The sequence below is a fragment of the Dendrobates tinctorius genome, unplaced genomic scaffold, assembly GCF_039654945.1.
Source record: "Dendrobates tinctorius isolate UK_male_01 unplaced genomic scaffold, ASM3965494v1 ptg000257l, whole genome shotgun sequence".
In the NCBI taxonomy this organism is placed as follows: Eukaryota; Metazoa; Chordata; class Amphibia; order Anura; family Dendrobatidae; genus Dendrobates; species Dendrobates tinctorius.
Window position 1 is genome coordinate 9,105,905 of NW_027361924.1, and position 72,089 is coordinate 9,177,993.

The window sequence follows — 72,089 nt, forward strand, 5'->3', positions numbered from 1 at the left end:
CAGGAAAAAAAAATTCCAACACTGGTAAAATTACTAAAAAAAAATGCAATTCCGCAATTGTTTCTTTTTTTTTGTTCTGTTTTTAAGAAGTTCATTGTGGAGTAATAGTGATATAGCAATATTAGTCTCCGGGTTAGTATGATTACAAATATATCAAAGTTGTATAGTATTTTTTTATTATTTAAGTGGAAAAAAGAATTTAGAAATTCATTTAAAAAAAAATAAAAAATTGGCTTGTGTCACCATGTTTTGAGATTCGCATCGCTTTAATTTTTCATTCGATGGATCTATGTGAGAGCTTGTTTTCTGCGGGGCAGTCTAATGTCTATATTGGCATAATTTGGGCATATATATGACGTTTCATCACTTGTTGCATTTTTTTTTAGATGTTGCGCGACTGAAAAATCTCATTTCTGGAGTTTTATTTTTTTTTTCTCAATACTCTATTGCCATTCAGATTATTTATATTTTATATGTTGATAGAGCAAATTTTTACCGCCGTAAAGATACCAAATATGTATATTCTTTTTTTTGTTATTTCTTTATTTTTGATAGAAGAAAGTAGGGGATTTTTATATACATTTTAATATTTTAAAAAACTTATCTTTTCACTTTTTTTAATCCCTTGAGGGTTTTTGAACTAACAATTATCTAATCAGTTGCACTATATAAAGCAATATTGCATTTCATTATATAGAAAAAAATCATGTCCTCCAATGGACGCCAGCCAAAGGCTGATTTTCATCGGAGCACCGTAATTTCAGGCGCATGAGTCTTCAGCAGACAGCTGGCTGACATTGCAACCCAACGCATCCGGCAGAGGGTAGGGGCAATAGGGACAGAATTACAAAAGTAGCATAAATTACAGCAGAAATGTGTTCAGTCCCCTTCTGGAGTGCATTTCTTGCAGTGGTGCACAAAACCTGAAAGATGCGCCAACTACATTGAGGCCATGCATGCCCACCAATGAATGTGGCGCATCTTCAGTGCACTAATGCAGAACACCAGTCTTCATGAATCAGAGCCTCTGAGTGTCAGGCTATGTGCACACGTTGTGGATTCTGCTGCGGATCCGCAGCGGATTTGGCCCTGCGGATTAGCAGCAGTTTCTGCTGTGTTGTACAGTACCTTTATAGTCTATGGAAATTGAAAACCGCAGTGCACATGCTGTGGATTTTTCCGCGCGGATTAGGTGCGGTTTTAAATCCGCAGCATGTCAATTCTTTGTGCGGAATCCGCTGCGGTTTGACACTTGCTCCATCACCAGGTGTCAAAATGCATGGGAAAACCGCAGGCTAATCTGACTAAATCCACAGGTAAAATGCAGGTCATTTGACCTGCAGATTTAGCCAAATGCGCACAGAAAAATCCACAGCAGAATCCGCAATGTGAGCACTCGCCCTCTCGGCCTAAGGACCTGCAGGACCTATGTGGCACCCCTGAGGCTTCAGTCGCCACAGAGGTACTGCACCTTCTCCTAAGGTGTGACACCCCACCATCCAGGTAGGCTGGGAACTCCCTTTCGCATTCCAACACCTGCACCCCACACACAGGATAGTTCAGCAGAGACCCATCCATGCTTTATGCTGGAAAGGTCATAGGATGCCTTTTGTGGTCCCTGGCTTCGTAACACTGGAGGTGCTGGGGAGGCGGGTGGAGTTAGCTATAAAAGAGAGGGAAGGTGTAGGATTTCAAGTCAGTCTGACAAAAGATCAGTGGAGTAGGAAGTCACTCAGACAGGAGTGAGGATCCCTGGAAGAGGGATGGAGGAAGGAGTGCTGCAGCTGCCTCAGTGACCTGAGCCAGCTGGCATGGGAAAGGAACAGAAGGAAGGAGACGTAGACTGGAGACTACAGATTCCATAAGAGAGATAGAACAGATCGGAACGAAGGAGAATAGAAGGACGGTGGGAAGCAGGTTGAGAAAGAGAGAAAACCCTTCCAGTCCAGAGCGCATAGGCCGGGGCCCGGTCCCCGAGGTTGATTGGATTATTATGTCCAGCAGCAGACACCGGAGGAGTAGTGAGCCACTAACGCCTTACTCCCCTCATAGACTTGGGACACAACAGCAACTGGATAGTGAGCCGGGACACAGACAGGAGTCCCCGAAGCAGGCTACAGCTGTCTGTCATACAAGCAGAGACTAGGAACACCTAGAGAGAGGCATTCCAGGGTAACTAAGTACTGGAGTACTTCGCACCTAAAGGTGCATTGGAGGAGTCGTTCAGTAAGGTACATATTGGCGGAGTGTGGAGGGGAGAATCCTATCCTGCCTGGAGGTTGGCTGGGGCCCTGGCCTGAAGAACACAGTGCAGAGGCAGGCAGTTGTGTGAACTGCAAACAGTGAGTAAAGCTTTGGAACCGCATACTCTGGTGTCCTCCAGTTATTCCAGCACTGCTACATCTGGGTAACAACATCTGTACCATTCTGTGCCTCTCCTCGTCCATTGCACCTACACTGCCCTGGGACTACAGCTCCACCTGTGGGGAGCTACACCATCTTTGCTGCACCACACCATCAGTCACAGTGTATCTGCACGCAGCGTTGGCTCAACATCTCACTTGCCAAACACCACGGGTGGCGTCACAAACTATCCAAATAAACTATTACACAATTAACATCACCGCCATTGATATTGGGCACCCATGGCCACGGACCGGGTCACCGCTGCTGTGACACACATTCCCCCAGACACTGGCCCGGTACCGAGTATCCCACTGCCCTGGGTGTGAGGGGCGACCCACCTACACACTTCAGATCAGTATTTGGTGCATTCAGAGGCTTGGAGCCAGGAGTGGAAAGTTTGGATTAGGGTATGTGCACACGGTGCGGATTACCCTGCGGATTTTTCGGCGTGGATTTGGCTAAATCCACAGGTAAATCCGCAGGTAAAATGACCCACGTTTTACCTGTGGATTTAGTGCAGATTTTTTGTGGGTTTCCCCTGCGTTTTGACACCTGCGGATTCCTATAATGTAGCAGGTATCAAAACGCTGCGGATCCACAGAAAGAATTGACATGCTGCCGATTTAAATCCGCAGAAAATCCATGCGGAAAAATCTGCAGCATTTGCACAGTGTTTATCAGTTTTCATAGACTTTAACAGTACTGTACAATGCAACAGAATCTGCTGCAGATACGCAGGGCCAAATCCACTGCGGATCTGCCGCAGAATCCGCAACGTGTGCACACACCCTTAAACTTGGGTTATTGACAAATCACGTGGTAGATTGGCATTGGTCCAAGTATATTTTGCCATGGCTGGCAAAACCTATGTTCTCGGGACCATCTTTGCTATGTACACTTGATAAAGATGTAGCAACCTTTTTATAATGTTTATTAAAAAAATGGTTTTCACCAAGAAAAAATAGTTATTTTGTGTTTGCTGCTTAAATTCTCTTTGTCTTTACAGTGATGGATGCTGGTTAATTGTAAAAATTTAAATGTAAACCTGGGAGGTGAAGATGTGAGACAGTGAAGGGGGGAATTAATTGTATGGCAGTGGAGACGTGAGTCGGGGGAGGTGGGGATATGAGTTTGGGGTTGTGGTGATGTGATTCTGGGGTGGAAGGAATGTGAGCTTGGGACAGCGGGGATGTGAGCCTGAAGCAGTGTAGATGTGAGCTTGGGGAGGAGTGGATGTGAGCCTGAAGTGCTGGGGATGTGAGCTTGGGGTGGAGGGGATGTGAGCTTATAGTGGAAGAGATGTGAGCTTGGTGTGGCAGGGATGTCTTTCTGGGACAGAGGGGATGTGAACTTGGGGCAGTGAAGATGTGAGCCTGAGGCAATGTGGATCTGAGCTTGGAGAAGAGGGGGTGGGAGCGTTGGGTAGAGGGCGGTGTGGATATTAGGTTAGGATGTCAGCCTTGGGTGGCTGGTATGTAAACCTGGGGTGGCATCAGTATGAATTTGGGGCGGAGGGAATGTGAGTTTAGGGCGGAGGGGATGTGAGTTTGGGGCAGAGGGGATGTGAGTTTGGGGCAGAGGGGATGGAAGTTTGGGGCAGAAGGGATGTGAGTTTGAGGCATAGAGGATGTGAGCTTGTGGCAGAGGGGATGTGAGCTTGGGGCAGAGGAGATGTGAGCTTGGGGCAGAGGGGATGTGATCTTGGGGCAGAGAGGATGTGAGTTTGGGGAAGAGGGCATGTGAGTTTGAGGCAGAAGGGATGTGAGCTTGGGGCAGAGGGGATGTGAGTTTTGGGCAGAGGGAATGTGAGTTTGGGGCAGAGGGCATGTGAGTTTGGGGCAGAAGGGATGTGAGCTTGGGGCAGAGGGGATGTGAGTTTTGGGCAGAGGGAATGTGAGTTTGGGGAAGAGGGCATGTGAGTTTGAGGCAGAAGGGATGTGAGCTTGGGGCAGAGGGGATGTGAGTTTGGGGCAGAGGGAATGTGAGTTTGGGGCAGAGGGCATGTGAGTTTGAGGCAGAGGGGATGTGAGCTTGGGGCAGAGGGGATGTGAGTTTGGGGCAGGGGTGAAAACTTTGGTTGGAATGGATGTGGATGGTGAAAATATGAGTCTAAGTTATAGAGATTAACATAATTATAATTTTTTTTATTAGATTTTTTGTGTCTTGAATGAAGGCTGAAAACATCATGGAAAACCAGACCACTGAATATTTCCAAATGATTCCCTTTTTTTCCAAACCGATGGACACGCCATACATTTTCTTCACATTGTTAACTGTATACTTGATGGGAATATTAATGAATATAATTATCATTGCAGTGATATACACTGATCACCGGCTTCACTCCCCCATGTATCTGTTTCTCAGTAATCTGTCCCTTATTGATGTTTGTTTCCCGAGTGTCATCATTCCTAAAGTTCTCTACATGCTTTTCACTGGTATTAAAACTGTATCATTTACACAATGTTTTACCCAGTTTTATTTTTACGTCTTGTTTGGCACCACAGAAGATACTCTATTATTTGTAATGGCGTATGACCGGTATGTTGCGATCTGTAGACCTTTACATTATCATCAGGTTTTGAGTAGGAGAATGTGTTTGGGGTTCGTTGTCGCCATTTGGTCTTCAGCCTGTCTGAATTCAGTCTTAATTACAACGCAAGCCTTGAAGATAACTTTCTGCAGTGCCAACAAGATCCACCATCTATTCTGTGACTTTAAGGCTCTGTTTAAGATCTCATGTGGCGGCTTAGAGAAGTTCTTCAACCTGGTGTATTTTGAAATTTTAGTCCTTGTTATGTGTCCATTTTTGTTCAGTGTTGTCTCGTACACAAAAATCATTTCCATTATTATGAATATTAAATCAAAAGAAGGAAGAAGAAAGATCTTCTCCACGTGTTCTTCTCATGTTACCGTCCTCCTCCTCTACTATACCACAGCCTCGTCTGTGCTTTTGGCCCCAACCACAAAATACTCTAATTTATTTGAGCAAATCTGTTCGGTGCTGTACACAACTGTGACGCCCATGTTAAACCCTCTCATTTATACACTTCGCAATAAAGAAGTAAAGCTTGCCATAAATAGACTGTTAAAGGCAAAATAGAGACATATTCACACTGCATTTGTACTTTTGTCTGTTACATCGGTAAAGCTCCCAGCTTTTCCATAAAACCTATCCATATGGTCCCATTCAATGAATTGATGTATGCTATTGTGGGAAAATATTAAGCATAATTTGTAATATATTGAGCTGATTTGGGGATTTGGAGTCCAGTAGGCGGCCCTATTCGGTGATTGATAACCTATTTAAGTGAGCATGCAGATATAACACTGAGTATAACCGCCTACTGGAATCCTACTTAGAATGAGTTCAGAATTGGAGTAAATTGTTTACTAGTAATTCTTTTCCTACAAACTAATATATTAATCTGCTCTGCAATATCCACGTGGAGATTGGACTACATTTTCAATGTGACTTATTCCCTTTAAATCCTCTATGATGAATGAGGAGTAATAAATAAATTACATGATAGTGTCAGGGTGATCTCTTAAGGTGAGATCTTAGCGATTGCCCATTCCTGACCTAAGCGTGAGCCAAGTGCATGCTTAGAAGAGTCACATCAGACAAAGGAGTCAGATATATAGACTCCTCTCTCAGCGAGAGTTGGCACACAACTGTGTTATGAATGAGTCACCGAGGAGGAAAAAACGAAAAGAAAGCTAAGCCCAGAAAACCGGAGAGGTTGGTAACTAGCGGATTGCAGACCCCTGATCCTATCCACACAACTAGCAGTAGCCGTGGAGCGTGTCTACGGTGATCCTAGACACCTCATCATGGCCGGAGGACTAAATAAGCCTAAAGAAAGAAAGGGAAAATCTAAACTGCCCCAGAGCAGACCCCAAAGCAATAGACAGCCCCCAACATGTATTGTCAGTGAAACAAGATGAAAACACAGGCACAGGTAGAAAGATAGGCTGAGCAAACGATGGGGCCCTCGCTAACTAGAAAGGACAGGAAAGAAAAGCTGCTGTCTGCAATCACGCAAAAATCCCTGCCAAAAAGAATGTCCAACACGTCTGATAGAAAAAGGCCCTGAAGTCGCTAGACTTCAAATCACTATATCAGCACTCAGGTATATTCTGAAGACAGAGCAAAAGAGATCAACTGATCAGAGACAAAATGGGGATTCAGCCCAGTCCCAGCCAGGGGTGGCTGAACACAAAAACTAAGTAAACCAGACAAAAACTCATATGAACAATAGCAGAGAAAACTTAGCTTTAGGAAGGCAGGAACCAAACTGGAAACCAGGAGCCAGAGTCAAGAAAAATCACCAGCAAGAAACTAGGGAGTCGGCTGCCTTAAATCCAATCAGAAACTCGTGATGTCCAATCACAGTCCTCTTCCTCAGGTGGCCGGTCTCTGCCATTTAGATCAGCTTCATTACCTCCCTTCACCAACAGAGAGAGTCCAGATAGAGAACTCACTACTCCTCTGTCAGCACAGCCAGCTCCATTACCCTCACCAGAAGCCAGAGGCAAACCCGAAAATGAGCTCACAACACAACTGAACTTTAATCTTAAAATAAAGAATCTTGCAACAGACAGGAAAAGGGCATCACAGAATCTTCTGAACAGCCAGTGTCAGTCTATGATAGGTCGATGCCAACTCCTCTCCATACATGGTCTTCATGTTCACATTCCAAAGATTCCTTCCAGGGTGATGTTCCAAGATGTGGAGCCATTTTGTTACATCATATCTGAACTGACTTATATAAGGTTTAATAATTGACTGCATTAGCCATTCTCTCCTTCACAATATCCAAGAAGTATCATTTCTCCTTGCGGAGCCAAACCTGATCTCCCACTTTGCACTGATGAGGGGCAGTACCCCGAAACACAGTGTCTGCAAATGGAGATTCTGGTTTGGCTTTTATCCTAAGTCATGTAACTAGGCTCGTTAAAGGGTCAACATTGACTTTTAGGATTGCTACCTCCAATAGGTGGCACTAGAGTTCTAGTCCTCTTCCTCTCTGAAGAGACAATTTGCATAATTAGCATATTTCCCAGAGGAGCATTGCGGCTTTAAGTCTCCTCACCTCGACATGCTTAGCATGTTATTCTCCGCAAGGAGAAATGATACTTCTTGGATATCGGTCAGACGCCTCTCTCACAGCCAAATCAGATCTCCCACTTTGCACTGATGAGGGGCAGTACCCCGAAACACAGTGTCTGCAAATGGAGATTCTGGTTTGGCTTTTATCCTAAGTCATGTAACTAGGCTCATTAAAGGGTCAACATTGACTTTTAGGATTGCTACTTCCAATAGGTGGCACTAAAGTTCTAGTCCTCTTCCTCTCTGAAGAGACAATTTGCATAATTAGCTCCTTCACAATAGAATGCACATAATATTGGAGTTTGGACAAGTAATTTTAAATAAAAAACAACTTATATTGTTAGTAAACATATTCTGTTTTATGAATGTTATGTGTCTTTATTATTGCGTTCAAAAAAGGGAGCATGATTAATTATATGAAGTTACCACCTAGCCTTCATTTTCTCATAGCTTTTTGCCCTTATCATTATTTTAGAAAGAGTTTGGCTGCAAATAACTCTACACAAGAAATGCAATTTGTAGAATGTTACTGGAGTATAACACTTTATTGGCTGCAGGACTCTGAAGACAGTTCTCGTTGACGTGCTCACATCCTCCTTCCCATGCTCTTGCTCTTTAAACCCATGCTCAGTTCCATCTGTACATTTTTAAGACATGCCCTTCAACATATATAAGTTTTATGCATATATCGAGGGTGCCTATAGTGTGTATTCTGCCACAGACATGACAAGAACTCGTATAGTAACTTTGGAAGAGAAGCATGGACCAGAGGTTACCAATCTGGTGTGATGGGAGATGAAGGTGTGCTGGTCCATGCAAAAGAAAACAAGGAGTATCTTGCTCAAATATGTGATTTCTCTGACCAGTTATGTCTGAAAATTGCGGACGTGACTGAATTTTGTGCCAAAATTCATTTGCTTGAACATTTTGCAGGCGTTGCCTGCCATTAAAACGAGCATTGCCTCAACCCAGACAAAATTAGCGCATGCGGCAAATTTTTGTCTTTCTTCTGCACTTGTATATAGAAAAATAAGTGACCACTGCTATTCATGGGCAGGCCATTGGGCACAAGTACAGCACGCTGATTAAAAAAAAGTCCCTGAGCCAAAGATCAGGGACACAACTTTATATGCCAGGTAGAGAACTCTACGGATGCATATTGCAAATTTCAGAGCTATCCCTTATAACAAAAGGCTACAACACGTGGATGCAATATGGAGAGTCGTATGACACATGGGAAGGTTTTAATCCTGGACAAGTTATGACAGTTCCAATGGGTGCAGATTGTCGTGGTGGGATGGCTTTCATGCTTTTTTTTTTATCAAAATAGTGCTGACTAAGCACCCTATGCTATTTACATGTACCATCATTATTCAGTTATTTGTTGTAGAGTGTATGCTCATTTTGTTTTGTGGAAGGTTTTTTTGGCTTCAATATACAGCGGCAGCATTCAGTTGATGACAGGATAGCTATTAAAGGTCCCCATATCTTCCTTACACCCAAGGCACTTGTCCATTTTACTTCCTGCCTAATAAAAAATAATATCTTGGGTCGGACCTTTGGTCATTAGACATGAGCAAATTTATTCAAGTGAAATCAAATTCTCTTTGAATATTACGAAATTGTATAGTCTCCAGAATACAAATTGCTTGTAATTCACTCCATGGAAATACAGTAAAATGGCGAGTAGGTTAATAGTTATTATCCCAAATCCTTCGTCTCCCCAGACCTCAGAGCATAAAAGGGAACATTAAATTCACAGACAATAGCTTTGAAGCTAATCGAATATCATGGTGAAATCTACGCCATATGCCAAATTTGAATTTCTGCAGATTAGACCTTGTCTGAGATTTTTTTCAGAATTTATCCAATTTTATTATATGCTAAGTAAGTTGTGAAAAATTTCACCAATTGGTGAATAAACAAAAAAATAAATCTCTCGACATACAAGTAATGAACGGATCTGCTGAAATTCGAGCTTGACACTTCACTCAAACTTTATCTGAAAATTTGATTTCATTGCATTGAATTTCTTTGAATGTGCTTTATTGTGCTCAACATTCACCTGACCCACTCGTGCTTCTTAACATCCAGTGGTATCTTTTCTTCTCCTTCATGGCACATAATATGTTCTTCCTTCATATTAACTCTGCACTGGGATTTCCAGCCTTGACTATTCCTCTGATATCACGACACATGTCTTTATGACTTGCATCACTTGATGTCCTGACTTGGCTCTAGATGACAATTGTCATGTTGTCAGAGGTCTACTCATGGGTAGAAGCACAGAGAGAATATGGGGAAAGAAGACGTTGCGTTACATGGAACAGTAAAGAACTGGGCAGACAGAGCCAGAGGATCGGAAATGGAGCTGTGCAGGCAGGACCTGTAGGCAACAACGACCTCTTTCCCAGATCTCAGCACATTGGTGGACATCTGGCTGCCATTTTGCTGGATACATCTGACACAAATCACAACACAATTTGGAAACGAGAGAATGAAAATTTTTGTAAAATTCTACAGAAATTTAACTGATTCGCTCCTCTCTACTTCCTACATTTATAGTGTAATATGTCGGCTCATAGTTATAATACTTTTGATATTTAGAAAAATTGTATATTCTGGTTATTAGAAGGTTTCTATCCAAATAGACAAAATAATTTTCAATGTACAAAATAAACTCCCATTAAATAAGTTGAAAAAAATAATCTTTATTTATTTGTCCTAATTATTAAGTGTCTATAGACAAAATCCCAACTCGCTGATATCTGTCCTCTCAGGAGAGGACACACAGTATATGTCCTATATTCCAAACTAAGCTTTTGATTCATACATTGCATCTATTACTGCTCAGAGATAAGACGTGCTGTTCATGATTAAAGATATTGGTAAGGTACTGGTAGAGGAGACATCATCGCTGGGCTTAGAATTGTCTAGATGCTGGAATTCTGCCATGAAAGAAAATATGAAAAAATAATGAAGTTTAAAATTAGAAAAAAAATAGATTTGACGTCGGGCACTCAGACCATCCTCATGGAGTCGGTTTCTAACCATTTGTGCAGGCACATGCACATTTGTGGCCTGCTGGAGGTCATTTTGCAGGGCTCTGGCAGTGCGCCTCCTGTTTTTTCTTGCACAAAGGCTGAGGTAGCGGTCCTGCTGCAGGGTTGTTGCCCTACTACGGTCCCCTCCACGTCTCCTGGTGTACTGGCCTGTCTCTTGGTAGCGCCTCCAGCCTCTGGACACTACACTGACAGACACAACAAACTTTCCTGCCACAGCTCGCATTGATGTGCCATCCTGGATGAGCTGCACTACCTGAGCCACTTGTGTGAATTGTAGATTCCATCTCATGCTACCACAAGTGTGAAAGCACAACCAACATTCAAAAGTGACCAAAACATCAGCCAGAAAGCATTGGTATTGAGATGTGGTCTGTGGTCCCCACCTGCAGTACCACTCTTTTACTGAGGGTGTCTTGATAATTGCCAATAATTTCCATCTGTTATCTATTCCATTTGCAGAACAGCATGTGAAATTGATTGTCAATCAGTGTTGCTTCCTAAGTGGACGGTTTGATTTCACAGAAGTTTGATTTACTTGGAGTTAGATTCTGTTGTTTAAGTGTTCCCTTTATTTTTTGAGCAGTGTATATTAAAAGTATTGATTACAAATTAATAATAAAATATGATATGCAAGAATTTTTTGTCTTTTTTTCTCTTACAGTCAGAGGAAAAAGTGGAGGTAGATGACTAAGAAGCGTAACACATCTAGTTAACAGGAACTTGACTTTCAACAAAGTGTACAAAAATCAATAATAGATGCAATTATAAGAAGCTTTGTAATATATCTTATCAAATAATTCTGTTTCTCCCCTACTACCTTCTTAACTCACCATACGCTATGAAAAGCTACTCAGATCTTTCTTGCTCAAGAAGACTACATAGACAGCCACCTCAGAGAGGTTACACAGATTATTATATTCTCCTCCTCCAGTTAGAAAAAAGACATAGGGAGACATTGAAAATTCATGCTGAGCTCTCTAGCAACTGTTTTACTTTACCTCTCTCTTTTGTAGAGTGTAAGCTTTTATGGTCAGCGGGGTCCTTTCTCTCCTGTAGACTATAAGCTCTTATGGTCAGCAGAGTCCTTTCTCTCCTGTAGAGTGTACGCTCTTATTGTCAGTGAGACCCTCTTTCTCCTGTAGATTGTAAGCTCTTATGCTCAGTAGGGTCCTCTATCTAGTGTAGAGTGTAAGCGCGTATGGTTAGCAGGGTCCTACCTCTCTCTCTCTCCTGTAGAGTGTAAACTCTTATGGTCACCGGGGTCCTTCCTTTCCTATAGAATATAAGTTCTTATTGTCAGCGGGGTCCTCTCTCTCTCTCTCCTGTAGAGTGTATGCTCTTATGTTTAGCTGAGTACTCTCTCTCTCTTGTAAAGTGTAAGCTCTTATGGTTAGCTGAGTAATCTCTCTCTCCTGTAGAGTGTAAGCTCTTATGGTTAGCTGAATACTTGCTCTCTCTCCTGTAGAGTGTAAGCCCTTATAGTCAGCAGGGGGGACCTAGCTCTCTTCTTTATATTGTAAGCTCTCATGCTAATCAGTGTCCTCTCTCTCCAGTAGAGTGTAAACTCTTATGGTCAGTAGGTTCCTCTCTCTCTCTCTCTCTCCTGTCAAGTGTAAGCTCTTAAGGTCAGCAGGGTCCTCACTCGCACCTGTAGAGTGTAAGCTCTTATGGTCGGCAGAGTCTTCTCTCTATACTGTAGACTGTAAGCTCTTATGGTCAGTGTGATCCCCTCTCTCCTGTAGAGTCTATGTTTTTATGGTCAGTATGGTCCTTGCTCTCTCCAGTGGTGTGTAACCTCTTATGGTCAGTGTCCTGTGCTATGATTGAGTCACCGAGGAGGAAATAACAAAACACAAGCTCAGCCCAGAAAATCAGAGAGGTTGGAAACTAGCGGATTGCAGACCCCTAATCCTATCACACCACTAGCAGTAGCCGTGGAGTGTTCCTACGGTGATCCTAGACAACTCGTCACAGCCGGAGATCTACATAAGCCTAAAGAGAGAAAAGGGAAAAACTGACTGCCCCAGAGCAGACCCCAAAGCAACAGGCAGCCCCCAACATATAATGACGGTGGAGCAAGATGAAAACACTAACACAGATAGAAAGATAGGTTGAGCAAATGATGGGGCTCAAGCTAACTAAAAAGGACAGGATAGAAAAGCTGCTGTCTGTCATCCGAGAAAACCCTGCTAAAAAAATATTACCAACACAACTGATAAGCAAAAAGGACCCTGAAGTCACTAGACTTCAAACCCTATATCAGCACTCAGAGTATTCTGGAAGCAGAGCAAAAGAGAACACTGATCAAGGAAAAAGAATCGAGCACACCCCCGGCCGGGGATGGCTGAACTCCAAAAAACAAGGTAAACAAAACCAAAACTTATAAGTTCAACAGCAGAGCAAAAACTTATCTTTGGGAAGCAGGAATCAGACTGGTCTCCAAGAATCCAGCAGAGAAATCACCAGCGACTCAGAAGGGCGTTGGCTGCCTTATATCCAGTCAGAAGTTCCCGTTACCAAGTCACCATCCACCTGATCAGGTGTTTGGTAATCAGCCTCACTACCTTCCTTCACCAGAAGAGGGAGATCCTCAGACACAAAAGATGAATGAACAGATGAGCTCACAACAGTCCTGTTTCTCTCCTGTGGAGTGTATACTCTTATGGTCTGCAGAGTCCCCTCTCTCTCCTGTTGAGTATAATCTCTTATGATCAGTGTGGTCCTCTCTTCTTCTAGTATGTACACTCTTATAATCAACAGGTTTCTCTCTCTCTTTCACCTTTTCCCATATGTACAGTGGGGAAAAAAAGTATTTAGTCAGTCAGCAATAGTGCAAGTTCCACCACTTAAAAAGATGAGAGGCGTCTGTAATTTACATCATAGGTAGACCTCAACTATGGGAGACAAACTGAGAAAAAAAAATCCAGAAAATCACATTGTCTGTTTTTTTTTCATTTTATTTGCATATTATGGTGGAAAATAAGTATTTGGTCAGAAACAAAATTTCATCTCAATACTTTGTGATATATCCTTTGTTGGCAATGACAGAGGTCAAACGTTTTCTGTAAGTCTTCACAAGGTTGCCACACACTGTTGTTGGTATGTTGGCCCATTCCTCCATGCAGATCTCCTCTAGAGCAGTGATGTTTTTGGCTTTTCGCTTGGCAACACGGACTTTCAACTCCCTCCAAAGGTTTTCTATAGGGTTGAGATCTGGAGACTGGCTAGGCCACTCCAGGACCTTGAAATGCTTCTTACGAAGCCACTCCTTCGTTGCCCTGGCGGTGTGCTTTGGATCATTGTCATGTTGAAAGACCCAGCCACGTTTCATCTTCAATGCCCTTGCTGATGGAAGGAGGTTTGCACTCAAAATCTCACGATACATGGCCCCATTCATTCTTTCATGTACCCGGATCAGTCGTCCTGGCCCTTTTGCAGAGAAACAGCCCCAAAGCATGATGTTTCCACCACCATGCTTTACAGTAGGTATGGTGTTTGATGGATGCAACTCGGTATTCTTTTTCCTCCAAACACGAAAAGTTGTGTTTCTACCAAACAGTTCCAGTTTGGTTTCATCAGACCATAGGACATTCTCCCAAAACTCCTCTGGATCATCCAAATGCTCTCTAGCAAACTTCAGACGGGCCCGGACATGTACAGGCTTAAGCAGTGGGATACGTCTGGCACTGCAGGATCTGAGTCCATGGTGGCGTAGTGTGTTGCTTATGGTAGGCCTTGTTACATTGGTCCCAGCTCTCTACAGTTCATTCACTAGGTCCCCCCGCGTGGTTCTGGGATTTTTGCTCACCGTTCTTGTGATCATTCTGACCCCACGGGGTGGGATTTTGCGTGGAGCACCAGATCGAGGGAGATTATCAGTGGTCTTGTATGTCTTCCATTTTCTAATTATTGCTCCCACAGTTGATTTCTTCACTCCAAGCTGGTTGGCTATTGCAGATTCAGTCTTCCCAGCCTGGTGCAGGGCTACAATTTTGTTTCTGGTGTCCTTTGACAGCTCTTTGGTCTTCACCATAGTGGAGTTTGGAGTCAGACTGTTTGAGAGTGTGCACAGGTGTCTTTTTATACTGATAACAAGTTTAAACAGGTGCCATTACTACAGGTAATGAGTGGAGGAAAGAGGAGACTCTTAAAGAAGAAGTTACAGGTCTGTGAGAGCCAGAAATCTTGATTGCTTGTTTCTGACCAAATACTTATTTTCCACCATAATATGCAAATAAAATGAAAAAAAAACAGACAATGTGATTTTCTGGATTTTTTTTTCTCAGTTTGTCTCCCATAGTTGAGGTCTACCTATGATGTAAATTACAGACGCCTCTCATCTTTTTAAGTGGTGGAACTTGCACTATTGCTGACTGACTAAATACTTTTTTTCCCCACTGTATTTTCTGAGTAATTACAAGCTTTCAAGTGTTGAAATTAGCGCAAATTTAATCACCATAAATGAAATTTTTTGTGAAATTCGAATCTCAAAAGAACCGCTCATTTTTAGCAACTTTTTTCTCTCCACCTCAAGCTTTGGACAGTAGTACAGTATAGAAAAAATGACAGTGGGGAGACACGAGGGGTCAGCGGGTGCCCTGGTCCTCTAGCCGAAACTGCATGGACCAGGGATCATTCCACCGCACGCTCATTCTCCTCTTACGATGGTCACACAGAGTGAGGGTAGAACAGTGTAGCAATACTTTATTGAACCACGAAACAGGCAAATGACACGTAGAAGAGTCCCAGCAAAATAAGCCAAGATGGTGCAAAATTACAGTCTCAACCTTCCACTGACTCACCAGTATAAGAGCAATTAGGACTTCAGAGCTTCCACGGCCGACTATCACACCTGTGGCATGCACAGAGAAAAGGTAACAACAAACTTAAGAAGATAACAATTCACTGAGGTACAAGGACAGTTGACCAGTGGGTCACAACCTGGCTTCTCCGAACATCTCCAGCCAAGTGACCGGTGTGTTCCATTTTTGGCATTCACAAACGTATCCATGGGGCTCAGGTGACCTGCGGGTCAAATTTATTCATGGTTCAGTGATGATCAATGGAGCATATCTGTATTCTTCCAGCCGAGGCAGTGGTCTCCTTACATCCTGTAAAATGTCAAAACTGTGTTCCTCGTGATGGAGCCAAGATGTCTAGGCTGCTGGCTTTTAAAGAGTCTCTGGTTCTTTTGATCTCTGGATTTCTTAGCTGTCTGGATGACTGGATGTATATATATATATATATATATATATATATATATATATATGAACAACGACAAAGCAAAGTCCAGCAATAACGTGAGCAATCCAGGATGCTGTTAAAAAATTTTTTCTTTTTATTCATAAATCCATTAAAATGCAATGGTCCAAGCAGTTCAAAACAGCAATAACGCAGGAAAGTCGTGCAGATAGGACTACGCGTTTCAGCGGTAGAACCCGCCTTCTTCACGGTCCAGAATCTAATCTGCTTTCCAAACATGGAACCTTATATACATCCCACTCCCATCAGGGTAATTATAAACATATGTGAGAGACTTAAAAACATGTGCTATAAAAGCAGATCAAACATATAAACTATCCACATATTGATCAGTATACAACATGCATAAAGATTATAAGGAAAGAATTCAACATATTGGAGAAAAGTACATTAAGAATGTCCAATAACCTGACCATAAGATTTAAGGCCCTGTGCACACAGTGCAGACTCCGTGCAGTTCCGCAGCAGATTTGGCCCTGCAGAACCGCAGCAGAACTGCACGTGATGTACAGTACCATTTAAGGCTATGTAAAACAAAAAAGGCTGTGCACATGCTGCAGATTTTTCTGCGCAGATCTGGCGCAGAATAAAAGAAGCCGCATATCTCTTCTCCTGTGTGGCTCTGCTGCAGCTCTCCACCTGCTCCATTATAGAAATCTGCAGGCGGAAACTGCAGGGGAAATCCGCACAAAAACTGCACCAAATCTGCGACAAATCTGCAGGCAAAACGCAGATCATCTTACCTAAAGATTTAGCAAAAATCTACGCAGAAAATTCCACAGCAGAATCGGCACCGTGTGCACATAGCCCCAGTGGTACAAAAACATAGAATAACATTAACCAGCATTATATAATACAAATATATCAATAGTGCATAATGATATCCAGGCGGTTATTAAAGCCCTGTGGCATGCGAGTCCCCAACTCAAATATCCACCTACTTTCTCTTGCAAGCACTTTTTTATGAAAATCTCCCCCTCTCAATGGTTTTTTTACATGCTCTATGCCCATAAAGGAGAAACCGCCTAAATCCCCATTATGTTTTTTTGAAAAATGTCGGGATACTACTGATGCACCAACCATAGGCAAATTACTAGCTCTGATAGGTGTTTGCGGATTCTAGTTTTAAGGGGGTTCATCGTGCAACCTACATATTGCATACGGCATATGTTGCAATTAATTAGATACACTACATTCTCCGTATTACAGTTTATAAAAGAACAAACATTAAACTGTTTTTTATTGGAGATAGATGTAAATATTTTAGATTTATTTGCAAAACCGCAGCACTTACAGATATTGGCACCGCATTTAAAAAATCCTGTCGTTTTTAACCAATTGCTAGGGGAAATTTTATCCGGATCTTTGAACATGCTGGGTGATAATAATGTAGCTAGAGTCAGGGCTCTTCTTGCCACAAAGGCAATATCATTATTTTCCACAATATTTTTCAAAATATCATTCTGAGATAACAAGGGAAGATATTTTTTGATGATTTTAACAATAGAATTAAACTGAGGACTAATTGGTACTGAAAACCACCCTAGATTTTTTAGAGTCAAACTGTCTTTTTTTCTCAGTAGATTCCAACAGCTTAACCCTATACATGTCTGCTACCATTTTCCAGGCTCTGTCCAAGGACCAATCTAGGGTGGTTTTCAGTACCAACTAGATGTGTATTTCCTGAAGGAAGTACAGATAGTGGTTTGAAATGCTGCCCAGGCTGCCCCTTTAAGAGAGACTTGCCTGCTGCACCTGCAAGACTTTCAACTCAGGATCCGTTTTAACTGTGGGTGCCTCTCAGGGGCCACTTTGGCCTCAGGGTCTGATTTTGTGGGTGGGGCCCTCAGGGCCCAATTTTGTGGGTGGGGCACCTCAGGGTCTGATTTGGTTGCCGGGTCCCCTCAGGGGCTGATTTGGTGGGTGGGGCCCCTAAGGGTCCGATTTTGTGGCCGGGGCCCCTCAGGGTCTGATTTGGTGGTTGGGGCCCCTCAGGGTCCAATCTTGTGGCCGGGGCCCCTCAGGGTCCGATTTTGTGGGTGGGGCCCCTCAGGGTCCGATTTTGTGGCTGGGGCCCCTAAGGGTCCGATTTGGTGGGTGGGGCCCCTAAGGGTCCAATTTAGTGAGCGGGGCCCCTCAGGGTCCGATTTGGTGAGCGAGGCCCCTCAGGGTCTGATTTGGTGGGCGGGATCTATCAGAGTCCGATTTGGTGGGCGGGGCCCCTCAGGGTCCAATTTGGTGGGCGGGGACCCTCGGGGTCCGATTTGGTGGGCGGGGACCCTCGGGGTCCGATTTGGTGGGCTGGGACCCTCGGGGTCCGATTTGGTGGGCGGGGACCCTCGGGGTCCGATTTGGTGGGTGGGGCCCCTCGGGGTCCGATTTGGTGAGCGGGGCCACTCTAGGTCTGATTTGGTAGGCGGGCCACTCTTGGTCCGATTTGGTGGGCGGGGCCCCTCAGAGTTCAATTTGGTCAGCGGGGCCCCTCAGGGTCCGATTTTGTGGTTGGGGCCTTTCAGAATCCGATTTAGTGGGCGGGGCCCCTCAGGGTCCGATTTGGTGGGCGGGGCCCCTCAGGGTCCGATTTTGTGGCCGGGTCCCCTCAGGGTCTGGATTTGTGGGTGGGGCCCCTCAGGTTCCGATTTTGTGGGTGGGGCTCCTCAGAGTCCGATTTTGTGGCTGGGTCCTCAGGGTCTGATTTTGTGGCTGGGGCCCCTCAGGGTCCGATTTTGAGGGTGGGGCCCCTCAGGGTCTAATTTGGTGGGCGGGGCCCCTCAGGGTCTGATTTTGTGGGTTGGGCCCCTCAGGGTCCGATTTTGTGACTGGGGCCCCTCAGGGTCTGATTTTGTGGTTGGGGCCCCTCAGGGTCCGATTTTGTGGCTGGGGTCTCAGGGTCCGATTTTGTGGCCGTTTCCCCTCAGGGTCTGGATTTGTGGGTGGGGCCCCTCAGGGTCTGATTTTGTGGGTGGGGCCCCTCAGGGTCCGATTTTGTGGCCGGGGCCCCTTAGGGTCTGATTTTGTGACTGAGGCCCCTCTGGGTTCGATTTTGTGGCCGGGGTCTCTCAGGGTCCGATTTTGTGGGTGGGGCCCCTCAGCGACCGATTTTGAGGGTGGGGCCCCTCAGGGTCTAATTTGGTGGGCGGGGCCCCTTAGGGTCCGATTTTGTGGGTGGGGTCCCTCATGGTCTGATTTTGTGGGTGGGGCCCCTCAGGTTCTGATTTTGTGGTTGGGGCCCCTCAGGTTCTGATTTTTTGGCTGGGGTCCCTCAGGGTCTGATTTTGTGGGTGGGGCCCCTCAGGGTCCGATTTTGTGACTGGGGCCCCTCAGGGTATGATTTTGTGGTTGGGGCCCCTCAGGGTCCGATTTTGTGGCTGGGGTCTCAGGGTCCGATTTTGTGGCCGTTTCCCCTCAGGGTCTGGATTTGTGGGTGGGGCCCCTCAGGGTCCGATTTTGTGGGTGGGGCCCCTCAGAGTCCGATTTTGTGGCTGGGGCCCCTCAGGGTCTGATTTTGTGGCTGGGGCCCCTCAGGGTCTGATTTTGAGGGTGGGGCCCCTCAGGGTCTAATTTGGTGGGCGGGGCCCCTCAGGGTCTGATTTTGTGGGTGGGGCCCCTCATGGTCCGATTTCGTGACCTGGGCCCCTTAGGGTCTGATTTTGTGACTGGGGTCTCTCAGGGTCCGATTTTGTGGGTGGGGCCCCTCAGGGTCTTATTTTGCAGCTGGGGCCCCTCAGGGTCTGGTTTTGTGGGTGGGGCCCCTCAGGGTCTGATTTTGTGGGTGGGGCCCCTCAGGGTCCGATTTTGTGACCGGGGCACCTCAGGGTCTGATTTTGTGGTTGGGGACCCTGAAGGTCCTATTTTGTGACTGGGGCCCCTCAGGGTCTGGATTTGTGGGTGGGGCCCCTCAGGTTCCGATTTTGTGGGTGGGGCTCCTCAGGGTCTGATTTTGTGGCTGGGGCCCCTCAGGGTCCGATTTTGAGGGTGGGGCCCCTCAGGGTCTAATTTGGTGGGCGGGGCCCCTCAGGGTCTGATTTTGTGGGTTGGGCCCCTCAGGGTCCGATTTTGTGACTGGGGCCCCTCAGGGTCTGATTTTGTGGTTGGGGCCCCTCAGGGTCCGATTTTGTGGCTGGGGTCTCAGGGTCCGATTTTGTGGCCGTTTCCCCTCAGGGTCTGGATTTGTGGGTGGGGCCCCTCAGGGTCTGATTTTGTGGGTGGGGCCCCTCAGGGTCCGATTTTGTGGCCGGGGCCCCTTAGGGTCTGATTTTGTGACTGAGGCCCCTCTGGGTTCGATTTTGTGGCCGGGGTCTCTCAGGGTCCGATTTTGTGGGTGGGGCCCCTCAGCGACCGATTTTGAGGGTGGGGCCCCTCAGGGTCTAATTTGGTGGGCGGGGCCCCTTAGGGTCCGATTTTGTGGGTGGGGTCCCTCATGGTCTGATTTTGTGGGTGGGGCCCCTCAGGTTCTGATTTTGTGGTTGGGGCCCCTCAGGTTCTGATTTTTTGGCTGGGGTCCCTCAGGGTCTGATTTTGTGGGTGGGGCCCCTCAGGGTCCGATTTTGTGACTGGGGCCCCTCAGGGTCTGATTTTGTGGTTGGGGCCCCTCAGGGTCCGATTTTGTGGCTGGGGTCTCAGGGTCCGATTTTGTGGCCGTTTCCCCTCAGGGTCTGGATTTGTGGGTGGGGCCCCTCAGGGTCCGATTTTGTGGGTGGGGCCCCTCAGAGTCCGATTTTGTGGCTGGGGCCCCTCAGGGTCTGATTTTGTGGCTGGGGCCCCTCAGGGTCTGATTTTGAGGGTGGGGCCCCTCAGGGTCTAATTTGGTGGGCGGGGCCCCTCAGGGTCTGATTTTGTGGGTGGGGCCCCTCATGGTCCGATTTCGTGACCTGGGCCCCTTAGGGTCTGATTTTGTGACTGGGGTCTCTCAGGGTCCGATTTTGTGGGTGGGGCCCCTCAGGGTCTTATTTTGCAGCTGGGGCCCCTCAGGGTCTGGTTTTGTGGGTGGGGCCCCTCAGGGTCTGATTTTGTGGGTGGGGCCCCTCAGGGTCTGATTTTGTGACCGGGGCACCTCAGGGTCTGATTTTGTGGTTGGGGACCCTGAAGGTCCTATTTTGTGACTGGGGCCACTCTAGGTTCGATTTTGTGGCCGGGGTCTCTCAGGGTCCGATTTTGTGGTTGGGCCCCCTCAGGGTCTGATTTTGTGGCCGGGCCCACTCAGGGTCCGATTTTGTGGGTGGGGCCCCTTAGGGTCTGCTTTTGTGGGTGGAGCCCCCTGGGTCCATTTTGGTGGGCGGGGCCACTCTGGGTCCGATTTAGTGGGTGGTGCCCCTCATGGTCCGATTTGGTGGGCGGGGCCCCTCATGGTCCGATTTGGTGGGCGGGGCCCTTCAGGGTCCGACTTGGTGGGTGGGGCACCTCTGGGTGCGATTTAGTGGGCGGGGCCCTTCAGGGTCCGATTTGGTGGGCGGGGTCAATCTGGGTCCGATTTGGTGGGCGGGGCTCCTCAGGGTCCGATTTGGTGGGCGGGGCCCCTCAGGGTCCGATTTGATGGGCGGGGCCCCTCAGGGTCCGATTTGGTGGGTGGGGCCACTCTGGGTCCGATTTGGTGGGCGGGGCTCCTCAGGGTCCGATTTGGTGGGCGGGGCCCCTCAGGGTCCGATTTGATGGGCGGGGCCCCTCAGGATTCGATTTGGTGGGCTGTGCTACTCTGGGTCTGATTTTTTGAGCGGGGCCACACTGGGTCCGATTTGGAGGCCAGGGTGGCTCAGCCTCCGATTTGGAGGCCGGGGTGGTTCAGCCTCCGATTTGGAGGCCGGGGTCACTCAGCTTTCGATTTGGCGCGCCGGCCTTTTAAGACTCATTTCGGTGCGCTGGCCCTTTAAGAATCACTGTGGCACGTCGGCCCTTTAAGAGCCAGGGTGGCTCACTGGGCTTCTAAATCCACTTTGGCGCACATTCTCTATCAGGGGCATGTGTCATGTGATGAAGCTAGATTTGCATTTGTGCTGTGGGTTTCACTTTAAGAGCTGATATTATGTGGCAGAAGCTCTGTCCTTGGGGCGTCATGTGAAGTTCGTAGGCGTTGGCATAGTAACTGGGTCTGCCTGCGCATATCAATGAGCTTAACTGCCATTTGAATCGCCTCAGGGCACGTTTTGCCATTACCCATTGAAAAGCATTGGAGACAGTGCATTCCAATGACGGGAAAAAAAAATTTCAAACGCAAATTGCGCAAAAACTACAAATCCGATCGACACGAAAAATACTTAGCACACCTCTCATGGACGCTGGCTTCGAAACAACACCTCAACGGAGTCTGTGCGTGTAGCGGTTCGGGCCGCATTAATTGCGGAAATCAACTGAATAGTAATAATAATAAGAAGAAGAATAAGTTAGCAGCGTTCGGATTACAATATAGTGGTTTTTTCAAACCACTATAATTATAGTCCTCAGTTGTGGAAATATTGTGGAAAATAATGATATTGCCTTTGTGGCAAGAAGAGCCCCGACTCTAGCTACATTATTATCACCCAGCAAGTTCAAAGATCCGGATAAAATTTCCCCTAGCAATTGGTTAAAAACGACAGGATTTTTTAAATGCGGTGCCAGTATCTGTAAGTGCTGCGGTTTTGCAAATAAATCTAAAATATTTACATCTATCTCCAATAAAAAACAGTTTAATGTTTGTTCTTTTATAAACTGTAATACGGAGAATGTAGTGTATCTAATTAATTGCAACATATGCCGTATGCAATATGTAGGTTGCACGATGAACCCCCTTAAAACTAGAATCCGCAAACACCTATCAGAGCTAGTAATTTGCCTATGGTTGGTGCATCAGTAGTATCCCGACATTTTTCAAAAAAACATAATGGGGATTTAGGCGGTTTCTCCTTTATGGGCATAGAGCATGTAAAAAAACCATTGAGAGGGGGAGATTTTCATAAAAAAGTGCTTGCAAGAGAAAGTAGGTGGATATTTGAGTTGGGGACTCGCATGCCACAGGGCTTTAATAACCGCCTGGATATCATTATGCACTATTGATATATTTGTATTATATAATGCTGGTTAATGTTATTCTATGTTTTTGTACCACTGGGGCTATGTGCACACGGTGCCGATTCTGCTGTGGAATTTTCCGCGTAGATTTTTGCTAAATCATTAGGTAAGATGATCTGCGTTTTGCCTGCAGATTTGTCGCAGATTTGGTGCAGTTTTTGTGCGGATTTCCCCTGCAGTTTCCGCCTGCAGATTTCTATAATGGAGCAGGTGGAGAGCTGCAGCAGAGCCGCACAGGAGAAGCGATTTGCTGCTTCTTTTATTCTGCGCCAGATCTGCGCAGAAAAATCTGCAGCATGTGCACAGCCTTTTTTGTTTTACATAGCCTTAAATGGTACTGTGCATCACGTGCAGTTCTGCTGCTTTTCTGCTGCGGTTCTGCAGGGCCAAATCTGCTGCGGAACTGCACGGAGTCTGCACTGTGTGCACAGGGCCTTAAATCTTATGGTCAGGTTATCGGACATTCTTAATGTACTTTTCTCCAATATGTTGAATTCTTTCCTTATAATCTTTATGCATGTTGTATACTGATCAATATGTGGATAGTTTATATGTTTGATCTGCTTTTATAGCACATGTTTTTAAGTCTCTCACATATGTTTATAATTACCCTGATGGGAGTGGGATGTATATAAGGTTCCATGTTTGGAAAGCAGATTAGATTCTGGACCGTGAAGAAGGCGGGTTCTACCGCTGAAACGCGTAGTCCTATCTGCACGACTTTCCTGCCTTATTGCTGTTTTGAACTGCTTGGACCATTGCATTTTATTGGATTTATGAATAAAAAGAAAAAAAATTTTAACTGCATCCTGGATTGCTCACGTTATTGCTGGACTTTGCTTTGTCGTTGTTCACATTTGTATGGATGGACTCCTACATCCAGATCCGGGCACAATGGAGTTAACCAGGTCAGCTGAGGTTCCAGGTGGTTCACAGGAGTGAGCTGGTCTACATTGTTGGATTTATATATATATATATATATATATATATATATATATATATATATATATATATGTGTATGGAGGTATATACCTTTTTTATAGTTAACAATTGTCCTTCAAACCAGCTGTAATACTATTGTAGGAACTCGAGGATTCTGATAGCGTGGGGCAATGAACAGACAGAAGCGGGTTACTTTAGTGCAAATAGTGTATTTTATAACAGCAGTGACACCCAAAAACAATATGCTGATAACCTGAAATGAGACAAGTCCTAAAGCTATATAGCAATTCAGTAAAGTTCCTAAAACAGGGTCCTTATAAACATGTGATCCAAGGTGAGTGTAACACTCAGGTGATGTGGCGCAGTTCACAACGTAGTGATGCAGAGAGAGTCCAATCAGGTATGTAGCAAGCACAGGGAAGTCCAGAACAAGTCTATAGATAAATCCCAGACGCAGCAAGAGCACAGGAAAGTCCAAAAGCTGATTCACAAGTTGATCCCTGGAGCGGCATGAACACAGGTGAGTCCAGAAACAGGTTCACGTTAAGGCATACAGTAGGTGACAGTTCCGACTGCTCTCATTGGGGAACAGTGAAGGGTTAAGAACCACACAGTTCAGGAACACAGTTCTTACCAGCTACCATGAACCAAGGGTTAAGTTCCAAAGATGAGTGCAGCTTTCCTACAGAGAACAGGGAATGTCCAGAGCCACAGCAGAAGCACACTCAGAAACCAGCAGCACAGCTGAAGGAAGCAGAATACTCCAGCAAGGAAAGCAGCACCTGAGCTGGTTTTATACACATGAACAGGAAGTAGGGCACACAAACACAGCAACCTCCATCTTAACAAAGGGCAAATTCATTCACAAGGTGATTTAGAAAACCCGGAATACTGACATTACTCCCCCCCTAGAAACGGCCTCAGGACGATCCTGGACCAGGTTTGTCTGGGTATCTCCGATGAAACTGAGCAACCTTCAGGGGAGCATTGATGTTACTTACTGGTTCCCAGGAATCATCTTCAGGAGAGTAACCCTGCCATCTAACTAGATACTGAAGCCGGTTTCGATGAAGTCTTGAATCAATAATGTCCTGGACCACAAATTGTTCTTCGCCATTCACCAACACTGGTGGAGGGGGAGGTACGATACGTCCCTGAAACTTGTTAGGAGAAACCGGTTTTAATAAAGAAACATGAAATACTGGGTGTACCTTTAGAGTTCGTGGTAGCTTCAGCCGACAAGCAACGGAGCTCACAATCCCGGTAATTTTGAATGGACCGATGAACTTCTGTCCCAGTTTCTGCGAAGGAACACCCAACCTTAGATTCTTGGTAGACAACCAAACCGAGTCTCCTACCTTATACAAAGGTGCTGGTTTCCGGAACCTATCAGCTGACTTCTTGTAACGCTCCTGTGCTACAGTCAGGGAATCCTTCAAAACTTCAAGATTACGTTGCAACAGCTCCACTCTGTCGTGAACCGCCGGTACCGAAGAGACAACCGGAGACCTAGGGAGAATATTTGGATGATATCCCAGATTGGCAAAAAAAGGAGTTACCTTCGTGGAACTGCTCTGTGAGTTGTTGTACGAAAATTCCGCTAAAGGAAGTAGCTTCAGCCAGTCATCCTGCAAATGACTGACGTAGCAGCGTAGATATTGCTCCAAGGTTTGATTGGTACGTTCGGTCTGCCCGTTGGTCTGAGGATGGTATGCAGAAGACAAGCAAACATTAATGTGGAGCGCAGAGCAAAATTCTTTCCAAAACCTAGAGGTAAACTGTATTCCCCTGTCAGAGATGATCTCATCTGGTACCCCATGCAGCCGGAAAACGTTCTGGATAACCAGATCCACTGTCTCTGTAGCTGAGGGGAGACCGGTACAAGGAATAAAATGGGCCGCCTTTGTTAAACGGTCCACTACCACCAAAATAGTGTTTTTACCGCCAGAGGTGGGTAATTCCACAATAAAGTCCATCGAAATAGACCCCCAAGGGCGAGATGGTACGGGTAGTGGTTTGAGAAGACCAGTAGGTGAAACACGAGGAACTTTGTACCGGGCACAAACCTCACAAGAGCGGACATACTCATTCACATCGTTTAAGCAGGTAGGCCACCAGAAAAAACGACTTAAAAATTCCTGAGTCTTCTGTACCCCCCTATGACCAGCCAATACGGAGTCATGGACCAATTTGAGGATTCGAAGTCTCACAGCCTCTGGGACGTAAATACGTCGATCTCTAAGCCACACACCATTCTGAAAGACAAGATTCACGTTGTCAGGTGGAGCAGCAAGAAATGCATCACCGTCATAGGCCAGCTTGATCTCCTCCCACAAGTCTCGGTCCTGGAGCACTCCTATGAAATTGGCATCAGACAAGATGGTCTTAGACGGGGTCCCAGGCACGGAGTCCACCGTGTGGATTCGGGATAATGCATCGGCCTTCCCATTACGTGAACCTGGGCGGTACGAGATAATAAAATCAAACTGGTTCAAGAACAAACTCCACCTAGCTTGTCGGGGAGAAAGACACCTGGCGGATTTAAGAAATTCCAAATTACGATGATCTGTAAGCACTACTACCTGTTGAGTTGCTCCCTGCAAATGGTGTCTCCATTCTTTAAAGGCGGAAATGATTGCTAAAAGTTCCTTATCTGCAATGTCATAATTTAGTTCAGCAGAAGATAACCTGCGCGAAAAGAAGGCACATGGGTGCAGCAAACCTTTGTCTCCGGTTCGTTGTGAGAGGATAGCTCCCAGTGCACAGTCAGAAGCGTCCACCTCCACGATGAAAGGCAGTGCAGGATCCGGATGCATTAATATCGGAGCCGTGGTAAAACAAACCTTGAGGCGGTCAAAGGCTTCCTGGGCTTGCGAAGACCATACAAACTTCTTCCCCTTCTTAGTAAGGAGAGTGATGGGACGGACAATTTCCGAAAAATTCCGGATAAAACGTCTATAAAAATTAGCAAAACCAATAAATCGTTGTACCTCTTTGATGTTTCCTGGTACCGGCCAGTCTATGATTGCCTGGATCTTGCTGGATTCCATGTTCAATCCCTGGGGAGAAATAATATAGCCCAGAAATTGAATTTCGGAGCAATGAAACTCACATTTTTCGAGTTTGATGTATAAATAATTCTCTCTTAAACGTCTGAGCACGGTCTTGACATGTTCCTGATGTTCCTGTAGAGAATCAGAGAAGATTAAGATGTCATCCAGGTAAATTACCACATAATGGTCCAATAAATCCCTGAAGATATCATTGGCTAAGTGTTGAAAAGCAGCAGGAGCGTTACACAGTCCGAATGGCATCACTAAATATTCAAAATGTCCATACCGGCATCTAAAAGCCGTCTTCCATTCGTCTCCGGGACGTATACGGAGTAAATTATATGCCCCACGAAGGTCTAATTTGGTAAACACCTTGGCTTGACGAACTCTTTCCAACATTTCAGGAATTAGCGGCAACGGATACCTGTTACGAATGGTTACCTTATTTAGCTCCCGGTAGTCAATGCAGGGTCTTAGAGTCCCATCTTTCTTCTTTACAAAGAATATTGGGGCTCCCGCTGGTGAAGAGGATGGTCGGATAAACCCCTTGGCTAGGTTCTCATCTATATACTCTCGTAATGTTTTTAGTTCTGGAGCTGCCAGCGGGTAAACATGGCCGAAAGGGATCGCTGCCCCAGGAAGCAATTCTATGGGGCAGTCATATGGTCTATGTGGTGGGAGTTGGTCTGCCTTCTTTTTGTCACAAACGTCTGCGAATTGCTGGTAAACCAGAGGGAGAGTGGGTACCTGTATTGCCTCTTCCACGTCCCGGGTAACTGGAACCGTGACTGTTGGACAGATGGTAGGACTACCCTTCGAGGGGAAGGATATCTCCTTGGTTTCCCAATTGATGTTTGGATTTTGCGACCCTAGCCAGGGAATTCCTAAAATTATAGGAAAATGAGGAGAAGATATTAGCATAAATGAAAGGGTTTCCTGATGGTCTGGTTCCATCTTACACTCCAGGAGCACCGTTTCCCGGTCTACTGGTCCAGAAGTTAATGGGGAACCATCCACCGTTTCCATGGTGACTGGCGAAGCTCTTAGTTGTGTCCTTATACCATGTTTCCTGGCAAAAGAAGAATCCATGAAATTCCCACCTGCTCCAGAGTCTATCATGGCAGAACTTGGTATCCACTGACCTTCCCACAGAATCTGAATAGGAAGAGAACAATGTGAATATTTTTCCCCTTGATCTTTAGGGGAAGTCGACATCAATGTTGGGGGAAACACAGCGTCTAGGTGTAGACTGGTCTCCGAAACTTCAGACTCAGCGTCCGTATTGTCATAATCCCCTACTGCCGCTAACACCTTGTTAGGTCGCCTGGGACATTTAGGACAATTAATGAGGAAATGGTCTGATTGACCGCAATAAAAACATAATCGTTCACGGAAACTGTATTCCCGGCGTTCATTATTCTCACGTCTTTGTAGCGAGTCCACTTGCATAGGCACCTCCTCTGTCTCCCGTGGGTTCTTGCCTGTAGTTTCCCTAGATGGAAGAGAAAAATTAGCAATGCGATTTAGAGCTGCCCATTTCTCTTGTCTGCGTTCAGTTAGGCGAATGTCAATACGCACACAGTGTTGTAAAAACGACTCGAACTCCTGCGGGGACTCGGAACGAGCTAGCTCATCCTTGATTGCACTGGATAAACCTTTCCTAAAAATTGGCAATAAAGCATTGTTGTCCCAGTTGGTATCCACCACTAACCTCTTAAATTCAGTAACATATTCTATGACTGAGCGCTTCCCCTGGCGTAATGACAGCAGGGCAGATTCAGCAGTGGCACGGCGGTTGGGATCGTCGAACATTTGCGTCATAGATGTCAGAAAATCATCCAAATTATTTAGGCGGGTGTCGTGACTTTCAACCATAGGATTTGCCCAAGCCAGAGCCCGCGATGTCAACAACATAATAATACATAAAACCTTAGATCTATCAGACCGGTAGTAAGAGGCATGTACATCAAAAAATAATATGCATTGATTAACAAACCCACGAAATTGACTTCGGTCACCATTAAACCGGAATGGGGGCAACTTGGGCATACTGGGGGATGGTATACGCTCAGTAGGTAAGGCCTCCTGGACTTCCGTCCTGGTACATACATCTTGAAGAGCCTGACCAAACACCTGTGGATTGTGGTCCACCTGGGACTCCAAGTCTCTGAGCTTATTTTGTAAAGCCCCCACCTCCTGCTGCAAGGAGTTAATCATAGAAAACATCTTGTCCGCTTGTGACTGTGACATTGCCCCAGCAGAATCCTCTTTTGGCTGGAGTATCCTGTAATACTATTGTAGGAACTCGAGGATTCTGATAGCGTGGGGCAATGAACAGACAGAAGCGGGTTACTTTAGTGCAAATAGTGTATTTTATAACAGCAGTGACACCCAAAAACAATATGCTGATAACCTGAAATGAGACAAGTCCTAAAGCTATATAGCAATTCAGTAAAGTTCCTAAAACAGGGTCCTCATAAACATGTGATCCAAGGTGAGTGTAACACTCAGGTGATGTGGCGCAGTTCACAACGTAGTGATGCAGAGAGAGTCCAATCAGGTATGTAGCAAGCACAGGGAAGTCCAGAACAAGTCTATAGATAAATCCCAGACGCAGCAAGAGCACAGGAAAGTCCAAAAGCTGATTCACAAGTTGATCCCTGGAGCGGCATGAACACAGGTGAGTCCAGAAACAGGTTCACGTTAAGGCATACAGTAGGTGACAGTTCCGACTGCTCTCATTGGGGAACAGTGAAGGGTTAAGAACCACACAGTTCAGGAACACAGTTCTTACCAGCTACCATGAACCAAGGGTTAAGTTCCAAAGATGAGTGCAGCTTTCCTACAGAGAACAGGGAATGTCCAGAGCCACAGCAGAAGCACACTCAGAAACCAGCAGCACAGCTGAAGGAAGCAGAATACTCCAGCAAGGAAAGGCAGCACCTGAGCTGGTTTTATACACATGAACAGGAAGTAGGGCACACAAACACAGCAACCTCCATCTTAACAAAGGGCAAATTCATTCACAAGGTGATTTAGAAAACCCAGAATACTGACACCAGCATTCAGAGGTAAAGGTTAAGAATGGTGACGAGATCAACTCGCATTGTTTGATTATGCAATCTATTTTCATAGTTTTTCCTCTGTTTTTCAAGTCAACAAACTGACAGGCCTGGACAATGTGTAATCAACATATCAGCAAATATAATTGTTCAATTATCCTGAGTCTCAAGTCATCCAGGATAACAGCACAATATGTTACACCAAATTGTCTACGTACATGTCAATACTACAGGCTTACACGAACAAAAGTTTGTGTTATCTTGACCAACCAGAAAGAAACACATACATTCAAAAGTCGACATATAGATAACAGTCTATTCTTCCTGACTTGCTGAAAATAGTCGTCTAGTTAAAGATAAAATTCTGCATTTTCACAGCTAGCTATTAAGTTAATACATTTTTAAAACTAGATTTGTGCTCATTTATAATTTTCCCAATGCTTTTATCTTCCAGAGAAATTACAGTTATAATGGAAAATGTCACCTATAACTTCTTTTATCTGACCTTTACTACCCATGTAAGGAATAAGTCATGGTTATCTGTAATCTTTGTCCTGATATATATCACCGGAATAATGGCAAATTCATTGACTATTGTACTCATATCTACTAATTTGCACTTACACACCCCCATGTATCTATTCTTGTGCAATTTAGCCATTATTGACATATTCTACACAACAACCACAGTCCCTAAATTGATTTACATGTTCCTGAGTGGTGATTACACCTTGTCCTTCACCCAATGCTCCAACCAGATGTATTTCTTTGGCCACATGGCTACTACGAAGGACCTATTGCTTTTCAGTATGGCTTATTATCGATATGTCGCCATTTGCAACCCTCTACATTATCATGGTGTATTGAATAAGAAAAACTGTATCCACTTCTTGACTGTTGCCTGGATTTCGGGGGTTATAAATTCTGCCATTACAACATTCGCCTTAGCCAAGATACCAATGTGTTATTCCAATATGGTCTCACAGTTCTTCTGTGAATTTAAAGCCTTTGATAAAATCTCCTGCCCTAATGCTGGATGTCGGGTGATTACTTACTTAGAAGCTTTATTCTTCGGTTTCAGTCCTTTTATTGGCAGTTTAATATCTTATTTTAAGGTCATCTTTGTTATCTTACATATTAAATCTAGTGATGGGAGAAGAAAGGCTTTCTCCACCTGCTCGCCCCACCTCATAGTCCTCAGCATGTGTTATAGTACATTTATGTCTATGTATGCAATGCCACCTCTAAAAGATACCCGGTTCTAAGAAGTGACCATTTCTGTTTTGTACACAACCATTACTCCCATGTTGAACCCTTTGATATACAGCATAAGGAATATAGATGTAAAGAGGGCTCTACTGAAAATGGTGAGGGGCAAAGTAAGAGGAGAATGAGATCAATTTTTACAAAATAACTTTTTGGTGACACCCTTTCAAGGTTATTATCTATAAAATAAAGTGCACAAATTCATAACAAAATGTATGATAATCAGATACATTTTAAGGAAGCATGAAAAAGACACTCATAATATTTCAGAATTAGTAATTTGTTTTAGAGCAAACATGAATAATTTATGGAGTAATTTCTCCTTTATTTCCTTAGTGACTTATGATGTCCATTTTCATCATAGGTATCTAAGGAAAGTATGAACCCAGCTCAGCAGTTGAGTCTGCTTCATGTGAGGCAGAAGCTGAATGTGTTACAGAAAGGGCATCTGTCTGTCACTACAGAGCACATCAATCACTGTAGTTTAACCATCGAAATTCCAGTGTAACTTTCTGATGTGATCGTGGGGAACAGATAAGTTACCATGGCAGTCAGGTGGTGTACTGAAGTCCCCATACAGTAGGTATGGAAAGTATTCAGACCCCTTTAAATATTTCACTCTTTGCTCCATTGCAACCATTTGGTGTTAGGCATCGAGTTCCCGCCACTGCACAGGGGGAATCTCAAGCCATATCCTTTGCGGTCTCCCATTTTTCTGCAGCCGCAGAGGTTCCTGCTCAGCAGAGACATCAGTCCCAGCGTCTTGCTCAGGCTAAGGCTATGTGTCTGGTTGCTACCCCAGGTTCTGCTATAGCTTCCAGCATTAGTCAGCGGCAAGCAGAGGCTTCTGGGACTAAGTCCTGCTTTTCCTCATCTGAGCATGCCCATGAGATGACCGCTCAATGGTGGACAGAGGTCACATGCTCAGGTCCTCAAGCAGCTTGGATTGGGCCATCAGGAAGGTCCCAAAAGGCTGCGGCTATAAAAGGATTGAGTGTTGTATGCATGTATGAATGTCTCTGGTGAATGACTCATTAAGAAACCCCTACCCTTGGTACGCATGTGTTGTTCAGTCTGACCAGTTAGTGCCTGGGCTGAAGTGCAGGTAGGAGGCAGAGTCAGGGACTAGCATCAGCGCCAAGTAGTGGCTTGCCTGTATGCCACTGTGCACATGGTCTGCACTCCATGGTAGCCAGCGTCTTTTAGTGGTGTTCACAGCTACAGCGCCACACACTTAGTGGGTCTAGAGGGACTCTGACCCTGTGTCTTTGGGGCAGAGTTCTGTGACCATACACTAGCGTTCATTTTGCCTAGCTCTGTGAGCTTTAACAAGCTATGGCATTTATTTTCTGCGGTAGTGCAGCTCTGTGAAGCAACAGTGTCCACCTCTGTACACACCGGGTGCTTTCCTCTATTATACCGCCATATAGTGTCCGCCATTACCAAGCAGCAGTTAACATCTCTGCCCAGGGGACCCCGGGCTGCGAACGTACCTATATTCCATTTCTTTATTATTTGGTGCGTTCCGCCAGCCCTAAGACTAGGTAAATACAAAAAAAGTTAATTTTTTTCTCATTCATGTACACTCTGCTCCCCATCTTGACTGAAAAAAACAGAAATGTAGAAATTTTTGCAAATTTATTAAAAAAGAAAAACTGCAATCTCCCATGGTCATAAGTATTCAGACCCTTTGCTCAGTATTGAGTAGAAGCACCTTTTGAGCTAGTGCAGCCATGAGTCTGCTTGGGAATGATGCAACAAGTTTTTCACATCTGGATTTGTGGATCCTCTGCCATTCTTCCTTGCAGATCCTCTCCAGTTCCATCAGGTTGGATGGTGAACGTTGGTGGACAGCCATTTTCAGGTCAGGTCTTTCCAGAGATGCTCAATTGGGTTTAGGTCAGGGCTCTGGCTGTGCCAGTCAAGAATGGTCACAGAGTTGTTCTGAGGCCACTCATTTGTTATTTTAGCTGTTTGCTTAGGGTCACTGTCTTGTTGGAAGGTGAACCTTCGGCCAAGTCGTCTGAGGTCCAGATCACTCTGGAATAGCTGTTCTACAGGATCTCTCTGTACTTGGCTGCATTCATGTTTCCTTCAATTGCAACCAGTCGTCCTGTCCCTGCAGCTGAGAAACACTCCCATAGCATGTTGCTGCCACCACCATGTTTCACTGTTGGGATTGTATTGGGCAGGTCATGATCAGTGCATTGTTTTCTCCACACATACCGCTTGGAATTATCACCAAAAAGTTCTATGTTCGTCTCATCAGACCAGAAATTCTTATTTCTCATAGTCTAGGAGTCCTTCATGTGTTTTTAGCAAACTCTATGCAGGCTTTCAAATGTCTGGCACTGAGGAGAGGCTCCTGTCGTGCCACTCTGCCATAAAGAACTGACTGGTGGAGGGCTGCAGTGATAGTTGACTTTGTGGAACTTTCTCCCATCTCCCTACTGCATCTGTGGAGCTCAGTCACAGTGATCTTCTTTACCTCACTCACAAATACACTTCTCCCACGATTGCTCAGTTTGGCTGGATGTCGAGGTCTAGGAAGACTTCTGGTGGTCTCAAACTTCTTCCATTTAAGGATTATGGAGGCCACTATGCTCTTCGGAACCTTGAGTACTGCAGAAATTCTTTTGTAACTTTGGCCAAATCTGTGTCTTGCCACAATGTCTCTGAGCTCCTTGGCCAGTTCCTTTGACCTCATGACTCTCATTTGGTCTGACATGCACTGTGAGCTGTGAGGTCTTATATAGACAGGTGTGTGCCTTTACAAATCAAGTCCTATCAGGTTAATTAAACACAGCTGGACTCCAATGAAGGAGTAGAATCATCTCAAGGAGGATCAGAAGGAAATCGACAGCATGTGACTTAAATATGAGTGTCTGAGCAAAGGGTCTTAATACTTATGACCATGTGATATTTCAGTTTTTTGTAATAAATTTGCAAAAAATTTTAAATTTCTGTTTTTTTTCAGTCAAGATGGGGTGCAGAGTGTACATTCATGAGAAAAAAATGAACTTTTCTGCATTTACCAAATGGCTGCAATGAAAAAGTGAAAAATATAAAGGGGTCTGAATACTTTCCAGACCCACTGTAACTGCCATCTTTGTCTTCCCTTGAAATTGAGCCAGGCTTAGCTCAACAGTAATCCTGAAATTCCTGTCAGCTATTTCATCCTTCTTCTCTACTCAATTTCTAAAACTTAACATGGGCAAAACAGAACTCATCATTTTCACGATCAGACCTATCCATCAAAGTCAATGGCTGCCCACTCTACCCAGTCCTGCAAGCTCGCTGCCTCAGGTACCCCTTGACTCTGCTCTTTCCGTCAAACTATATACCTAAGCCCTTTCCTCCTCCTGCTAACTCCAACTCAAAAATATTTCCCAAATCCGTACATTTCTTAACTAAGAACCTGCAAAAACAATAGTGCATGCCCGCCTCAACTACTGCATCCTCCTGCTCTGTAGCCAATCTGTCTAACACTCTTGCACCTCTCCAATCTATCCAAAATGCTGATGCTCGACTAATTCACCTGTCTCCCCACTATTCCCTGGCCTCTCCTCTTTGCCAATCCCTTCATTGCCCAAAGACTCCCGTTCAAAGCCCTAACTATGACTTACAAAGCCATCCACAAGCTTTCTCCTCCATACATATGTGCCCTAGTCTCCCGGTACTTACTTGCATGCAACCTTCGATCCTCACAAGATCTCCTTCTCTACTCCCCTCATATCTCTTCTACCCACAATCGCATATAAGATTTTTCCTGTGCATCCACCCTACTCTAGAACTCTGTACCCCAACATATCAGACTCTTGCCTACCATGGAAATCTTCAAAAAGAACCTGAAGACCCACCTCTTCCGACAAGCCTACAACCTGCAGTAACCCTTGCTCCACCATACTGCTGCATGATGAGCTCTACCCTCACCTACTATATCTTCACCCAACCCTTGTAGACTGTGGGCCCTTGCGGGCAGGTCCTCTCACCTCCTGTAACAGTCAATGACTTGTATTGTTCACGATTATTGTACTTGTTTTTATTATGTATACCCTTTTTACATGTAAAGTGCCATGGATTAAATGTGTCATGACCTACCTGTCAGGTGACCCGGGACCAGGGGCTCCTTCCCTGTTCTTACCACTAGGGGGCGCCCTATTCCCCGGGACACTTCTGAAAGTGAAGATGCCAGGGCCTTATCTCCTAAATCAGCTCTCCATCAGTTCCCTTCCCCCACCCGGGGAAGAAGGATGCTACTGTGCACCGCAGTACATCAACCCAATGAACAAGGCAACACAAACAAGGGTAAACTTATAATACCAAGCATACAAATATTCACTCACATATAACAGAGGAATGCATTGGGGAGTGGAGGATGGGGGAATAACTAAAGTAAGAGGAGGTAAGGGAATTATCACAATTACAAACCACACAACAGTCACAGAAAAGTCCTCCAAAACTCCTTCTCATATAAACACCTCTCCTCAAAGCCATGCAGCAAAAGCTAGCTATGACATGGGTTTGAATCAGGACCCAGATTAGAAAGGGAGATCGGAGTGGCTAACCGAGCTCAGCTAAGAGCTCTGAGTTTCCAATATAGCCGATTGACCCCTGTTCTGCCAAAAGAAATAAACACCATTAAAAAGAAGGAGAAGTGCTTCTTTTCAGTGCAGGAGTAGGAGCAATCAGACACTGAGGTCTTCTGGTTCCTCTCTGTTGATAAAATGGCAGTTTAATAATAATAAAAATAATAATAATAATAATAATAATAATAACAGACTGCAATACAGTGGTATTACCAGTATACGATATGAGAGATCAAATTACTATAGATTCAAGTCTCCTAGTGGAACTAAAAATAGAATATAAATTTTAAAAAAGTTTTAAAAAATAGTAAAAAAAATATTTGTAAGTTTATATCACTCTCCTTTTCTCACTTCATAAACATTTTTTTGTTTAAATTTATCAAAATATACAGTCATATGTAAAAGTTTGGGCACCCCTATTAATGTTAACCTTTTTTCTTTATAACAATTTTGGTTTTTGCAACAGCTATTTCAGTTTCATATATCTAATAACTGATGGACTCAGTTATATTTCTGGATTCAAATGAGGTTTATTGTACTAACAGAAAATGTGCAATCTGCATTTTAACAAAATTTGACCGGTGCAGAAGTATGGGCACCTCAACATAAAAGTGACATTAATATTTCGTAGATCCTCCTTTTGCAAAAATAACAGCCTCTAGTCGCTTCCTATAGCTATTAATGAGTTCCTGGATCCTGGATGAAGGTATTTGTGACCATTCCTGCTTACAAAACAATTCCAGTTCAGTTAAGTTTGATGGTCGCCGAGCATGGACAGCCCGCTTCAAATCATCCCACAGATGTTCAATGATATTCAGGTCTGGGGACTGGGATGGCCATTCCAGAACATTGTAATTGTTCCTCTGCATGAATGCCTGAGCAGATTTGGAGCGGTGTTTTGGATCATTGTCTTGCTGAAATATCCATCCCCTGCGTAACTTCAACTTCGTCACTGATTCTTGCACATTATTGTCAAGAATCTGCTGATATTGAGTTGAATCCATGCGACCCTCAACTTTAACAAGATTCCCGGTGCTGGCATTGGCCACCCAGCCCCAAAGCATGATGGAACCTCCACCAAATTTTACTGTGGGTAGCAAGTGTTTTTCTTGGAATGCTGTGTTTTTTAGCCTCCATGCATAACGCCTTTTTGTATGACCAAACAACTCAATCTTTGTTTCATCAGTCCACAGGACCTTCTTCCAAAATGTAACTGGCTTGTCCAAATGTGCTTTTGCATACCTCAGGCGACTCTGTTTGTGGCGTGCTTGCAGAAATGGATAATTCGCATCACTCTCCCATACAGCTTCTCTTTGTGCAAAGTGTGCTGTATTGTTGACCGATGGTGCAAGATGATGCTGCAGGTCTTTGGAGGTGGTCTGTGGATTGTCCTTGACTGTTCTCACCATTCTTCTTCTCTGCCTTTCTGATATTTTTCTTGGCCTGCCACTTCTGGGCTTAACAAGAACTGTACCTGTGTTCTTCCATTTCCTTACTATGTTCCTCACAGTGGAAACTGACAGGTTAAATCTCTGAGACAACTTTTTGTATCCTTCCCCTGAAAAGCTATGTTGAATAATCTTTGTTTTCAGATAATTTGAGAGTTGTTTTGAGGAGCCCATGATGCCACTCTTCATAGGAGAATCAAATAGGAGAACTACTTGCAAGTGGCCACCTTAAATACCTTTTCTCATGATTTGATACACCTGGCTATGAAGTTCAAAGCTCAATGAGGTTACTAAACCAATTTAGTGCTTCAGGAAGTCAGTAAAAAGTAGTTAGGAGTGTTCAAATCAAGAAAATGATAAGGGTGCCCATACTTTTGCAGCGGTCAAATTTTGTTTAAATGCAGATTGCACATTTTCTGTTAGTACAATAAACCTCATTTGAATCCAGAAATATAACTGAGTCCATCAGTTATTAGATATATGAAACTGAAATAGCTGTTGCAAAAACCTAAAGTGTTATAAAGAAAAAAGGTTAACATTAATAGGGGTGCCCAAACTTTTACATATGACTGTAAGATTATTTAAACCACAAATTAAATTCCTAGAAGAAGAAATAAATGGAACACATGAATTTTCATTTTTTGTTATGATAATTCAGATAGAAAATGTAACAAAAAATGATCAAAATGTTATATGTATCCCAAAATGGTATCAACAGAACTGTCAGCTCACGGCATAAAAACAAGCCCCTACACAACTCCAAAGATGGAAGATTAAAAAGTCGTTTGTCTGAGAATATGGCAACACATTTTTTATTTTACAAACTTATGATTTTTTCACCACTAAAATAACTAAAAAATGAATGAATGCCATAAAAACACCCCAATCCAAAGAGAAAATATATGAAGGTGCCCCCACACTCCTTTGACGGCAGATGTACTGGCTTAAGAATGATCAGATAGATTGGATTTCGAAATGCCTGATCCTTTTTTCCCAATGAAGATTTGTCTCGAGGACCAAAGCCAGAGATGAGACCAGTCTAGCTCCATCCCTGGCTGGCTTCTCCTAGAGCCACTTCAGGTGAATGACAGGTCTCTCCCATGTCTTATAGTAGTGTCCTCTTAATTAGGACTTGATCATTTTTTATTTTTGTGGTTTTGTTTTTTCCTCCTCTTCTTCTACCAGCCATAACTTTTTGAATTTTCCTTTAATCATCACCATGCAAGGGCTTGATTTTTGTGGAAAAATTTATAGTTTTGAATGACACCATTCATTTAACCGTACAATGTACTGAAAAATGGGGAAAAAGTTCCAAGGATGGTAAGTGGGCCAAGGGAGTATTGTTCGAACCTATTTTATTTTTGGTGGTTGAATAAAAAAATGCTATTCAGCCATTTTTAATTTCCAGAATAAACCATGCAGGATGAGTAACATTTTTGATTTTCTGATGCAAATCTAATAAGGATCATTATGGGAGAGACCTGTTAATCATCTGGAGTGGCGCTGGGAGTAGTCGACCAGGGGTGGTGCTGGATTAGTCTTTTCTTCGGCTATAGTTCACAGCCAGAACGTCTAACCATTTTTTCAAGGAAATACCAGAGCATTTCAGAGAAAAATATATCAAGCTGTAATCGATCTGCCAGGCTTTAATTTCTGCTGCCCATGGATTGGACAGCTGGAATCACATGAGAGCTTCACTTTAAATAGTTGACGTGCTTTTACCAGTCATGCAAACAAGAGCTGTCTTTGTGAAAAAAAAGTTAAAAGTTAATAAAAAAAATAAAAGATAAAAGCATTAAAATTTAATGCAGTTGACATTGAGTAATTACTGAGGGAGATTTTGCAGTTTCATGCAACTCTGTGGGACTTAAATGTTGAGCAAATAATTTCTTCAATTTTCTTCTATAGTCTATAAATTATTAAAGGGGTTTTCCCATGAACAAAAAGTTCATTTTAATCAATAGATCTTGGATTAATAACAAATTCCACAATTTATTGTCTTTAAAAAAACATTCCTGTGCTGAGATAATTTTATAAATGTGTCGCTGCTGTGTACTGTGTAATGGTCGTGTCTGACCATGCAGGAACATGGTCTGATCATACCACTGCTCCTGGGCAGGGGAGGAAGCAAAAGATTAAACAGATATTACAGCTCTGGATTGCAAACTATTCTTTCTTTGAATTAAAAGATTGTTTAAAAACAGGTAGTGAAATGTTTTGCCTCACAAAAAAGAATCAGCTGCGAGCCCGTGCTCGTGCTGTCCTGTCTGTATACTCCTTTATGATCCCCCCTGCCCAGGAGATGTGGTATGACCAGACCATGTTACTGCATGGTCAGACAAAACCATTACACATAACACAGCAGGGGAACATTTATAAGATTATCTCAGCACGGGAACATTATTTTTCAACATATCCAATTGTGGAAATTATTATTATTCCAAAATCTATTGATTAAAATCAACTTTTGCTCGTGGGAAAACACTTTTAACTTCTTTGCCACTTGGTGAAAGAAAAATCTTTTATTGCTACCAATAAAATAAAAACCAGATCATAATGTAAAATGTTTACATCACAATGGTATTATCTGGTTAATGAAACCTTTCTATCAAAGATGCCATAAGGATTTACAATTTTCAGAATGAAGTCCCTTGAGATGAACGGAGCAGATCATCGGCTTCATAAATTCTGTCTTAATGATTAAGAAGCTGTAAATGAATTCCCACTGATACTTGTGCCTTCAGGGACCCTTACTTTGTGATTGTACAATATATATCTCTTCTCATATGTAGCGTTTCATCTATAAGACGCATCGATTAATGTTTAGAGGTAAGACGGACTGATCATAATTATACAGATACCCGGAATGTGCAGGAAGACATGACGACCGTTCTTACAATTGTCTATATGCCAACTTTCAGAAATAATTATAAATAGTTATCTGCAGGTTTTTTCTCAATATCTGACGTGAAATTAGAATAAACCTTTCCTGTTTTAGGTCAATTAGGATTACTGTAATTATTAATATTTGCCAAATCCCAGAATAATGAGAGAGAGAATGTTTTAAGGCATTTTTATTACTTACTGCAAAGTCATAAGTTTACATCCATTTCATTATTATTTGGAACCATTGCACTTAAACTGAATGACTTGGGTCAAACGTTTGGGATCTCCTTCAACAAGCTTCTCACAATAGTTGGTCGGAATTTGGGCCCATTCCTCCTGACAAAAATGGTGTAACTGATCCAGGTTTGTAGGTCGCCTTGCTTGCACCAGCCTTTTCATCTCTGCTCATAAATTTTCAATAGGATTGAGATCAGGGCTTTGTGATGGCCCCTCCAAAACATTGACTTTGTTATCCTGAAGCCACTTTGTTACCATTTTCACAGTATACTCCGGGTCATTGTCCATTTGGAAGACCCATTTCCACCCAAGCTTGCAGAACAACAACCCCACAACATGATACTGCCACCCCCGTGTTTCACAGTGGGGATGGTGTTCTTAGGTTTCCAAGCTTCTCCCTTTTTCCTCCAAACGTAATGATGGTCATTGTGCCCAAAAAGTACAATTTTGTTTTCATCAGACCACAGAACATGTCTCCAAATATTAAGGTCTTTGTTCCTGTGTGCATTTGCAGACATTTCTCTGGCTTTTTCATGTTTCTTTTGGAGTAATGACTTCTTCCTGGCAGAGTGGCCTTTCAACCCATGTTTATACAGTACTTGTTTCACTGTGGATATTGACACAATCTTACCAGGTTCCACCATCATCTCCACAAGGTCTTTTGCTTTTGTCCTTGGGTTGATCTGCATATCTTGTACCAAAGCACGTTCATCTCTGGGACACAGAAACCATCTCCTTCCTGAGCAGTATGATGGCTGGACATTCCCATCTTGTTTGTACTTGCATATAATAATTTGTACACATGAATGAGGCGCCTTCAGATATCTTAAAATTGTACCAAAGGATGAGCCAGACTTGTGCAAGTCCACAATTATCTTCCTGATACCTTGGCTGATTTCTTTAGACTTTCCCTTGATGCTACACAAAGAAGTAGTGTGTTTCAGGTGTGCATTAAAATACACCCACAGGTGTGTCTATAATTAACTCAGATGTTGCCAAAAAGCCTATCTGAAGCTTCCAAACACATTACATCATCATATGGGCAGTCCAGAATTGTTTAAAAGCATAGTAATCTTAGTTTATGGAAACTTTTTACTTTGCAGTTAGTAATAAAAATGCCTTAAACATTCTCTCTCTCTCATTATTCTGGCATTTGGCAAATATTAATAATTATGGTAATCCTAATTGACCTAAAATGGGAAAGGTTTATTCTGATTTCATGTCAGATATTGCGAAAAACCTGCAGATCGGACTTTATATAGTGGATGGAAACTTCTGGTTTCAACTGTATTTATATATAAATATTTGAAAAATTAAAGAATTCCATTACTTTTGCCCAAGAACATTACATTGCATAATAATCTATAAAAAAAATCTAAGTAATAATTACAATATTAGTAAGATTCAGTTTGCAATGTTTCCTGTCTTTTTACTGTTCTCTAACTTTGCAGATTACAATATTTTCAAGTTTCAGTCAGAAGGAAAAAAGGAGTTAGACAACTATGAAGCCAATCACACATAATAAAAGGGGATGTCAGCTTAAGTTTTCACCTCCTATGACAATAGCTTTTTTTTAGTTGATCAACTGATCGCTATAGAACCAACGATCATCTGTTAATCTAGCATTAAACGGAACTGATCACAAGAAAAAAAACACTATCAACTCTCCACAAGGAGAGGTGTTCCTCTTCAGATGAAAATTAAAGCCTGCAATTAACCAAACCCTGCGGGGAGAAAATGAACTTTATTTCCCCTGGCAGCATTGTGGTTTTAGTCATGGTGCGTCTTCGGAGCTGGTTCAGTTACCGCTCTCCTTGTGGAGAGTGACATACCTAACATGCCAGTGTAAGGAGACGTTTAGGCCGTGCAATGCTCCTCTGGGAAATTAAATATGCAAATTGTATTTTCAAAGAGAAAGAGGACTTGAACTCTAGGGCCACCTATTGGACGTAGAAATCCTAAAAGTCAATATCAACCCTTTAACAAGCTTTGTCACATGACTTAAGGCCCCGTCACACTAAGCGACTTACCAGCGATCCCGACACCGATATCAAGGTGTCAGGATCACTGGTAAATCGCTATGTGATCGCTGGTGAGCTGTCAGACAGCTTCACCAGCGATCAGCACAGCGATGCCGAGCGCCTGGCATCGCTGGCCATCCTGTAAAAAATAGAATCAAAATAAAAAATATAGTTATTCTCACCTTCCGACGTCCTGTTCAGCCATCCCGCCTCTCTCCACGCTCCGGTCCCAGTGATCCTTTGCACGAATGACCGCGAGATGTCACAGTCTCGCGGGATAACAAAGTCTTGCGGTCATTCGTGCAAAGGATCACTGGGACCGGAGCGTGGAGAGAGGCGGGATGGCTGAACAGGACGTCGGAAGGTGAGAATAACTATATTTTTTATTTTTTTTATTATTTTTTACACCTGATCGCTGGTCTCCCGCCTGTCACACGCAGCGATGCGTGCTGGCCAGCGGGAGACCAGCGACCAAAGAAATGTCCAGAGATTTCTTCCAGCGATCAGCGATACCGGCAGGGGGCCGCTCGCTGATCGCTGTCACACACAGCGATCTCGCTGGTGAGATCGCTGTTACGTCACAAAAGTTGTGACTCAGCAGCGATCTCGCTACCGAGATTGCTTAGTGAGACGGGGCCTTTAGAATAAAGGTTCAGTTGACACCATGACATACAACTTTTTCCTGCTTGGGTCAAACGTTTCCACTGCAGCTTGTAATGATGAAATCAACTTGGAAAGGAGGATGTCGAATGTGACGAGTACTTAGAGGATCACTATCATATCATATTCTCTATGTATCACCCCTGTGAAGTAAAGTGATGGTGGAAAATGTGGGAACTTAGAAATGTCTAATGACTCATACATTTAATTTTAAAAAAAAATTTACATATTTATAATTCTCTCAATGCCTTTTTTTCTTCCAGAGAGATGACAATACTGAACAATTTTACCTATGAATTCTTTATTTTGACCTTTCCTACACATGCAAAGAATAAACCATGCTTATCTTTTATCTTTGTCCTGATATACATGACAGGAGTGATGTCAAATGCGTTGACCATTTTAGTCATTTACAATGATCGGCACTTACACACCCCCATGTATCTATTCCTGTGCAATTTATCCATTATTGACCTATGCTACACTAGTATCACAGTTCCCAAGTTAGTTTACATGTTCCTGAGTGGGGACTACACACTGTCCTTTGCTCAGTGCTTCACTCAGATGTACTTCTTCAGCCACATGGCCACTACGGAGGACCTACTGCTCTTCATTATGGCTTATGATCGATATGTCGCCATTTGTAACCCTCTACATTATCACAGTGTACTGAGTAAGAAGAACTGCATCCTGTTCATGACTATTGCCTGGATTTCAGGGTTTGTAAATTCCTTTCTCGTAATCTTTGCTTCATCAAATGCACCAATGTGTTATTCTAACATGGTCTCACAGTTCTTCTGTGAATTCAAAGCCTTTGAGAAAATCTTCTGCCCCAATGCTCATTTTCAGTTAATTAGCTACCTAGAAGCTTTGATCTTTGGTCTCAGCCCATTTATGGGTAGTTTGATATCTTATATTATGGTCATCATCGTTATCTTACATATTAGATCTAGTGATGGAAGAAAAAAGGCTTTCTCCACGTGCTCGTCACACCTCATGGTCCTCAGTATGTGTTATGGCACCTGGATCTCTGTGTATATAATGCCGCCATCAGAAGACACTCGAGATTTTGAACTGATGCTTTCTGTTCTGTATACAACCGTTACTCCCATGTTGAACCCTGTGGTATACAGCATACGAAATAAAGATGTAAAAAGAGCGGCAATGAAACTAGTTGGGATCAAAGTCCCAGAATAATAAGGTTATACTATATATGTATTTGAAAATTAACGCTATGTTCACCTTACATTTTGGTCAAATGCCCATGAAATCATATGTTTCAGAAAAGTTCCCCACCAAAGCCATAGAGCTCTCAAATAAACGGAATCCAAAACATCCAACTTTGGACTACATTTCAGGATTTTTTATAACTGTATTTGGTTTTGGTCCACTGTGCTATTGCTTACGACTTTAAAGGTAGTTATGGCCTAAAAAATCTCTGAGTCCAAAGGTGTACGCTTTGGACTGTTTCACAAATGAAGTGTACGGCTTCATTTGGAAGATGTTTGAATCACACTTTTTTACGAGTTCACACAGAATCCCAATGGAGTCACAAACATGTGGCTAAAAATGTAGTTTGTGTTATTAAGTACTTGGAACTCATGCTTTTCTTCTAGTGACTGCAGTCGAATTCCTCTAGTGCTGAACCCTGCAGCCTTTACATGTTTTTTAACATCGTTTGATACAATCTCAAACCATGGTGACATGATGGATTAATGATAGAAACTATCAAAGTGATCAAACTAAAGAAAATAGTAAATTAAGCCCCCCTTTTTCCCCCTAAATTACATAAAATAATAAAATAAAAAAATTGTTTCCATTATTGGCAGTTAGGTTTCAGGTTAAAGTTAAGGTTGGGGTTAGGGTTAAGGTTGGGTTGGAGTTAGGGTTGTGGTTAGGATTGGGGTTGTGTTGGGGATAGGGTGGTGTTGGAGTTAGGGTTATGTTGGGGTTAGTGTTGTGGTTAGGGTTAGGGTTGTGGTTAGGGTTAGGATTAGAGGTGTGTTGGGGTCAGGGTTGGAGTTCAAAATGGGTGGTTTCCACTGTTTTGGCACATCAGGGGATCTTGAAACAAGACTTGGTGCCCGCCATCGATTCCAGCTAATTTTGCATTTGAAAAGTGAAATGGTGTTCCCTCCCTTCTGAGCCCTGCCATGCGCCCAAACAGTGGATTTCGGTGTACTCAGGAGAACTTGCACAACAAATTTTATGGTCCATTTTCTCCTGCTACCCTTGTGAAAATAGAAACGTTTGGGTCTAATGTAATTTTTTCCTTCCACATTGCTTTAGTTCTCGTGAAGGGTTAATAAACTTCTTGAATGTGCTTTTTAGCACCTTGAGGGGTGGAGCTTTTAGATTGTCGGCACTTTTGGGTCTTTTCTGTCATATTGACTCCTCAAAGTCACTTCAAATATGATGTGGTCCCTAAAAAAAATTGTTTTATAAATTTTGTTGGAAAAATGAGAAATTGCTGGTCACCTTTTAACCCTTATAACTTCCTAACAAAAAAAATTAGGTTTTGAAAATTGTGCTGATGTAAAGTAGACATGTGGGAAATGTTATTTATCAACTATTTTGTGTGACATGACTCTCTGATATAACGACACAAAAATTTAAATTTGAAAATTGCTAAATATTCAAAATTTTGGCCAAATTTCCATTCCAATAAATGTAAGTCTTATCGAAGAAATTTTACCACTAACATGAAGTACAATATGTCTTGAAAAAACAGTCTCAGAATCAATGGGATACATTCAAGCATTCCAGAGCTATAACCTCATAAAATGACAGTGGTCAGAATTGCAAAAATTGGCTTTGTCATAAAGGTCAAAATTGGCTCAGTCACTAAGGGGTTGCGAAGGCTCTTCTTCTAACTTTGCTCCATATTTTCTCTGTGCCCATAAAATGTATTGATACTTTAGATAAAAGAATATTTACAAGCTAATTGAATTTGCTTTTAATTTTACAAAACATTTTATTATAGAGTCTTAATTTTTTTAGATTTGATTTTGGCCATCCATCCTCCATTTTGTAGGACCATAAAGAGCCAGGAGGAAGGTGTTAAAAACATAATAATATAATATTTACCCCCAGCCTGTGTAAAATAATGCATATCCTGTAAAATACTCAGGACTAGTTACCAGATAAAAATATAGTGGTTTATTTGGATTCTTCCATCAAAGAAAGGTTATTACAGAAAAACAGGTGAATAAAAATAAGTGGAAGAGATATTGTCCATTAGTTCATAGCAAAGCAACGTGTATTCTTCTTTCTCTCCGGGATCTCACATGGCAAATAGCGTCTGTCTCTCAGTTCGGCTTCTTCGTACTAAAGTAACATACCAGCTGTTGAGTTATGTCATCTTGCGTCTGTGTCTCATGATGGTGAGGGAAGAAGACAGCACCCTCTACAGTTAGCCATGAATTATATACGTCTCTTGAAACACGTGATCTCGGTATATATGGAGTTTGACATTTACCTCAAGGCTAAACTTAAATATGTAGTGAGCTGACATTTCTACCATGAGCCAAGCTTAAAAATAGCCTATGTCATGTAAGCTAAAGCATTCTACAGAACTGGGTGTAATAAGAAATATTTAACGAATTATTAATATTTAACAATTCCCCCTTTTGAGGGAGACAGACATTAATTGGAACCCTCAAATATAACAAGATCTTTTTTTTTTCTTCTTTTCTTCTTCTTTGACAAAATAATTTAATATCAATAATAATAATAATAATATCAGATTACCGTTATAAGTACTCAATGACATAATTGATGTGAATTCATGTTATGGTAAGCCGTAAACAATATTCATATAAAATATGTATAATTATACTTCCCTATGTCTAAATTGAAGCATCTCAGGTCCAGTCATCATCATCTGATGTCATCTGGTCTTCATTTTGATGTCTTCTGTCTTCTTCTTGGTTCTTTTAAAAACACAATTTTTCTCTAGCATATAGATGTTGTAGAAATCGTGTTGTGTATAAAATCAAAGTTCATAAATTCAAATGTTAATACGAAAACAAAGTCTATGCAGCTTTAATATCTGTGCAGTGTCACATTTTAAAAACCTGGGCTTACATTGGCTTGCCTTGGATATTCTGGAATCCTCCATCGGTACTGGTCTTTGAACAGGTGTGACGTCTTTGGTCAGCAAAGCAAGGGTTAAAATGACTCTTCCTTGCTAAACATAGCACCATAACCAGTCCTTGTCCTAATGCACAGGACATATGTCAGGGTTGTAGCTTCCTGACAATTACCTTATTGTTCACCAGCTTTACATCGAAGCTTTACAGGTGATTGAAAACTTCTGGAACTTGATAAGAACGAGATAACACAGTTCACATCAGCATCGTAGGATCATCGTCCTCTGGTTGTCAGGTTAGACACTTTAATTGTGACTGTCAGTGGTGGATACTGCACTTGTAATTAACACAGTCTTACTGAGAAGTCATAGCTTTGTTACCTTCTGGGACTTCTGGATCGCGGCATTCTTCTTCTTGCAACTGATAAGAATCAATTTTAATATGAAAAGTCTTTATTAACGTAATTTCAGTATCTTGCTTGAAGTCTTCATTCCCTAGTCTATACCAAATCCGGTAATTTTCCTATACTATAATATCACAGCGTACCATAGCAATCAGTAATATCCATATAATTATTATCAGAATTTGTACTGTATATGGATTTCAATGTTTGAAATAATAAACCAATAATAAGTGATAATACATTATTATCCATATTCTTCATGTGATAGAACATTTTTTTATGTCTTAGGTGTAATTACCTTTTTCAACCCATAGGTATCACTGTGTTTTATGTAACCAGTGTTTTCATCTTTATTTATAAGGAATATATTTATTATACTAATAATATGTAGGAATGTATAGCCATGAACCAAAATAAGAATATATGAGTGAGCGAATGAATGAATAAAAGAATTGTTGCATTTTACTCAGAAGTGAAACATTTTCCTTAGTAATAGAACCATATAATTGCTATATTTAATGAAGCAATATTCTCAGTAGATATTACTTTACTAAATATTGGTGAAAGAATTAAAAATAATGAAAAATAAGAATAAAAATAAAAATAAGAATAAGGCCTTTATGTTGATGCAGAGTAGTTATGTCTTCAGTAACATATACCCTTAATATTTCCATGATCTGGATTATTTCATAATTGTCATAAACTTGTGTTATCAAAATATTCAAATCATGCAACTTTGCATGTAATTCCTCTTAGTGTAAAGAAATGACTCTTTATAATACTTGTTATTATACCCAATACTTATACCATTGTACCTTATTAATATTTTTTCCTATTAAAATGTGTGAAGAAGAGGTATTTATCAAATGTGATTATGTAGTCAGGATAAAAAACATATTTTCCCCCTTAATACCAAAAAATATTGTTTCATGAAATAATTCATTTATCAAAACCAAAATTAAAAATAATTAATGTATAAATTGTGTGAATTTATACTTGCTTATACCATTATTTGTCTGAAGATGTGTAACCATCAAAATTAATTTGAATATCATAAAATTATCCTTTGAAAAATTAATTTAAATGTAGTTTAAGATTAACACACTTGGACAGAGAAGGAAGGTCCACTATTCCCAGATGCAGCTGGTGAATACCAGGCTCTGTGCTGGTGCCTGTTTAAAAGAGCTAAAGCTGATAAGGAAAGAATAGATTTTCTTCCTAAACTATTTTCTATTTTGTTGTGCGATTGCACTTATCCACAATTAACTAAATCAAGAAATAATTACTATAGAAATACAGAAATATATGTTGTGTAGATAATATTTCATTATGTATCTTAATATTCTAATAATTTATCTGATCTGCATATTTCTCCTAAAGATAAAAGCTTTGGGGTTTTTTTTTTTTTTCTCATGCATTCAGGATCCTGAGGCCTCACAAACGTATCACATCACTCGCTCAGCAGCTGCTCATACACTCAGTCACTGTCACTCAGACTGTGTCACATATTTAAGTTTAAACCAAATACCTCACATACGAAGGTGTGATGAATACACGTGTTTTAACCCAAATTATCCTAATCATCAATGCATTGTAAACTATTTCAATTTAGTCTCTTAATATTTCTTTGAATATTCCTCCACATGACATAAATATATGTTGTATGTATAGCTATACTTGACATTTAGGCCTAGAAAAAAATTCCATTGGTTTGCAAAAGTTGAGACCCCCTTAAAAATTCTTTCCCTAAGGAACAGGGACATAGTATACTGGTATACTTGTATTATTAGAACAAGGTTCAAATTTCCCTGCTGTGGTTGTCATTCGAACCATGCAGAAAAGCACACACCCAGAACACATTTTGAAATGCAATTAGTTATTTCCTTTTAAGGGTTAGATATATAAAATCATGCAATTATTGCAACTTCCTGTGTAAATAAAGGCATAAATCCTTGGAAGAGAATTTTTCCCGATTAAGTCCTGCTTTGAAATGAAAATTCTAAGGAAACATAAAAAATAAGGTTAATATCATATTCATATTCTAAATATTATTACTGATGTAGATTTTAATTTTTATTAAAAAATACAGTTCTACTATTTCTACTTCTACAAACACTCTATATATACTGTATGACTATGTATATATCCACAAACCATAAAACTACAGGATTATACTCTATAAAATAATTACATATAACTCACTAATTGTATAACACTGTTACACAAAATATATTACTTTTTCTAGCCAATTCCTACACCCATACTTATTTCTCTGCAAAAAATATCCTGAAAGGTTCTTGCCATTTTAAAGCTGATAGATTCTTGGAGCAGAGTATTCAGTTTACAGGCCATGATGTCACTCACCACCTGCTTCTGTCTGTTAAATTCGGCCATCTTGGTTACAGAAAGAAAATCAGAACTCATCATTTTTCTTAATTCAATTTGTGTCTTTTCGGTGATTCTTTGCATCATTCCATATGGCTTATAACAAACATGTGATCTCCTTTGTACTTCATATATTTGGGGAAAACTCATTTTAGAAGGTTTTGCTAATACAGGCTTCTGATAAGATTTTACTCTGCCTGTCTTTCCAAAATTAGCACAATTTACTTTCCTTTCACGATTCTCGTGTTTTCTGGCAAAATCAAGGGATTGCGCACATTCAAACAAAGAATCTTTTTGTGACGCAATAACACGAGATGCAGGATTTAGAAACCAAAATTTGCTTACAAAACTCCTTATGAGGGACGGTGTTTTGACATTCTCACTCAGCATTCTATACAAACGTTCATATATGGACATGAACGTAAAAATACATTCCTTCCGACCAATCCTTAATTTTTGAAGAATATCAATATCTGGATGATTTTCATTTGATGAACAAAAAATGAGAATTTTTAATCTGTCCTTATCAGTTAAATTCTCATGTGTCTCACCAGATAACTTTAAAGTCAATCTCCTAGCAAAGTTTACAGGGATCCACATTTTGAACAACTGATTCTTCTCCTCGTTAGATAAATCAAATTTATCAACACAACTTTCAAAAATCTCAGAGTTTCTACAAACATCTATTTTGTTGTCATAAGCAGGAATTATTTGGCATATTTTTATCAAATTCTTCCTCACGCTACTTCGGATTTGGGCCTGTGAGTCTTCTATTTTTAGTGGTACGTCTTTCCCTTGTACGTCCTCTACGTCAGTTCTGAAGTCTCCTCCTACTTCTCCATCTTGTTCCACGTCTGCAAGGTCACCTTCAATGACTGCTACAGACACTTGATTACAGTCAATCTCGAGAACATCACAACAATCATTTTTGGATTTCTCTGACACAGATCTATGAAATATATCTACCATCTGTAGAATATTTTTTAATCTCTCTCTTTCTCTATTGAAAAACTTAGAATCTAACCTCTGATTCTCGAGTTCACACTCGGCATATAAACTTAACCATAAAACTTCTGAATTAGAATTGTCTACAGACTTAAATTTCAATTTACTCTGCTTAGCAAGACAATTAATGACATCCATTTTATCTTACCTTGAAATGTCTCAGCTTGTTCCTTTGATGGACAACGCTGGGCTCTTGTCTTGGTTTCAGCACGTCTAGCACTTTGGCACTTGTAGTACTTCTCAATCTATCTGGCAATTCTTACTTCTAGGTTCTGTGTGATTCTTGTAAGTAGTGGAATTCCCGATAACTTGCACATATGATTTGACGTTAGCAAAGTCCAATCCCCCGTGTGGGCAAGTTGAGGGAAATCCGCAAAAAAGTACAAAAATTCAGATCTGGCTGGCTCTCCAATGTAAAATAATGCATATCCTGTAAAATACTCAGGACTAGTTACCAGATAAAAATATAGTGGTTTATTTGGATTCTTCCATCAAAGAAAGGTTATTACAGAAAAACAGGTGAATAAAAATAAGTGGAAGAGATATTGTCCATTGTTCATAGCAAAGCAGCATGTATTCTTCTTTCTCTCCGGGATCTCACATGGCAAATAGCGTCTGTCTCTCAGTTCGGCTTCTTCGTACTAAAGTAACATACCAGCTGTTGAGTTATGTCATCTTGCGTCTGTGTCTCATGATGGTGAGGGAAGAAGACAGCACCCTCTACAGTTAGCCATGAATTATATACGTCTCTTGAAACACGTGATCTCGGTATATATGGAGTTTGACATTTACCTCAAGGCTAAACTTAAATATGTAGTGAGCTGACATTTCTACCATGAGCCAAGCTTAAAAATAGCCTATGTCATGTAAGCTAAAGCATTCTACAGAACTGGGTGTAATAAGAAATATTTAACGAATTATTAATATTTAACAGCCTGTTCCTTCATGTAGCTCTGTGTCTGATCTCTGGTCCTCTTCTAGGTATTGCCAGTCTTCTTCAATCATCTTCATAGTGGTCTTCGCCACTTCAGATGCAGACATTCAATCATGATGTCAAAACATTACATGGCTACACACATCATGATGTCATCTGAAGCTTAGACACAGAACTTTAATTGAATTTTCTTACCGAATTTTAGCAAATCTGCCAAATTAGCATTTTTGCCAATTCACAAATCTCTAGTAAATGCAATAAATGATAGGGTGGTCGTCTCATGAAAACAACATAATTTTTAAGACAACAGTCTGTCTTAATATGACAATCCAGGGGAAATGCTTCATTACGTGATGGCCATGTGAATAAATCGCTATACCTGTAAAGTATGGTTTCACCTGTGTTCAGACAGGACTCCTTCTATATAATCACAGAAATTTGCCCAAACTTTTTTTTTTATAACCCCTTACCAGTTGACATACCACAGTTCAATCATATCACTTTTGTGGTAACCAAAAACAATTGAAAATAATAATCGGTACCACACAATGATATATCAATAATAGTGTTGAGTAGTGTTGAGCGCCTTTGGTTTTTTAGGGTCGAGTTTCGTTTCATGAAACCCGAGCAAAATCGGCCGACTATAGGGAAAAGTCGGGGTCGTCCCGAAACACGAAACCCAATGTAAGTCAATGGAGAATTTAAGTCGGAAGTGAGAGGAGGACAGGAAACACACCAACAGTGCCCATTTGAATGCCAAAAGCATAAATTCTTGTTACTGAAGCTTGTCAACCTTAATTAACTTCATAATACTAGTTACGCACTGAAAAATGGGGGTTATTTGGCTACAGTTGTGGGGGGCTGGCTCCAGGTTTTCGTGGGCCCAGGGCCAAAGAGCGCCCCTTTAACACATACCACAACTCATGATGCTCTGATATGGCAGAGAAATAGCAGTATAGTACAATGAAAAATACTTCACTTCTTACATCTCATGACTGATATCCATTTTAAATTCTCCAATACCTCCAAAAACGGACAGTATATTACTCCATACAGTATTATGGCCACCGCATAGTGTGCCATACAGAGTAATGAGGCCCATATATTTCTCCATACGGAATCATTATTCCCATATAATGTTTCAAACCGTATATGATGAGCTCCACATAATGCTACAGTATATGTTGGTCCCAATGGATGAAGCTCCACTGTCTTATGGGCCCAAATAATGATCCATATATAATGGGCCCCATTTCTACTGCTCTAGTGTATAATGGGCCCTGTAAATGCTGCTCCAGTGTCTGATGTCCACCTTTGGAATGCTGCAGTGTATGGTGGGCCCCATATACCATTCACCAGAGTATAGTGCTCCCCAAAAATTGCTGTCCCAACATTGAAAACAATTACATAAGTCTCCTAGCTAGGGAATCCCTGCACTACTCTGAACTCCTTGTCGTCCCCATCTTCCATCTCACTGCACTTGGCTGTTTAGGCCCTCCCACCGGCAGAGACACTTTTGCGTACTATGCAGTGCCCTGTGCCAGTGCCATTGCCCATGAGTATGCCCCCCCACCTGCTCAAGGAACCTGCACTTTCATCTGCACCTTCCTCTTTGTCACCGTGTAAGGTGGTATAGTATGCGGGAAGGGGAACCTGAGTTTCCTCTGGGTCAGATTCAGGCTGTGTAGAGTGCGAGGGGAATGTAGTGGTCTGGGTCAATGTACCAGCAGCATCATCCAGCAGTGGCTGGGCCTCAGTGCACTTGTGGTGTCCCCAAGAGTACGGTCGCCACTGTGGCATTGTCTTCCTCCTAGGGAGTGTGTTGTCAAGTTTGGGAGCAATGAAGGATCTCTCTAGCAGTGAAACCAACACACAACACATTTCCCACTCCAGGCCAGCAGGGAGACCTCTGAACCTGACTGCTGAGGAGCTGCTCTCTGTGGTCGGGAGGAGGTAAGTTAGGGCACTCTGTGCAGGGAAGGGGAAGTGTGTGGACGTGAGAAGGGGAGCTGGAGGATGAGCAGAGTTAAGGCTCACTCCTATCTGGAGCGTATGGTCCTGATTCCGGTCTCCGAGTTTGTAGGGACACTGACGTTCCTGCAGCAGAAACCGGGGGAAGTAGCAGCTATAAATGCTCTGTACCCAACTAAGGCTCGGAGGCCCCAGCATCTACGTGTGCGAGGCAGAAGGAAAAGGCTACAGCTGTCTGCCATACAAGTAAAGTCTGAGGAACATCTGTTAGACAGGAGGCATTTCAGTGAACCACGGTCCTGTGAGTGCTTCCCCCACAAGCGCTAGAAAGGAGACGTTCAGGAAGGTACATGTTAGCGGAGTGTTGGAAGGGAGCTTTCCATTCTGGTCCCGGAGGTTGGCAAAGGTCCTGACCCGGAGGACACAGCATGGAGGCAGGCATCTGTGTAACCTGCAGACTGTGAGTAAAGCTTTGGAACTGCATGCTCTGGTGTCCTACAGTTATTCCAGCACCGCTACATCTGGGTACCAGCACCTACACCGCCTGTGCCTTTCCCCCATCACTACATCTACACTTCCCTGGGACTCCAGCTCCACCTGTGGGGAGCTTCACCATCTTTGCTGCACAACACCTTCAGCCCCAGAGGATCTGCATGCAGCGTTGGCCTAACATCTATGTTGCCGAACACCACAGGTGGCATCAAACTATCTATATAAACTCTTTACCATTATACCATGCCAAATACATGGGCACCCAGGGCCATCGTCCGGGTCACCTCTGCTGTGACACATCCCACTGACACCGGCCCGGTACCGAGTACCCCACAGCCCTGGGAGGGCGACCCATATGCCGACTGCTGATCGAGCGGTGTTATTCCCACGAACCTCCAAACAGCGTCCCTGAAGGCAAAGTTTTTGGTTTCTGGGGGCAGTATGATTGCAAAGCTGAACCTTAAAGGAATGTCCAAAAGGGCACCACCAGGAGTGGAGTCTGTGGCTTAATTGGACTGCACCCGGGAAACCACTACCATACAAGCTACAGAAAAGATGGACAGATTGCAAGCTTTGTCGATTCTGTGTGTGGTGTGGTATGTCCGTTTGTAGTTGTGCTAGCGATTTCTCAGCTTTATTCCGTTAACGACCGAGACTCCGGCATGGCCCGGCGGTACGTGTCAAGCTTACTAGAGGGATACGCGAGGCTGTGGCACGTGAGATCGAGCAATAACAGGTCTAGCATTCCAGTACATGTCCGGGGCTGCATGCACGCTACACTGAAAGGACCAGCTTTTGGTGCTTACAGGTGCAGATAACCTGCTGAACCCCGTTAGTGATGGGGATCTGGGATTCAGATTATTCCCCGCGAACGATGATTTCCCAGTAAGTTCAGGTCAACCGCAATTCCGGAGTTAGGCCTAACTGTCATTCCTGAAAAAATTGCGTGTCCAAACCACAGGTGCTGTAGCTTGCTTAACAGCTCGGCAGCCGTTCTCAGGCCCAGTATGGATTCAACAACATTGTAGAAAGTTGATAAAGGGTACAGTTTCACCGGATAACACGTATATATGTAGCCTAGTTTACACATTAAAAATATATGTCTTTAGATCAGGAGGCAGACTCAGATGTTCTCAGGTCCTGTATGGATTTGACCAGATTGTACAAAGTTGAGAAAGGGTACTTTATCACTGGACGGCAGGTATATATAGCATAGTTTAAACATGTAAAATCTCTGTGTTCTCAGTATGGATTACACAGCAATCTAAAAAGTGGAAAAAAGGAAATGCATTTGAGGCGTACACAACTATATACTTTTGGTGTTATTTTTAAATCTTCATATATATTTCTGTCTCAGTAATACAGTCCAGCCTCTCCGCAATAGGAAATGAGATGCATACAATTAGTGACATAAAGGCTATTGATTGCAGAAATCTAGGAATTATTATTCACAGGAAAAACTTCCGTCACAATTCTCATAGGCGATGCTGACCCTCAATTAATTTGTGTGTTGAGACAGTGAAAACATTTCTTTGTGAATAAAGTCTTGCTGTATCGCACTTCCATTGATTCCATCACTGTTACTCATCTCAATCCAATTTTTATCACAGGGAGCGATGTAAACATGGTCCTCACTGGCTATCATGATCTGTCACGTAACTTTGGAGTGCAAAAGACAGAAGCCACAGGTTGTAGGCGATTCTCTTTGATTGGCATGAGAGGGCACATTTTGAAATGTGCGCCGGAATGTCACACGTTTCTGAGTAGGAAAACTGTGAAAGCTGATGATAAACCACCACTGCATGTAATTGTGAGTCGACGTCCATAAGAAATGGAAGCCACTGATCATCTGGAGCTAGAGCCCGGCCAGCAGGACAGGGCATAGCTACATCTTAACCATCATCTTTCAGTTCAATCAATTTGTAGTGGCAGTCCCAGTGAAGGATTTGACAGCCCAGACTACACAGCGGAGGAGCAGGGAGAGGTAAACATTGCAAATGCTGGGGCACTGCCCAAGCAAGGGGGGTACACTCGTGGGCGTTGGTACTGGCACTGGGCCCCTCATAGTATGGCGGTGTGTCTGACGGCGGGTATGCACCACCACTGTCAGAGACACTTGATTGCACTATGAGGGACCCTATGCCAGTGCCCGCGCCCAAGAGTCGGCCTACCCACCTGTCCAGGGCAACGGCACTCGCACGGTTTTGTGCGCTAGGTGGTAACCCCGGCCATGGGGGGGGCCACCCACTTAGGGAGGTTTACAAAGTGGCATATGTAGATGTGGGTCATTCAGCTGCTGCAAAAGGTGAAATAGGTCAAGTTCGCGGAATAGGAGGAGGACCAAAGCAAGCCATTTTTCTGGCAACCTATGTGTCATCAAGGGAAGGTGGGACAAAATCCTTGGAAACCCATGCATGGTTCATTTTAATGAAGGTTAGATCATCCACATTTTGGGTTGACAGACAGGTCCTTTTTTCTGTCAGGATTGATCCAGCTGCACTGAAGACTCTTTCCGATAACACACTTGCAGCTGGGCAAGCGAGCTCCTGTAAGGCATATTGTGCCAATTCAGGCCAGGTGTCCAGTTTAGCGGCCCAATAGTCAAAAGGGAATGACCTGTGTGGGAGAACATCGATATGGGAGGAAAAGTTGTTGTTAACCATAGTTGACAACTGCTGTCTCCTGTCACTTTCCATAGATGCTGTATTAACAGCTGTGTGAGCGGTCCGTGAAAAATCAGTCCACAACATTGTCATGAAACCCCTGTCTCCAACGCCACTTCTGCTGTGTGCACCAAGAACACCTCTGCCAAGCTGTCCCCGGCCCGTACGGCTCGTGTGAGGCCAACCAGAAGTCGTCATCGTTCATCATTTTGGCAATGCGTGGGTCCCTTTTTAGGATCTGCAAGGCATAATCTGACATGTGAGCCAATGTTCCCGGTGTCAATGATGCACTGCGAGTGCTGGGTGGAGGAGCACTTTCTGGCAAATCCACATCCCTCCAGTCACGCACAAACACTGTACCAGACCTTGCCACGCCAACATTTTCACTTGCCCCACGAGATGCATCCTCCTCCCCTAAGTAATCATCCCCATCATCATCCTCCTCCTCCTCTTCTTCCTCCACCTCGTCCAGGAGAGGTCCCTGAGCAGACAATGGTTGAATGTCATCAAGGATTCCCTCCACCTCTTCCTCCTCGTCAACATTGGCTGCAGACGCCTGCTCCTTAAGGTGCGTCAAAGTTTGCATGAGCAGACGCATAAGTGGGATGCTCATGCTTAGGATGGCGTCGTCTGCACTTACCAGCCGTGTGCATTCCTCAAAACACTGAAGGACTTTACAGAGGTCTTTCAGCTTCGACCACTGCACACCTGTCAACTCCATGTCTGCTCTCAAAGTGCCTGGCCGTGTATCCTCCCACAAATGCATTATGGCCTGCCTCTGCTCGCACAGCCGCTCCACCATGTGCAGGGTGGAGTTCCACCTTGTTGCAATGTCAATAATGAGGCGGTGGTTGGGAAGGTGGAGCAATCGCTGCAGCTTCTGCATACGAATGGAGTGTACAGGCGACCGGCGGATGTGCGCGCACAGTCTTCGCACCTTCTGGAGCAGGGCTGTTAACTCCGGATAATTATTGAGGATGCACTGCACCACGAGGTTCAAGGTGTGAGCCAAGCAAGGTAAGTGGCTGAGTTTTGAAAGGGCTATGGCTGCCACAAAATTACGGCCGTTATCACTAACTACCTTGCCTGCCTCAAGATGTACACTGCCCTGCCATGACTCAGTTTGTCGCTGAAAGTACTCGGCCAGCACCTTGGCGGTGTGTCTGTCGCCCAAACACATCATCTGCAACACAGTCTGCTGACGCTTTCCACTAGCTGCTCGATAGAGGGACACCTCGTGTGCAACAGTGGCAGCTGCAGATGGAGTGCTCGTACGACTGCGCTCTGTGGACGAGCTTTCGCTTCTGGAGGAGGAGGAGGAGGGTCGAACGCCTACAGCCAACTGTTTCCTATACCGTGGGCTAGGCAGCACTGTCCCACCACCGCTGTCCCCTGTGGACCCTGCATCCACCACATTAACCCAGTGCGCAGTGATGGACACGTAACGGCCCTGGCCATGCCGACTGGACCATGCATCAGTTGTGAGGTGCACCTTTCCACTCACTGACTGCTTGAGTGCATGGACAATGCGGTCCTTCACATGATGGTGGAGGGCTGGGATGGCTTTGCGAGAGAAGAAGTGGCGACTGGGTAGGTCATAGCGTGGTACTGCATAGGCTTTCCACCAACCGATAGGGCATCATCTCTAACGAGATTAGTTTGGCAATGTGGGCGTTCAAACCCAGTGTACGCGGATGAGAGACTGAGTACTTTCTTGACCTACTCATAGTGTCTGGGAGGGTGAGCTGGACTTGAGAGCTGCATATGGTGGAAGTAGCGGTGGACAGGGCGGACTGAGAGAGGGTTGATGATGGTGATGGAGTTGGTGTTCTTTCTGATGGCCTAGATTCAGTCTTTCGTTGATATAACAGTGGGATTCCCTGACTGCTGTGGCCTTGCAACCACACCTCAACATTTGCTGCTGTGCTAACCGGTGGGCTTGCAGTGGGGGAAACAATGTAGCGTTGCTGACTACCTTCTTTGTGATCAGTTGCAGATGTGGTACTTGAGGTTTGGTGTTGTGTCCACGCTTGCAAGTGCATGCTGGTTAAATGTCTAAGCATGCAACTGGTATTCAAATTTTTCAGATTTTTCCCTCGGCTTAAGGTCTCTGCGCACTTCTTACAGATAACCTTGGCCTGATCATGAGGATTTTGTTCAAAAAAGTGCCACACTGCACTCTTCCTACTTTGGCAGACATTTTGCGGCCTAGCACGCTGTGATATTTTGACCCTCTGGACAAGCTGTGCAGCAGCTCTTTTGATTTTTGGAACCTGTCTTTGGAGTGCTCCGGGCCTGCCAGATAACAGCTGTTGCGATGTCGATGTCTGCTGTGGATGCTCCTCCTCCTCATCTGAGCTATTGGAAGCAGCACCCTCTTCCCCCAATGGATGCCAATCTGGGTCAACAACTGGGTCATCCATCACCTCCTCTTCTATGTCATGTGCACCTTCCTCTGTGTCACCGTGTATGGTGGAATAGTGTGCGGGAAGGGGCACCTGAGTCTCATCAGGGTCAGAATCTGGCTCTGTACACTGCGAGGACAATGTACTGCTCTGAGTGAATGTACCAGCAGAATCATCTATCAGTGGCTGTGCATCAGTGCACTCCATGTCAGATTCATCATGGCCTGGGTAATTCACCATTTCACTTGATAATCCAGGCATGGTATGTGAAAACAGCTCCATGGAGTAATCAGTAGTATGGCCTGTGTCATCCTTCAATCTTGGTTGGGGTGAAGGACACAAGGAAAGGTGTGGTTCATGAACATGAGCCTCCAATGACGACTCAGTGCTTTTATTTTTTACAACTTCAGAAGAGGAGGCGATAGAGCTGGAGGCTGAGTCAGCAATGTAAGACAAAACTTTTTCCTGAAGCTCTAGCTTTAAAAGCGGTTTGCCAACTCCTAGAAAACTAAGCCTTTGAGGCCTTGTGGAGCCAGATGATGACGCAGGCTCAACACCTCCTGCATTCGGTCCTATTTTGCCTTTGCCACTACCATCAGATCCACCACCAACACCATCATTACCAGCTGCCAATCCCTGCCCAATTCCATGGCCTCTTCCACCAGCCTTCCTCATTTTTGGTAGAAATGTAGACAAAATCCAACAAACTATATAGTAATGTAAAACAAGGTACAAGGTGTCTATAGGACAGGGGAGATTTTGAATTTCTGCACACACTTGTGGACACTGGACACTTTTGGATTGTGTGAGGCCCAATGAATATCACAGCGCTATGTCACAGGCTCGATGTCGCAGGTGTGAAAAATGTCACTAGAGGATAACGGAGATTTTGAATTTCTACACACACTTGTGGACACTGGACACTTTTGGATTGTGTGAGGCCCACTGAATATCACAGCGCTATGTCACAGGCTCGATGTCGCAGGTGTGAAAAATGTCACTAGCCCTCCGTCAGGAACAATGGATCTGACAGGCGCAGCTCTTCTACTTTCATTTCTCCCTTCTCACCAGATTTTCAGGAAACCCCCTCCCTCTAGATAGTCTCCTGGCTCTAGCTGCTGTGTGAAACCTGATACCACAGTTGGTCTGCAGAGCTTCAGGAAGGAAGATATAGCTGTGCTGGCTTCTCAGGCTCATTGGTCCCGAACACATCACACTTTATAAGGTTGGTATGTAATGTTTTTAGTTATTACTATTGTTTATTTAGCTTGTTTTATGAATGGATAGAGAAAGGTTTGTGGATATTTCATATAAATAAGGCAGATTTTCTTACAAATGAAAGTGTACTTCTCAGGAGTTTTGAAATTTGTGTATATCAAAGTTATTACTTTTATGTTGAGTAAATGGGTTTGTTTTGCACCTGATAATGTGTAGTCTCTTTTATTACATCCCTATGAAGGTCTCTGATCACTTTTAGATCACTGAAATTGAGAAAATTAGATATTCTAGGCATTTTTCTAGCCTGCGCTTGACAGGCACATTGTTCCATAACGAGTTAGTGCAAATATTGTTCCTGACGGAGGGCTAGAGGATAACGGAGATTTTGAATTTCTGCACACACTTGTGGACACTGGACACTTTTGGATTGTGTGAGGTCCACTGAATATCACAGCACTATGTCACTGGCTCAATGTTGCAGGTGTGAAAAATGTCACTAGAGGATAACGGAGATTTTGAATTTCTGCACACACTCGTGGACACTGGACACGTTTGGATTGTGTGAGGCCCACTGAATATCACAGCGCTAAGTCACTGGCTCGATGTCGCAGGTGTGAAAAATGTCACTAGAGGATAACGGAGATTTTGAATTTCTGCACACACTTGTGGACACTGGACGCTTTTGGATTGTGTGAGGCCCACTGAATATCACAGCGCTGTCACAGGCTCGATGTAGCAGGTGTGAAAAATGTCACTAGAGGATAACGGAGATTTTGAATTTCTGCACACACTTGTGGACACTGGACACTTTTGGATTGTGTGAGGCCCACTGAATATCACAGCGCTATGTCACTGGCTCGATGTCGCAGGTGTGAAAAATGTCACTAGAGGATAACGGAGATTTTGAATTTCTGCACACACTTGTGGACACTGGACACTTTTGGATTGTGTGAGGCCCACTGAATATCACAGCGCTATGTCACTGGCTCGATGTCGCAGGTGTGAAAAATGTCACTAGAGGATAACGGAGATTTTGAATTTCTGCACACACTTGTGGACACTGGACACTTTTGGATTGTGTGAGGCCCAGTGAATATCACAGCGCTATGTCACAGGCAGAAATTGGCTAGTGTATGACAAACTACAAGGTGTATATAGAATTGGGCAGAATAGGAATCTCCCTAGAGTGTAGGTCTGTAAGAACGGAACAAGTCCTCGACTTATCCTTACAGAGCGACACACAGATAGCTTCACTGTGGCCGTGATAACAGCCGTTACACGGTACTGAGAGAGGAGCGTGCAAGTACACAGCTGTCCGGTGTACGTAAAATTGTCAAGCTCTGTGTTTTTTAAGTATGCGGACTGACACACGCTGTCTCTCTATAGTTTTAAATGTGATCAAACAGCAAATATATTTAACTGTTTGAAAACTAGACAAAACTAGAAGGTGCAGGTCTGTAAGAACGGAACATGTCCTCGACTTATCCTTACAGAGTGACACACAGATAGCTTCACTGTGGCCGTGATAACAGCCGTTACACGGTACTGAGAGAGGAGCGTGCACGTACACGGCTGTCTGGTGTACGTAAAATTGTCAAGCTCCGTGTTTTTTAAGTATACAGACTGACACACGCTGTCTCTCTATAGTTTTGAATGTGATCAAACAGCAAATATATTTAACTGTTTGAAAACTAGACAAAACTAGAAGGTGCATGTCTGTAAGAACGGAACATGTCCTCGACTTATCCTTACAGAGCGACACACAGATAGCTTCACTGTGGCCGTGATAACAGTCGTTACACGGTACTGAGATAGGAGCGTGCACGTACACGGCTGTCCCGGTGTACGTAAAATTGTCAAGCTCCGTGTTTTTTAAGTATACGGACTGACACACGCTGTCTCTCTATAGTTTTGAATGTGATCAAACAGCAAATATATTTAACTGTTTGAAAGCTAGACAAAGCTAGAAGGTGCAGGTCTGTAAGAACGGAACATGTCCTCGACTTATTCTTACAGAGTGACACACAGATAGCTTCACTGTGGCTGTGATAACAGCCGTTGCACAGTACTGTGTGAGGAGTGTGCACCGCTGTATGGTGTGAAAAAATGCACGCTCAGTACCTCACCAAGACAAAAAAAAATTGGGATTGCTTTTAAAAAAGCAGTTTGCAGAGCAGTGGGTAAACAGCAATGCAGCCGTAAGGAAGCCTTAGAAGGCAGCCTAACAACCAACACCGCTGATCCAGCAAAATATAGCCTCCACTTGCACTGCACACACAGTGACTGGTGTGTTGTACAGGCAAAATCGCTAGCAGCAGAAGCAGTTTTTGGTGTCTTCTTCCCTGCCTAACGCTCTCCCTACAGAATCATCATCAGCAGCAGCTCTCCCTATTCTGAGATCAGCATGAGCAACATGGCGGTCGGCATGCACGCCCTTTTATACCCCCTGTGACGCCCACCAAAGCAAGCCAATCACTTGCATGCTCTTCTGAAAGATGGTGGTGACCCCTGCCTATGTCATCACGTTGCCCACAGTGTCCGTGGATCCTGATTGGCTGAAAAAGAGCACAAAACAAACTTTTGAAACGCGACTTTGGCGCTTAAGTCGCCGACCTCGTGGCCGACCTCATCCTAGGGTCGGGTTTCGTTTCATGAAACCCGACTTTGCCAAAAGTCGGCGACTTTTGAAATTTTTCGACCCGTTTCGCTCAACTCTAGTGTTGAGCGATACCATCCGATATTGAAAAATATCAGATCGGATTGGATCGGCCGATATGAAAAAAGTATCGGGTATCGCCGATTCCGATCCCGGAAGTCCCATTCAAGTCAATGGAACAGAAATATCGGAATTAAAAAAAAACATTTCTTTCCTTGAAGTTTAATTCTACATGAAGTAAAACAACTAAGAATAATGTAGAATGTATTGGGGGACGTGAAGGAGACATTAAAGGCATAGAGGTTTAGCCCAATCAAATGGAATAGCAGGACTAAATTTTGTTTTTAAAGATGTTCGGAGTTACAAAGATATTGACTATGTTAACCTTTTGTATATTTAGTTAGATATTTATGTTTCACTACTTCCATGCTCTTCACCTTCTTTTTTACTTCTCCAACACTTTCTCCTTCATCATCCTCAGCAGCAGCATCTTTTTCATCAACTTCTTCTTCACCTTATTCATCTTCTTCTTCACCTTCTTCCTATTATTCTTTTCTTTTACATTCTTCATATTCTTCTTATTCAACTATTATTCTTCTTCATATTCTACTTCTTCATCTTCTTCCAATTCTTCTTCATCATCATATTCTTATTTGTGACAGGCATTCCTGTAGTTGTTATCTATAAAAGTTTGAAGATTACATCTTCCGTTCTGCCTGTCACAAAAGATTTACAACAGGATTTGTCCGTGTTCAGTTTGGACTGCAGCAGCAGGCATTTTCCAGGGGCACCACGAGGAGGAACGGACTCACCCCCATACACTGCTTAATCTTCTTCTGCTTTGAATTTAGATAATATCTTTTGCTCTGATTTTTAGTCTTATGCTTAATGTTCTTCTGCTTTTGGTCCTTCTGCTTTTTGTTCTTCTGCTTCTTGGTCTTCTGTCTCTTGTTGTTCTGCATCTTGGTAGTTGTCTTCATGTTCTTTGTCATCTTGGTCATCTTCTTCAGGGTCATCTTTTTGGTCTTCTTTGGTGTGGTCTTCAGGGTCTTCGTCTTCAGGGTCATCGTCAGCGAGATTCAGAGTGAGAACCAAAAACCATTTCCACAAGCGTGAACTTTGAAAAGTAGCAGAAGGTACAAGAAGGCTGAGGAACTGCTGAGAACCAGCTGATGGTGCTGGAACCCAGAGGGGCACATGGCACAATCGTGGACCAGCTGACGGTGCTGGAACACGGTTACTAAGCAGGAGGTACCTGTGCTACAAAGCACTACCAAGGACCAGCAGACGTTGATGGAACTCGGATACCGAGAAGGAGGCACCTAGGCCAAAGGCACTGCTGAGAACCAGCTGACGGTGCTGGAACCCAGAGTGGCAGCAGAAGGAACAAGAGCCAATGGCACAATCGTGGACCAGCGGATGGTGCTGGAACATGGTTACTAAGCAGGAGGTACCTGAGCTACAAAGCACTACCAAGGACCAGCAGACATTGCTGAAACTCAGATACCGAGAATGAGGCACCTAGGCCAAAGGCACTGCCAAGAACCAGCTGACGGTGCTGGAACAGGAGGGAGTACCCGTGCCAAAGACACTTCTGAGCAGCAATTGGCGATGTTAGAGCCCAGGGTCAATCATGCAGCAGGCTGAGGCCTACTTGGAGCGAGTAGAAAGTAAGATGTAGTGTGATTTTGGAGGCAGCACTAGACTTTGTCGTCCACACAGCAGGGGAGCAGCTGGTGTTACCCAACCCCACTAACAGTAGAGCATGTGTTTTTCTCTGTGCAGATGGCACTTCCGAGCAACAACTGGCTGTGTTGAAGCCCAGGATCAATCATGGAGCAGGCTGAGGCCTACTTGGAGCGAGTAGAAAGTAAGATGTAGTGTGATTTTGGAGGCAGCAGGAGACTTTGTCGTCCACACAGCAGGGGAGCAGCTGGTGTTACTGAACCCCACTAACACTAGAGCATGTGTTTTTCTCTGTGCAGATGGCACTTCCAAGCAACAACTGGCTGTGTTGAAGCCCAGGATCAATCATGGAGCAGGCTGAGGCCTACTTGGAGCGAGTAGAAAGTAAGATGTAGTGTGATTTTGGAGGCAGCATGAGACTTTGTCGTCCACACAGCAGGGGAGCAGCTGGCGTTACTGAACCCCACTAACACTAGAGCATGTGTTTTTCTCTGTGCAGACGGCACTTCCAAGCAACAACTGGCTGTGTTGAAGCCCAGGATCAATCATAGAGCAGGCTGAGGCCTACTTGAAACAAATTTTATATCGGCTGTACACTACTACTGATTGTAACCGTGCTCCACTTAGGCCTCTGGCTCCACTGTCTCTAGTATTTCCCCCGGCCTCCATGCCCGCCAGTTGCTGCTCAGAAGTGGCGTCTGCACAATCCACACTTGTTCCTGGGTTACAGGGGCTCTGTCACGTCAGTTGATCCCCTGATGTGTGTCCGGCAAGGTCTCCTGCTCTGTCCACATTCCCACTACTAGTAATGGGAATGTGGACAGAGCAGGAGACATTGCCGGACACACATCAGGGGATCAACTGACATGACTGAGCCCCAGTAACACAGGAACAAGTGTGGATTGTGCAGACGCCACTACAGAGCAGCAACTGGCGAGGTTGGAGGCCAGGGGAAATACTAGAGACAGTGGAGACAGAGGCCTATGTGGAGCGCGGTTAAAAATCAGTAGTAATGTGACTGTGTAGGCAGCAGGAGACTTTGCCATCCACACAGCAGGGGAGCAGCTGGCATTACTGAACCCCACTGACACAGGAGCTAGTGTTTCTCTCTGTACGGACGGCACTTCCAAACAACAACTGGCTGTGTTGAAGCCCAGGATAAATCATGGAGCAGACTGAGGCCTACTTGGAGCGAGTAGAAAGTAAGATGTAGTGTGATTTTGGAGGCAGCAGGAGACTTTGTCGCCCACACAGCAGGGGAGCAGCTGGCGTTACTGAACCCCACTAACACTAGAGCATGTGTTTTTCTCTGTGCAGACGGCACTTCCAAGCAACAACTGGCTGTGTTGAAGCCCAGGATCAATCATGGAGCAGGCTGAGGTCTACTTGGAGCGAGTAGAAAGTAAGATGTAGTGCGATTTTGGAGGCAGCAAGAGACTTTGTCGTCCACACAGCAGGGGAGCAGCTGGCGTTACTGAACCCCACTAACACTAGAGCATGTGTTTTTCTCTGTGCAGATGGCACTTCCGAGCAACAACTGGCTGTGTTGAAGCCCAGGATCAATCATGGAGCAGGCTGAGGCCTACTTGAAGCAAATTTTATATCGGTTGTACACTACTACTGATTGTAACCGTGCTCCACTTAGGCCTCTGGCTCCACTGTCTCTAGTATTTCCCCCGGCCTCCAAGCCCGCCAGTTGCTGCTCAGAAGTGGCGTCTGCACAATCCACACTTGTTCCTGGGTTACAGGGGCTCAGTCACGTCAGTTGATCCCCTGATGTGTGTCCGGCAAGGTCTCCTGCTCTGTCCACATTCCCACCACTAGTAATGGGAATGTGTGTAGGCAGCAGGAGACTTTGCCATCCACACAGCAGGGGAGCAGCTGGCGTTACTGAACCCCACTGACACAGGAGCTACTGTTTCTCTCTGTGCGGACGGCACTTCCAAGCAACAACTGGCTGTGTTGAAGCCCAGGATCAATCATGGAGCAGGCTGAGGCCTACTTGGAGTGAGTAGAAAGTAAGATGTAGTGTGATTTTGGAGGCAGCAGGAGACTTTGACGTCCACACAGCAGGGGAACAGCTGACATTACTGAACCCCACTAACACAGAAGCTAGTGTGTTTTTCTCTGCGAAGACGGCACTTCTGAACACCAACTGGCGTTGTTGGAGCCCAGGATCAAGCATGGAGCAGGCTGAGACCTACTTGGAGCGAGTAGAAAGTAAGATGTAGTGTGATTTTGGAGGCAGCAGGAGACTTTGTTGTCCACACAGCAAGGGAACAGCTGACATTACTGAACCCCACTAACACAGAAGCTAGTGTGTTTTTCTCTGTGAAGACGGCACTTCTGAACACCAACTGGCGTTGTTGGAGCCCAGGATCAAGCATGGAGCAGGCTGAGGCCTGATGGTTTTTGAATGTGGAGGCAGCAGGAGACTTTGTCGTCCACACAGCAGGGGAACAGCTGACGTAACTGAACCCCACTAACACAGAAGCTAGTGTGTTTTTCTCTGTGAAAACGGCACTTCTGAACACCAACTGGCGTTGTTGGAGCCCAGGATCAAGCATGGAGCAGGCTGAGGCCTGATGGTTTTTGAATGTGGAGGCAGCAGGAGACTTTGTCATCCACACAGTAGGGGAACAGCTGACGTTACTGAACCCCACTAACACAGGAGCTAGTGTGTCTTTCTCTGTGAAGGCGCCACTTCTGAACACCAACTGGCGATGTTGGAGCCCAGGATCAAGCATGGAGCGGGCTGAGGCCTGATGGTTTTTGAATGTGGAGGCAGCAGGAGACGTTGTCGTCCACACAGCAGGGGAACAGCTGACATTACTGAACCCCACTAACACAGGAGCTAGTGTGTTTTTCTCTGTGAAGACGGCACTTCTGAACACCAACTGGCGTTGTTGGAGCCCAGGATCAAGCATGGAGCAGGCTGAGGCCTGATGGTTTTTGAATGTGGAGGCAGTAGGAGACATTGTCGTCCACACAGCAGGGGAACAGCAGACGTTACTGAACCCCACTAACACAGGAGCTAGTGTTTTTCTCTGTGCGGACAGCACTTCCGAGCGACAACTGGCTGTGTTGAAGCCCAGGATCAATCATGCAGCAGGCAGAGGCCAACTTGCAGCAAGTTTTATATAGGTTGTAGACTACTACTGATTGTAAACGTGCTCCACTATGGCCTCTGACTCCACTGTCTCTAGTATTTCCCCTGGCCTCCAACCCCGCCAGTTACTGCTCTGAAGTGGCGTCTGCACAATCCACACTTGTTCCTGAGTTACTGGGACTCAGTCACGTCAGTTGATCCCCTGATCTGTGTCCGGCAAGGTCTCCTACTCTGTCCACATTCCCACTACTAGTAATGGGAATGTGGACAGAGCAGGAGACATTGCCGGACACACATCAGGGGATCAACTGACGTGACTGAGCCCCAGGAACACAGGAACAAGCGTGGATTGTGCAGACACTAATGTTGAGCTTTCCGATACCACAAGTATCGGGTATCGGCCGATATTAGCTGTATCGGAATTCCGATACTGACTTCCGATACTTTTTTCGTATCGGATACCGGAATCGGAAGTTACCATAAAGCTATCAGCCTGCTCGTTTTGATTCAGCCAATGGGAATCCTCAGAAGTGTGGGAACATCCTGTTAGGCATGTTAACTATTGGCATGGCTGTGATTGGCTGCTGAAATGACGTCATCATGATGTGCGGTCTGTGCGCATCATGATGCGCGGTCTGTGCCGACTGCGGGGGGTCTGTGCCGATTGCCGGTGGTCTGTACGGGCCTCTCGGGGGCCTGTGCCGGCTGCCGGTGGTCTGTACAGGCCTGCCGGGGGGCTTGTGATGGCTGCCGGTGGTCTGTGCGGGCCTGCTGGGGGTCTTCTGTGTGTGCAGGCATCGTCCGATGGGACTACAAGTCCCATCGGGTGATGCCTGCTACACTGACAGTGATTAACACATTAGCCAATGATGGGACAGTAGTAGTCCCATCACCCCTCTAATGTGTTGAATGTATAAAAAAAAAAAAAGAAAAAAACATACTACATACATATTACATACATACTACATGCATGCTACATACATACTACATATATACATACTACATACATAGCACATATATACTACATATATACTGCATTCATACAACATACATATATACAACATACTACATACATGCTACATATATACTACATTCATACAACATACATACAGTGGGGAAAAAAAGTATTTAGTCAGTCAGCAATAGTGCAAGTTCCACCACTTAAAAAGATGAGAGGCGTCTGTAATTTACATCATAGGTAGACCTCAACTATGGGAGACAAACTGAGAAAAAAAAATCCAGAAAATCACATTGTCTGTTTTTTTTTCATTTTATTTGCATATTATGGTGGAAAATAATTATTTGGTCAGAAACAAGCAATCAAGATTTCTGGCTCTCACAGACCTGTAACTTCTTCTTTAAGAGTCTCCTCTTTCCTCCACTCATTACCTGTAGTAATGGCACCTGTTTAAACTTGTTATCAGTATAAAAAGACACCTGTGCACACCCTCAAACAGTCTGACTCCAAACTCCACTATGGTGAAGACCAAAGAGCTGTCAAAGGACACCAGAAACAAAATTGTAGCCTTGCACCAGGCTGGGAAGACTGAATCTGCAATAGCCAACCAGCTTGGAGTGAAGAAATCAACTGTGGGAGCAATAATTAGAAAATGGAAGACATACAAGACCACTGATAATCTCCCTCGATCTGGTGCTCCACGCAAAATCCCACCCCGTGGGGTCAGAATGATCACAAAAACGGTGAGCAAAAATCCCAGAACCACGCGGGGGGACCTAGTGAATGAACTGCAGAGAGCTGGGACCAATGTAACAAGGCCTACCATAAGTAACACACTACGCCACCATGGACTCAGATCCTGCAGTGCCAGACGTGTCCCACTGCTTAAGCCTGTACATGTCCGGGCCCATCTGAAGTTTGCTAGAGAGCATTTGGATGATCCAGAGGAGTTTTGGGAGAATGTCCTATGGTCTGATGAAACCAAACTGGAACTGTTTGGTAGAAACACAACTTGTCGTGTTTGGAGGAAAAAGAATACTGAGTTGCATCCATCAAACACCATACCTACTGTAAAGCATGGTGGTGGAAACATCATGCTTTGGGGCTGTTTCTCTGCAAAGGGGCCAGGACGACTGATCCGGGTACATGAAAGAATGAATGGGGCCATGTATCGTGAGATTTTGAGTGCAAACCTCCTTCCATCAGCAAGGGCATTGAAGATGAAACGTGGCTGGGTCTTTCAACATGACAATGATCCAAAGCACACCGCCAGGGAAACGAAGGAGTGGCTTCGTAAGAAGCATTTCAAGGTCCTGGAGTGGCCTAGCCAGTCTCCAGATCTCAACCCTATGGAAAACCTTTGGAGGGAGTTGAAAGTCCGTGTTGCCAAGCAAAAAGCCAAAAACATCACTGCTAGAGTTGAGCGAAACGGGTCGAAAAAATTCAAAAGTCGCCGACTTTTGGCAAAGTCGGGTTTCATGAAACGAAACCCGACCCTAGGATGAGGTCGGCCACGAGGTCGGCGACTTACGCGCCAAAGTCGCGTTTCAAAAGTTTGTTTTGCGCTCTTTTTCAGCCAATCAGGATCCACGGACACTGTGGGCAACGTGATGACATAGGCACGGGTCACCACCATCTTTCAGAAGGGCATGCAAGTGATTGACTTGCTTTGGTGGGCGTCACAGGGGGTATAAAAGGGCGTGCACGCCGACCGCCATCTTACTTCTGCCGATCTTAGTATAGGGAGAGGTTGCTGCTGATTCTGTAGGGAGAGCGTTAGGCAGGGAAGAAGACAAAAAAACTGCTTCTGCTGCTAGCGATTTGGCCTGCACAACACACCAGTCACTGTGTGTGCAGTGCAAGGGGAGGCTATATAGTGGTGCATCAGTGGTGTTGGTTGTTGGGCTGCCTTTTAAGGCTTCCTGACAGGCTGGCATTGCTGTTTACCCACTGCTCCGCAAACTGCTTTTTTAAAAGCAATCCCAATTTTTTTTTTTTGTCCTTCTGTAGAAGAAAAAAAAACTGCTTCTGCTGCTAGCAATTTGGCCTGCACAACACACCAGTCACTGTGTGTGCAGTGCAAGGGGAGGCTATATAGTGGTGTATCAGTGGTGTTGGTTGTTGGGCTGCCTTTTAAGGCTTCCTGACAGGCTGGCATTGCTGTTTACCCACTGCTCCGCAAACTGCTTTTTTAAAAGCAATCCAATCTCCCTTATCCTCTAGTCACTTTTGTCACAGCTGTGCCATCGAGCCTGTCACATAGCGCTCAGATATTCATTGGGCCTCACACAATCCAAAAGTGTCCAGTGTCCAAAAGTGTGTGCAGAGATTCAAAATCTCCCTTATCCTCTAGTCACTTTTGTCACAGCTGTGCCATCGAGCCTGTCACATAGCGCTCAGATATCAGTGGGCCTCACACAATCCAAAAGTGTCCACTGTCCACAAGTGTGTGCAGAAATTCATAATCTCCCTTATCCTCTAGTCACTTTTGTCACAGCTGTGCCATCGAGCCTGTCACATAGCGCTCAGATATCAGTGGGCCTCACACAATCCAAAAGTGTCCACTGTCCACAAGTGTGAGCAGAAATTCAAAATCTCCCTTATCCTCTAGTCACTTTTGTCACAGCAGTGCCATCGAGCCTGTCACATAGCGCTCAGATATCAGTGGGCCTCACACAATCCAAAAGTGTCCACTGTCCACAAGTGTGTGCAGAAATTCAAAATCTCCCTTATCCTCTAGTCACTTTTGTCACAGCTGTGCCATCGAGCCTGTCACATAGCGCTCAGATATCAGTGGGCCTCACACAATCCAAAAGTGTCCAGTGTCCAAAAGTGTGTGCAGAGATTCAAAATCTCCCTTATCCTCTAGTCACTTTTGTCACAGCTGTGCCATCGAGCTTGTCACATAGCGCTCAGATATCAGTGGGCCTCACACAATCCAAAAGTGTCCACTGTCCACAAGTGTGTGCAGAAATTCAAAATCTCCCTTATCCTCTAGTCACTTTTGTCACAGCTGTGCCATCGAGCCTGTCACATAGCGCTCAGATATCAGTGGGCCT

The 72,089-nt window shown here is 43.9% G+C and overlaps 2 protein-coding genes across 2 annotated transcripts; both read left to right on the forward strand.

Annotated features, from left to right (window-relative positions):
* The first annotated feature begins 4,591 nt into the window (after positions 1 to 4,591).
* On the forward strand, positions 4,592 to 5,509 carry LOC141069282 (olfactory receptor 9G19-like). The gene has a single exon (XM_073558736.1). The coding sequence runs from the start codon at positions 4,592 to 4,594 to the stop codon at positions 5,507 to 5,509; it is 918 nt and encodes a 305-aa protein (XP_073414837.1).
* Positions 5,510 to 8,173: 2,664 nt separating this feature from the next.
* LOC141069283 (olfactory receptor 2M3-like) lies at positions 8,174 to 44,251 on the forward strand. The gene is made up of 4 exons (XM_073558737.1): positions 8,174 to 8,302; positions 11,246 to 11,263; positions 31,578 to 31,717; positions 43,318 to 44,251. Exons 1-4 carry the CDS (start codon positions 8,174 to 8,176, stop codon positions 44,249 to 44,251), a joined length of 1,221 nt encoding a protein of 406 aa, XP_073414838.1.
* Positions 44,252 to 72,089: the final 27,838 nt, after the last annotated feature.

Excerpts from the sequence above, each read along its gene's own strand:
- LOC141069283 (XM_073558737.1), top strand. The coding sequence starts at position 8,174 with ATGCCCTTCAACATATATAAGTTTTATGCATATATCGAGGGTGCCTAT. Across the intron at positions 31,718-43,317 it reads TTAACCATCGAAATTCCAGT|AGAGATGACAATACTGAACA; the intron begins GTAACTTTCTGA and ends TTTTTCTTCCAG.
- LOC141069282 (XM_073558736.1), top strand. The coding sequence starts at position 4,592 with ATGGAAAACCAGACCACTGAATATTTCCAAATGATTCCCTTTTTTTCC.